This window comes from Leiobunum rupestre, chromosome 2 (assembly GCF_980474605.1).
Source record: "Leiobunum rupestre chromosome 2, qqLeiRupe1.1.hap1, whole genome shotgun sequence".
In the NCBI taxonomy this organism is placed as follows: domain Eukaryota; kingdom Metazoa; phylum Arthropoda; class Arachnida; order Opiliones; family Sclerosomatidae; genus Leiobunum; species Leiobunum rupestre.
Window position 1 is genome coordinate 3549382 of NC_143385.1, and position 72089 is coordinate 3621470.

Consider the following 72089-nt stretch of genomic DNA (forward strand, 5'->3'; position numbering starts at 1 on the left):
AAAGGCTCCCCGGATATTGTTGGCACCCCATTTGGTCGGGTCCGGTTTAATGGGGCAGATTGGGGAAATATAGAGCACTACGCTCCAGGACTGGCAAAAATCCGGATCAGTGGCTTTTGATGGATTAAACTGAATTTTTTTTAAAAAGTCAAATTGTTTAGCCGTTTGACTACGTGAGGTACTTCTTAAAGACCGAGAACAGAGCGAATTTCCACCCCCTATAATCTCGTACTCAATCTTTTGAAGAGTGCCAAAGTGATTGACCGCTCTGACAAATTGATTGGCAGGTTTTTGATCTGAGGTATGGCTGCTCTCAGCTCTATTTTAAGATCATCTGCTTGTAGGACTGCTAAAAACTGTTAACAATTTCGTTCTTATTTCCTAAATATTAAGGCCAAGAAATCACTAATAAATTATTTTTAATCACTATTTCTTATATTTGTTTTGTTTTAACTAGTAATTTTTAAATTTGATCATTTTCAGAGAGCTTTCACCGTACGGAGTGGTGTATTATTCAGATATAATTAAGCCTGATTTTTTGGAGGATTTTTTTGTTATTTAATCTGGGTTAGACCAGGTGATTTAACTGGACTGGATAGGTTGTGGCCAACCCTGGTACTCTCCACCACCCTCCAGAAGGAGATGGGGGAAAAACCAACCTGCTGCTCTATCCCGCCCCCCTCGACTCTGAAGGCTATGTTAAGTTAAAAGGAACCACCTATGGACTGCATTGTAAACGATGATAAAATTAGCGAATAACTAAATGGAAAGAGACTTAAAACGGTTTTAAGTCTCTTTTCATTTAGTGTTTCACAATGTACTCCTCTTCACTTCTAGCGAATAACTAGATTAGTCTAATCTACTTATTCACTAATTTTATCATCTGAAGGCTATGTCCGATCTCCATTCCGCGAAAGTGGAAAAATTCAGAAACTCTCAACATTTCCCTCTTATGGTTATTTTAGAGCGCTTTGCAAGGCGGGAAATTCAAAATTTAATATTACTTTATCTCTTTAATGGCCGGGAGATTCGAATTTCTAGTTATGTTTCTGCCTTTGACAAGCCTGAAATTGTATTATTAAGTTTCACTATGAAACAATATCATTCATTTTTATCTTTAAAAATATTCAAGGATGTCTTTAATCATTGGTAGATTATATTTATATTTAATTTTATCATAAACGTCATTAATCAGAAGTAGTGTACGGGACAGCAACGGATTTGTGCCGCAATAGCTTTCTTAGCGACTTAATTTAAAAGGTAAACATAGGTTCACCAAACATTTGTCCTGCCCATTAATTTGCAGCCTCCAAAGGTCTCCTAGCACAGCGCTTCAAGTTGGTTAAATCCAACACTGGCCTTTAACAACTGATTACATTTTTAATCATGATTAATAGGACACCCAGTAACAAAATTATTTGCCCCTCGGAGCCGCAACGGGTAGCGAGAAAATCCGTTCTTAAATGAAATCTGAACAGTACTGTTAGCTGAAAACCTAGCTCTCGCGAAAATTAAATTTGCCCAAAAATATTTCGGCATTAAAAAATCGAAAAATTAATTTTCGTTCTTTATTTCTTAGTGCGCCGAAGATATTTTGAGACGGGAGCCTGCCCTCTTGTGTCCACAGCATCTCAGCGAGTTGTCACGCGCTGACAGTACCACAAAAAACGGAACTTTTCACGGCCGATCTCATTTTGAAAAAAAGCTCACCTTTAAAAAATTAATCAAAAGAGCACTTTTATATACACAGGGTGTTTTTTATTTGCATTAAAACCCTTTAGTAATACTCGCTAGAATATTGAAACTTTTATGGTTTGCTATTTATGCAAGCCAACCGACGTAATATCTTAAAAACTCATCAGAATGCATTTCCAATTTCAACAGAGGTTGACTGGTAGTCAACGGTCAGCAACTTCGATGGGGCCCCAAATTGACTGACCGTCGCCAGGGGGCATATGGGGTCATGCCTCCCTTAAATGTATAGTTTTAGTATTTCTAGTTCTAGACTTGACTTCACATAAAGAAGCTCATTAACTTTATCATCCTGATTAATATTCTTAGCAATGCTATTTTAATCGTTAAGATGAAATAAATATTGTTTAAAAGTTCTTGTCCTGTAATATAATTGATTCCTTTTCAGTTTTTCCTTAGTTAACCATCTCTCACGAAGCAGTGTTAACTGTACGAGTGATAAATATTCCTAGAGTCAAATATTTGGATCTAGCTCGGCTAATAAGCCTCTTCAGTTAAAAGGGCCAATCGCCTGTTAAGTTAGGTGTAATGCCATTGACACTGGTTAAAGACCGAGAACAGAGCGAATTTCCACCCCTCTAATCCCGTACTCTCTATTTTGACGAGTGACAAATTGATTGGCAGCTTTGACAACTTGCTTGACAGCTCTGACAGCTTGAGTGACCACTTAGGCACAGGGCCGGCTTGGTGTTTTGCGGGGCCTGGTGCGAAAGCCAATCGATCGAGTCGAAACATGTGTAGCACTTATATAAAGTTTTCAAACTGTACAATAGTGGATTTTACTTTAATACCTAAGACAGACCTTCTCGAAACTTAGATAATAATTCCTAGTGATAATTCTGAATTCCCTGCAAAATACGTATTAGGAAAAATAACATACACAGAAATATGAAATATTTACGTGTTTAAATCGATACCCGATTATATGACAAAATTAAGACAAATGCCAGCATCAAAGCTTTAATTTTTGGGCGCCCTTGAAATTGAAAAAAAGCAGCGCGCGCTCCAAACTTTCGAAGAAAAGGGAACAAATTACGTGACCACGAAGCCTTTTCAGATAAACGCTCATAATCCTATTATTTCCATACATCGAATTATAACCAGAAAATGGAATTTGTTGACGCGGAAAAGTTCTCGAACTTAGCGCACGTCCTTCGCCTTTTATTTGCAAATTAGCGAAGATAAAGACTTTGACGAAACCGGCTCGCGCACCGATAAAAAAAATTCTTTCTTCTGACCTGGTTTCGTCCACTCGGTCCGACGAGGACATTAAATACCTCTTTTACGTCGCGACATTACTAATGAGGGACATTTTACGCTAAAATAGGAATATATTCCAATCAATGGCTCTGTTAAAATAAGATATGGTTCCCAGACTCTTTTCCCCTATTTTCTCGTTGCAAAAAAGGCGCTCTCAAACTGTTCGAAGAGCGTAAAAATTTAACTAGACCAGATAAAATGTAGGACTATTTTTATTTGGAAGAATACTAGACCACATTAGCGGTACTAAGACACTTGCAGTTAAATTATAAAGATAAATATTATCCCACTTGCGGGAGTTTTAGCAACAAGTCATTCCGATACGGAGACTTGTCAATTATCGCCATTATAACATTTTAAATCTCAATACTGATTTCTTGAAATTTCATTAAACCATTTAATTTCATCAGAATGATTGAAATATTTAAGATTTCAAATTAATTTCGTGGCTAGTAAACCACTCTATTTTACACTGCTTTTATGTTCCTTTCGTCTCGAATACGGCTAACGGTAGTATATTCTTACAGGGGCAGTGAATTAAACAAGTTGGCAAGCCAAAATATGCCTCTCCTCGGAAGAATAGTCCCTAGTGGTATTAATTTCTCGAGATAACTCTTTAAGATATATCTCCGCAATTTAGAGTTATTTGTTAAAAATGTTATCCCAGATCTATCCCGCCCGGTATAAAATTTTAATTATAATTAAAATAATTGAGACGAAACGACCAATTTTAATTTATTCAGAATATCATAAGTTAGTTGTTACAACAGTGAGTTAGACGTACTATAACACTGCACAATTGAATTTAACCCTTTTTTACAGTACAAGTTTATAAGCGGAATACACGTATAATACGAAGCAAATTTTAATGAAAGAAATATCTACAGAGGGTATTATAACGACCGTTCGCTTTTTGGTTTATAATTTTAACGGAATCGGGCTGATTTTAATTAAACGAAAGTTTATCGAAATTTTGTTAAAAGAATATTCCCTAAGGTCGCGCGATAAATTTACGAGAATAATTTCCCGTCGCCGTTTTATCGAAAATTTATTTGATTCGGGATTGCCAGAACTGTAATGTTGTGGGCGAGTGATTAGAAAACAAAATGACAATCAGAATTATACAAAATTATAAATGTTTATTTTTATTCAGAACAGTCTATGGAACGTTCTTGATTTAACTTTCATCAATAGCCCAACAATATATATCCCTTCTACGTAATTGTTCAGAACTGGTACTTAAGTGTCTAAGACTAGATTTGTCTTAGTTCACCGTGATTGAAACATAAACCAAAACACACTTACACTTCAGTAAATATTATAAATTATACTGAGTAATTTTAACTAAATTCAAACTACCTAACTATAAACTCCGTCTTAATTAACAGCTGAGAGCTGTTCGCTACTAATTACTTCCAATATACTTAATTAGCCTCACAGGTTGAGTTGACAATTTCCAGGGTATAATTAGGTTATTCCAATTAAAAAAATCAATTTTATTTTACAGCTGACTTGAGTTAGTTCACAATTACTTTAACACTTTCAGTCTTAAGCACGCACTGTTCATACACTTAAGTCCATTCACTCACGTTCCAAACGCGAAACACAATTTAACTCTTTTCTTGACCGAAGACCGAACATACTAATTAAAACCGCAGAGTTACCTCATAACTTTTGACCGACACCAGGACCCCGTCCTGTAGTATTTCGTCTGACAGCTAAGAACTAAGAAAGACTAAATCTTCTAAATTGACGGCAACGGCCTTATATACCTTTATTTCGTGTTTTTTGTTGGCCCCTCGAGATTTGACTAGAGTTCGAAAAATTGAAGAGATTTTATTTTTTACCCGGTTTGATTGATAGTTCTCCACACGGTGGCGCTATATTATTACTTTTATATAGTTTCCGCGGGAGTTTTGAATAATTATCCTTTTTCTAAGCGTTATTAAAAGGTAAAAAACCCGCCGTATCATAATGGTTTCTTTACTTTTTATTGTCCTAAAGGAAGTCAATGGCTCGGCGGTAAACTATTTGCATTGTAACGTTGCGACCCGAGTTCAATTCCTGAACACGATCAAATAACTTAAAATACTCAGATGTTTAATTAAATATAATATTAATATAATTTATAAATATTTAATTAAATGACCACAAAACCAAGCAGGCAACTTACAATGTTTAACGTCGATGTCTTAGAGTATTTTAATGCATATCCCCGACGTAGTACCAGAGAAGCTCAGGCAGGATTGGGATTTTCGAATGTTTACGTTTCGGAAATTATCAAGAGAAACCACGCGCACGCCTACCACGTCCATCTTCATCAAGGACTTAAGGCTGCCGATGAAAACGCCCGTTTGTATCACAGTAACTGGTTGCTAGATCAAATAGCAGTAGACCGTCAGTTTCATGGAGACATTCTTTTTTCCGATGAGACCATTTTTTCTCGGGATGGAATAGTCAACGTCCACAACACGCATTATTGGGATCGCTAGAACCCACTTTCAAATTGCCGACCTCACACTCAGAGACGTTTAGCCTAAAGGTATGGGCTGGAATTCTAAACCACCGAGTGGCTGGTCCAGTTTTCATTTTAAGGATGAATGTAGTGATCTACCTACCTTTATTGCAAAATGAGGTAGTGGAATTTTTAGAGAACCTCAATAAAAAAAAAGAATATCCTATAGTCTGGTATCAATATAACGGCGCCGGACGACATAGAAATCGAACATCGAAAGAATACCTTGATTTGCATAGTCGCAGTAAATGGATCGACAATAACGGACCACTTAAATGGCCGCCTGTTCTCCAGAATTAACATCATTGGATTTTTATTTAAGAAAAAGTTTTTTTTCACTCCATAAACGATGAAACTCTTCGTGAAAGAACTGGCCAAGAATTTGGCGATGTCACCGAAAAAATCTAGAGAATACGATGAACTCGGTTGTAACACGAGCTAAAGCATGCGTAGTAGCCAATGGGAAGTATTTTTGAACACTTCATTATTAATTGAAATTTAATCTTTAGTTTTTTTCTTTATTTATTAATCAAAATATTTGTAAATTATTCTTACGTTTATTAGTTGCTTATTTATTTAAATTTAGCTTATCTTGTGTTTAAAACTTAATAAAAATACTCGGTACATCTTTAATCAATTAACGCTTATTTTGGAGTTTTATTTACCCGGGTAAAAGGTAATTTGACATTAGTGCGCATCAGTGGCGGATTGTGCAGTGGCCCGGAGGATAAATCAACCCACCGCGACAAGTTTCCCAAGGTCAAGGGGGGCCCAAATAAAACTAAGCCTAGGGGCCCAAGTGGTAGTTAATCCGCCACTGGCGCGCATTTATCTAATTGGAACCATTCTTCTAATCATAATGGTTCTCGAGATAAATTTGGAATGACCTTGAACTAATGTTTCAAGGTAATTCTAATTTGAAAATTTCAAACTCCTCCACTCGGTTTAGTGTTTAACGTTAACTTTCATCCCTTTGATCTGGTAGTTTTCGATTTATAAGCCCTTAAATGCCATATCTTGATTAGAATACCACACAGGACCCATTGTTTTTTGGTCTAACATATCTCGGCTTCTCCTTGTTCAAATCAGATCGGGTCAAAGCTGTTTAGACATAAAATAAGACGTGGAACCGTTTTTCCAATTAGAACCATTCTTCTAATCCTAATGGTTCTCTAAATACATTTTGAGTGACCTTGAAGACCTGGTTCAAGGTCATTGAAATTTTCATTGTTATTTGTCCTCCTGCACGCTCTATGCAACCTAAAAATTTAAAAAATTCTTACATAAAACTAATTTTGAGTAATTGGCTCGGTATGGTTTTATAGTTAACACCCTGTATATTAGTTTTTCCCGCCAAACCGTTAGAGATACAGTTTTTTCATGTAATAATAAATGGTAGCTCATTTATCTCTCTATCTAGTGCCGTTCCGAAATTAGTGTATACATCAAAATCGATCAATTCCCAACTTGAGGGGGGGCGTAAAAGGGGAAGCGGCGCTCAGAATCATGGGGACTTTTCAGGTTTTGCTTAACTAGTTATATACTACCAGCCTACCAAAATTCAGCTGCCTCCTAATTTATTCAAGGTTCAGGGTTTTTTTATTTTATTTTCCCTGGACTATTTGGATATATGTTGGATTGCTAATTCTTGCATCTAAATCAAAAAATCTGATGAATAATTGTTACGAATTGTTTTTCAGTAAGAACTATATTGTCCACTATTGAAAATGTCCACTATTTTCCATACCATTTGCCAGCTGGATTTTTCTACCTCGTAGCACTGAATACCCCAAACGAAAATTGAAGAGAACACGAAAGTTTTCATTCCCGTATAAGCGTAGGTACGCCGCTGAATAACATCCAAGCTTCTAGTTATTTCCGACGACACTCAAGACTTGCATTCAAATTAAACTGCGAGATAAATTTATAGACATATTAATAATTTGTTCTTCAAAAAGTGCTTTTCGCTTCAGCTAAATATATAGACAGAAGAAAATACTATTCGGAGATTTGTCCGTGTTTCAGGTTTCGCTGAATAGGTAAAATTTTACTTAATTGCTCCGGAAAGTTCGGACGATCCGAGGGTATAAGCATCGAATTTTTTCCCTACACGAGAGGGGGAGGAAAATGTCATCGGAGTGGAAAACGTCAGATATAGGGAAACAATGAGATTCTGCTTGATTTAATTTGTTAGGAGGTTCCCAGGAGTTAACTCTAATTCTAGCAAAAGGGGAAATTGAAATCAGCTCTAAAACTCGCCTCAAAATGTTCATTCTCCTTAAGTATAAATACTTATTTTTAACCGTAATTTATTTCACAGATTATCTCATTGCATTTATTACGAAAGACTAAGTTTTCCAAATGCTTAAATTACAGCTCTCTAACTAACATGAAATTTAACCTAAATCAATCAAGTTATTTTACAGATATTGTTTATGTTTCATATACTATTCTTAATTTCTTAGATTTTGAAGTCACAAGTAAATTTCTCGATAGATAAGCCATTGACCACAACGCTCTATACGTCAAGACAGGAATCCATACCTCTAATTGGAATGCCTATCCTGCCGTATCGCGTATGGTGAGATCACTCTGACGGCTTTGGCCCCGCCTACGAGAGAGAAAATCCCTTCTGCGTGCGCTCCCTCTCACGTAACTGTTGTTTGTCAAGTTAACATAGTGACGTCAAAAAACCGTCAGCCACATCGAGACAAAAATCTGCCGCGATAAGCATTCCAAGTAGAGGTATGGATACCTGGTCAAGAATGAAGTTATCCATTTGGTCGGCAGTAGAAATTGACCAATATCATAATTTCCATTCGGAGTGTTGAAGAAACGAGCAAATGATAAAACAGCAGATCAATTTAAATTAAAATGAATTAAAATATGAAAGTTGTAATGTAGTTATTTAAAAATGTTAGGCTAAATATAGAAATTGTTTTATTTTTTTATTTATTTTTTTTATTTAGTTCTTCATTCGAAGATCTATTGGTCCGAGTTTCGCGTCTTTTATTTGCTGGAAGACTTATCGGTACGAGCTAAATGAGTTTTTAAATTTTCTTCAAATTTGTTTAGGGTTTAGCTTTATTATCCCTTTTTATAATGGACTAATCTACTAATTCGCTAATTGTATCATCCTTTACTAAGGATAGGTCTATTTTGAAAATAAGTGTATTAAAATAACACTTCCCCTACCTCATAATGTCGTCCTCTCTGCCACTGTCGCAAGCTTAAAGGGGCTCCAAAGTTCGGTGGCAAAATGTGTGTAAAGTCAGTAAAGTGCGAAATTTACGGTTGACTCTGCCCGCCTCTGCCAAGGCCGAGTGAGGGGTTGGGGGGGAAGAAAAGCATGCTCAATTTTCTTTTTTTTTTGCCACCGAACTTTGGAGCCCCTTTAAGAAGGGGGAAGGGCAGTTTCTGCTATCGATTTTTAGAATTAATTTTGGAAAAGTAAACGATTTTATAAATGTTTGAGTAAAGCTACCGAATCTGACATCAATCAGTTTTGCGTAAAACGTTTCGAGTACGATGATGGCGAATCATTAACAAAACGTCAGTTCATCAGCAAATATAATTCCAAGTCATGATCAAACGTAGATAACGATGGTCTTTCACTTATTCCGAATGATCAAAATTATTTATTATTATTAATTAAGATTCAAGATATCTTATATTAAATTTATTTATTTTTGTTTCATTTTCTCCCATTAGAGCTCACATTTTCATTATTTCTTTTGTTAGAATTCCCAACTTAACTAGTTCCCGGTGACGCCTAGTATACAAGTTCTTATCTCTAAACAAAAGCGTGGGCTATGCCATATGACGTCATTTGTGCTAAGTCAATTAAACCCTAATCCGATTCTAGGTTTTGTAACGAATTTTAATTTAAGTAAATTGAAAATAATTACAGACTAGAAAAATTATGTGAAAAGAGTGGGCAGGTATATGCAAATTAATGTTTATTTATTGCTTTTAATTGAATGGAAATTTCTTTTACAATTGTGTTCCTAAGAAATATATTTATTTGAAAACACCTAAAACAAATTTTATTTTCCGTGTAAAAAAAATATATTTTTAATTTTTAACATTAATTTTAAGAACATGAAATGGCACATAAGTCTCTTTGGTTTGGGGAAATCAATTACTGTCGATGAAGAACGCATTAACCCCAGAATTTGGATTGCTGCAACCAGGACAGACTTTTCTTTGAGTCGCCTAAAAACAAAACATAATTTAATTATAGAACATTATATAAAGATAAAGAAAAGTAACAATATTTGCAGTTTTTATATATCTACCTAATACCTAACCAAGAATGGTCGAATTTCCGCCCGATATGATAGAAGGGGAATGAAAAACGTCATCTGTGTGTTTCAAATTCAATAGCTCGTCAACGATTTACCGCGCTGATTTGATGTTTTTAGGGGGGAAATTACCCGCGAGGGGGATTGGAAGTAACGCTAAAAATACATTATGGACCTTATCTACAGGGTGTTACGGATAAGAGTACCGAAACTTTCTATATGCATTCTATAGGTCTCTATGAGTAAAAAATGTCCGATAAACAGGGGTCCTAAAGTGCTTCGTTTCAGAGATATGGGCTCCCAAAAAAAACCCAATAAACCGGACACAGCCTAAAATCTGGCAAACAATATTCTTCCTTGAACCAAATTGTTTTTATTAATCTATCAATTGTTTTTTATCCGTGAGGCGAGAAACTTTAATAACAAGTGGCAAAAGTTCATTTATGTCCTTTTAGAAGTAAAATGAGTTTGAAGACAAATACAAACCATTTTAATTTATTGATACGATTTTAATTATTTAATGTAAAGATACAAATGTCATAAAAATTCTAAAGGAATGGTTCTAAAATTGTCTAATATTGTAGCTAATATGGCACATTGGTCCAGGAACGCTTATTGCATGGCACCTAGGAGCTAGTTTGTTGCTCCTAGATGGCACCATGAATGTTATAATTTCTAGCATAATACCTAGAACTGACTACCTAAAACAATTCGATATTCACGAAGAAATATACACATTCCAAGTCATAGTCGTATGAAAAACAATTTTCTTTAATCCAATAAAATTTAATATATATAATGGAAAATAGAAAAATAGAAGAAATGATATGTTATTGAAATAATGGGAAAAGCCACGTAAAGGGAAATGAAGTACGATGCACTAGAAATGGCGAAAAAATAATTTTGCTTCTTCTGCCAAATACTTGTAGCGACGGCCCTGACTCTACTAAATATTTTTTAAACCTCGGTTGTCAATCACCCGACGTCTCCACCGGCCAAACTAGATAAGTGCGACCACTACTTAATAATGCCTACAAAAGTACAAATTGTTCATTCTTCATTTTAAATAAAGCGGTAGGAATAGGAGCTGCTACAGTCTTTTCACCACAAAACGGCAATCAACCGTTCCTTGCGCCAAGTTACACCAAAGCGGAAAAACAGAAAAAATCGTACCTGACGCTTTGTACTCTAATCCAATGAAATCTTCATATCCAGATTTTTCCAGAAGGTTCAGGACGTAATTGTAGTTAATTTCGCCTTCGTCGTCCAACTCGGTTCGGAGGGGTGCTTGCGACACTTGCACGTGACCTACGATTATAACCAAACCATAGTGTTAGGGATGACTGTCTTTTAAATCATAATTTAATCAAATAAAATATTATGTTTAAGTGTGCTCAGATTTATTTGTAATTGAATTGTTTAGTATACAATTTTGCCAAATTTTTTATTCCGTTATTCAAGTACATTACGTGATTTAAATCCGTGATTTTTCTTAAAAAATCACTTTATTTAAAGGGCAAAAAAAGTGGCGTGTGAACACCTACTGGGCCAGGAATCCATACCTCTACTTGGAATGCTAATCACGGCAGATTTTCGTCTCGATGTGGCTGACAGTTTTTTTTTGACGTCTCTATGTTTAATTAACAAACAACTACATCAGATGGGAGCGCGCGCAAAGGGGAAATTTTATCTCGTAGGCGGGGCGAAAGCCGTCAGAGTGATCACGCGATACGGCAGGATAAGCATTCCAAGTAGAGGTATGGATTCCTGACTGGACATAATCTGCTCAAACTGCACCGTGACACTGGTGAAAGTGGGAAAATTTGGCATGAGCTAGTAAGCGTTGCCAACCGTACTATAATTATTGTACATTTCGATAATTTTACATTTCGAATTTTTCCGTACTATAGTACGCTTTTAGCGATAATTGTACTATAATTTTACTATATTTCCGATATTTGTGCGATAGTTTATGAAATTTTAGAAAGTTCCTTTCTGTTAACAAAAGAACGGCATTTGCAGTTACATATGTTAGTCCTAGTAGGCTAAGAATTGAAATATTAATTATATTATACTCCTTGGAGTGTTTCGTTTGTACTCGAAAATACGGCCGACTTGACTAATCAAGCGTGTTGTAGCCTAACGAAAACGAAATATGTTAGTAACGGCCAACTATGATAAAGTGCTACCACGCTATAGCGAGTAATCAAAGTGGACCAACTATAATTTTCTAGAAAATTCGATAGTTTTTCGGCTTCGAAACTATAATTTCAGTTTTGGGACCTGGCAACGCTCAAGTTCAAAGAAAGTCCACCCGTGGCGCTGCCGTATAACGTCCAAGGTACTACCTGCAGTGTCACGGCGTAGTTTGAGCAATAGGTTTCCGCACGTTATTTTTATTGCCATTTACAAAATGATAGTTTTAAGTCACTAATGTCTTTCAATGGTTTAATAGAAATAATTAATTATAATAATGGCAAAAATGTATACTAAAACAATTCAATTACAAAGAAATCTGACCATTTAGGTAAAATATTAAATTGTAATTTTAAATTGTAACATACTGAAAAATTCAAAATTGAAAAATCCCATTTAAATAAAAAAGAACGATTGATTTAGTGTTGTTAATTTTCCGGAAAAATAAAAAGGGAAAAATTTCCAGAATATTTTCCGAATTACGGAAAATTTTCCGCTAATCGGAAAAATAAAAATTGAAACATGAATTACTTTATAACCGTTATTAATGTTTTTAACTTTTTATCGATATAAAATGTCTAATAACAGTAAACATACTACAAAACATTAATAGTGTTACATTGTTTATCAGTTTAAACTAGTCTAGAGGTTTAGTTTTACTTTCAGATTCGAAAAAATTAGGCGGCAATGCCGCTTTATTTAAATTTGCAAACAATGTATTAGATTAATCATGGAATGAAACCTTTTTTTTATTCCTTCGGAAAAATACGGAAAATTTTCCGACTTTTGATTTGATTTTTAGTTTTACTAAAAAAAGTAAAACTGCCAACGCTGAAAATCAATTGAATTGAATACCCATTAATAGTTTATAAATAAATAAATTGAATAAAATAAAAATAATTTAAATAAAAAAAATCGATTATTAGATTAAAAAAAACCTGACAACCATGAAAATAGGTCAATTATTTTAGGATGGTCACCGTAATTAAATTATCATTTCACTACGAGGACTTACCGGTAAACTGCATTAATTTTTTTATGCTTTCAGTTATATTTCCAGATGTCAGTTGCAAATGAAAAATGTCCTGCAACATAACAAGCAAAAAACGTTAAATACTTACATAACATTTTGCTTAAAGACCTACTATCCCAATAAAAATGTTCTGTCTTCGTTTACAAATAAAAATAAAATATTGGGTATAATTATGAATTGATACATATACACAGGAATCCATACCTCTACTTGGAATGCTTATCGTGGCAGATTTTCGTTTCGAGGTGGCTGACGGTTTTTTTGGCGTCACTATGTTAACTTAAAAAACAACAACGTGAGAGGGGAGCGCGCAGAGGGGATTTTTTACCTAGTAGACCGGGCCAAAGACGTCAGTGATCTTACCATACGCGATACGGCAGGATAAGCATTCCTAGTAGAGGTATGGATTCCTGATATACCATTCACGTTATCAGCCTGTCGTAGGGGTAGGACTTGACGCTCCGTCCATGGTCACTATTGCAGAACGGAAATTAAACAACATTGCAAGGGAACGGCTTGTCTGGCTACAGCCTACAGTGCTGTCTCAGAAAGCCCTGATATTTCCGCCGCTAGACCTATTTCACATTGGTTATTCTCGGCCCAATTTAGACTGTCATTAAAATCGATAAAATTAGTCCTGCTTCCAAGACAGTCACATCGTAGTACTTAAGGCAATCTATGCACGTTCAATATTCATGGATGTATATCAATAAATTGCTGCTTTTATCCGTAAAATGTTTCAGCACTTTTACTTATGTACTCAGTACGGGTTAAAATGCCTAATCTGAATTCCATGTGAATTTTATCTGAATTGTACATCCAAACATAGAAAAAACTGCGAAGGATTCGTCTACCACTCTCTGACCGGTTTCCAGTGGTGTAAATAAGGGACCCGTAGGGCCTGCGGCGCAGGCGGACCCCAAAAATATTCTGTAAAAATAAGTCTCTATGATATAGAAGGAGCCACAAATAAAGTTCAGGCAGGACTTAAGAAATCTAGAAACTTTTGTTAGAAAACCAAAAATTTAAATCAATACTGGTTTTATCGATTATGCGACGTTTCTAAAATGCAGGATGAACTGCAACAAACACAGCACTCCACACAAGGAGAACGCAACCCGTCAAAAATCGTGCATTTTCTTGTGTACATTTTTCATTGTTTAGACGCTTTAGCGCCTGCTGCCGTCTGAAGGGGAAAATTCTAAAATTGTCTTCCCCCTTTCCGTAAAACGTTCAGCGTAAAGGCTCATCCAATGAAATTTGTACACAACACTGCGTTAGCGTATTTAAAGGCTAGCTGCGTTCTCATTGTGCGTGTTGCTCCTAGCTGTCACTAATAAGGAGGATCAACTTATTTCACATTTCTCCCACCAGATTTAACTTAGCTAGCGCTAATAATTCTAGCATATGTTAAAAAGAAGTGAGATCAAGTGTTAGCAAATGTTTTTTCGTAATAGTTCCTACTCTCTTTGAAACTGCTCTGGTTTCATTTTATCAAAGTTTTCAAAGTAACATGTTGGCACGGTTAAGCTATTTATGGTGTCTCATATGTAATAGTTCCGGAAAGTGGGTCTTCGACCATTCAATTAATTTTTAATTTAGATAAACTAAACAAGCCGGCCCAGGCCGTAATATTAGTTCCACATCGGCGTATTCGAGTGAGCAAACCCATACACCCTTAGTAGACACAGGTAGGCGAACCAATACAAAAGCTGTTGAGGCCATATGATTTCCTATCATTTAATATATAATCTACCATCCTATGTTAAAGAGTGGCCACCGCCCACCCTCAGGATACCCGGGTGGGCAAACCATTACAAAATCTGTTGAGGCCATGTGATTTCCTATCATTTGATATATAATCTACCATCCTATGTTAAAGAGTGGCCACCGCCCACCCTCAGGGTACGCGGGTGGGCAAACCATTACAAAATCTGTTGAGGCCATGTGATTTCCTATCATTTGATATATAATCTACCATCCTATGTTAAAGAGTGGCCACCGCCCACCCTCAGGATACCCGGGTGGGCAAACCATTACAAAATCTGTTGAGGCCATGTGATTTCCTATCATTTGATATATAATCTACCATCCTATGTTAAAGAGTGGCCACCGCCCACCCTCAGGATACCCGGGTGGGCAAACCATTACAAAATCTGTTGAGTCCATGTGATTTCCTATCATTTGATATATAATCTACCATCCTATGTTAAAGAGTGGCCACCGCCCACCCTCAGGATACCCGGGTGGGCAAACCATTACAAAATCTGTTGAGGCCATGTGATTTCCTATCATTTGATATATAATCTACCATCCTATGTTAAAGAGTGGCCACCGCCCACCCTCAGGATACCCGGGTGGGCAAACCATTACAAAATCTGTTGAGGCCATGTGATTTCCTATCATTTGATATATAATCTACCATCCTATGTTAAAGAGTGGCCACCGCCCACCCTCAGGATACCCGGGTGGGCAAACCATTACAAAATCTGTTGAGTCCATGTGATTTCCTATCATTTGATATATAATCTACCATCCTATGTTAAAGAGTGGCCACCGCCCACCCTCAGGATATCCGGGTGGGCAAACCATTACAAAATCTGTTGAGTCCATGTGATTTCCTATCATTTGATATATAATCTACCATCCTATGTTAAAGAGTGGCCACCGCCCACCCTCAGGATATCCGGGTGGCCAAACCATTACAAAATCTGTTGAGGCCATGTGATTTCCTATCATTTGATATATAATCTACCATCCTATGTTAAAGAGTGGCCACCGCCCACCCTCAGGATACGCGGGTGGGCAAACCAATACAAAAGCTGTTGAGTCCATGTGATTTTCTATCTTTTGATATATAATCTACCATCCTATGTTAAAGAGTGGCCACCGCCCACCCTCAGGATACCCGGGTGGGCAAACCAATACAAAAGCTGTTGAGGCCATATGATTTCCTATCATTTGATATATAATCTACCATCCTATGTTAAAGAGTGGCCACCGCCCACCCTCAGGATACGCGGGTGGGCAAACCAATACAAAAGCTGTTGAGTCCATGTGATTTTCTATCTTTTGATATTTAATATACCATCCTAAATTAAAGAGTGGCCACCGCCCACCCTCAGGAAACCCGGGTGGGCAAACCATTACAAAATCTGTTGAGGCCATGTGATTTCCTATCATTTGATATATAATCTACCATCCTATGTTAAAGAGTGGCCACCGCCCACCCTCAGGATACCCGGGTGGGCAAACCATTACAAAATCTGTTGAGGCCATGTGATTTCCTATCATTTGATATATAATCTACCATCCTATGTTAAAGAGTGGCCACCGCCCACCCTCAGGATACCCGGGTGGGCAAACCATTACAAAATCTGTTGAGGCCATGTGATTTCCTATCATTTGATATATAATCTACCATCCTATGTTAAAGAGTGGCCACCGCCCACCCTCAGGATACCCGGGTGGGCAAACCAATACAAAAGCTGTTGAGTCCGTGTGATTTTCTATCTTTTGATATATAATCTACCATCCTATGTTAAAGAGTGGCCACCGCCCACCCTCAGGATACCCGGGTGGGCAAACCAATACAAAAGCTGTTGAGGCCATATGATTTCCTATCATTTGATATATAATCTACCATCCTATGTTAAAGAGTGGCCACCGCCCACCCTCAGGATACGCGGGTGGGCAAACCAATACCAAAGCTGTTGAGTCCATGTGATTTTCTATCTTTTGATATTTAATTTACCATCCTATGTTAAAGAGTGGCCACCGCCCACCCTCAGGATACCCGGGTGGGCAAACCATTACAAAATCTGTTGAGGCCATGTGATTTCCTATCATTTGATATATAATCTACCATCCTATGTTAAAGAGTGGCCACCGCCCACCCTCAGGATACCCGGGTGGGCAAACCATTACAAAATCTGTTGAGGCCATGTGATTTCCTATCATTTGATATATAATCTACCATCCTATGTTAAAGAGTGGGCACCACCCACCCTCAGGATACGCGGGTGGGCAAACCATTACAAAATCTGTTGAGGCCATGTGATTTCCTATCATTTGATATATAATCTACCATCCTATGTTAAAGAGTGGCCACCGCCCACCCTCAGGATACCCGGGTGGGCAAACCATTACAAAATCTGTTGAGGCCATGTGATTTCCTATCATTTGATATATAATCTACCATCCTATGTTAAAGAGTGGCCACCGCCCACCCTCAGGATACCCGGGTGGGCAAACCATTACAAAATCTGTTGAGGCCATGTGATTTCCTATCATTTGATATATAATCTACCATCCTATGTTAAAGAGTGGCCACCGCCCACCCTCAGGATACGCGGGTGGGCAAACCAATACAAAAGCTGTTGAGTCCGTGTGATTTTCTATCTTTTGATATATAATCTACCATCCTATGTTAAAGAGTGGCCACCGCCCACCCTCAGGATACCCGGGTGGGCAAACCAATACAAAAGCTGTTGAGGCCATATGATTTCCTATCATTTGATATATAATCTACCATCCTATGTTAAAGAGTGGCCACCGCCCACCCTCAGGATACGCGGGTGGGCAAACCAATACCAAAGCTGTTGAGTCCATGTGATTTTCTATCTTTTGATATTTAATTTACCATCCTATGTTAAAGAGTGGCCACCGCCCACCCTCAGGATACCCGGGTGGGCAAACCATTACAAAATCTGTTGAGGCCATGTGATTTCCTATCATTTGATATATAATCTACCATCCTATGTTAAAGAGTGGCCACCGCCCACCCTCAGGATACCCGGGTGGGCAAACCATTACAAAATCTGTTGAGGCCATGTGATTTCCTATCATTTGATATATAATCTACCATCCTATGTTAAAGAGTGGCCACCGCCCACCCTCAGGATACGCGGGTGGGCAAACCAATACAAAAGCTGTTGAGTCCATGTGATTTTCTATCTTTTGATATATAATCTACCATCCTATGTTAAAGAGTGGCCACCGCCCACCCTCAGGATACCCGGGTGGGCAAACCAATACAAAAGCTGTTGAGGCCATATGATTTCCTATCATTTGATATATAATCTACCATCCTATGTTAAAGAGTGGCCACCGCCCACCCTCAGGATACGCGGGTGGGCAAACCAATACAAAAGCTGTTGAGTCCATGTGATTTTCTATCTTTTGATATTTAATTTACCATCCTATGTTAAAGAGTGGCCACCGCCCACCCTCAGGATACCCGGGTAGGCAAACCATTACAAAATCTGTTGAGGCCATGTGATTTCCTATCATTTGATATATAATCTACCATCCTATGTTAAAGAGTGGCCACCGCCCACCCTCAGGATACCCGGGTGGGCAAACCATTACAAAATCTGTTGAGGCCATGTGATTTCCTATCATTTGATATATAATCTACCATCCTATGTTAAAGAGTGGCCACCGCCCACCCTCAGGATACGCGGGTGGGCAAACCAATACAAAAGCTGTTGAGTCCATGTGATTTTCTATCTTTTGATATATAATCTACCATCCTATGTTAAAGAGTGGCCACCGCCCACCCTCAGGATACCCGGGTGGGCAAACCATTACAAAATCTGTTGAGGCCATGTGATTTCCTATCATTTGATATATAATCTACCATCCTATGTTAAAGAGTGGCCACCGCCCACCCTCAGGATACGCGGGTGGGCAAACCAATACAAAAGCTGTTGAGTCCATGTGATTTTCTATCTTTTGATATATAATCTACCATCCTATGTTAAAGAGTGGCCACCGCCCACCCTCAGGATACCCGGGTGGGCAAACCATTACAAAATCTGTTGAGGCCATGTGATTTCCTATCATTTGATATATAATCTACCATCCTATGTTAAAGAGTGGCCACCGCCCACCCTCAGGATACCCGGGTGGGCAAACCATTACAAAATCTGTTGAGGCCATGTGATTTCCTATCATTTGATATATAATCTACCATCCTATGTTAAAGAGTGGCCACCGCCCACCCCCAGGATACCCGGGTGGGCAAACCATTACAAAATCTGTTGAGGCCATGTGATTTCCTATCATTTGATATATAACCTACCATCCTATGTTAAAGAGTGGCCACCGCCCACCCTCAGGATACGCGGGTGGGCAAACCAATACAAAAGCTGTTGAGTTCATGTGATTTTCTATCTTTTGATATATAATCTACCATCCTATGTTAAAGAGTGGCCACCGCCCACCCTCAGGATACGCGGGTGGGCAAACCAATACAAAAGCTGTTGAGTCCATGTGATTTTCTATCTTTTGATATATAATCTACCATCCTATGTTAAAGAGTGGCCACCGCCCACCCTCAGGATACCCGGGTGGGCAAACCAATACAAAAGCTGTTGAGGCCATATGATTTCCTATCATTTGATATATAATCTACCATCCTATGTTAAAGAGTGGCCACCGCCCACCCTCAGGATACGCGGGTGGGCAAACCAATACAAAAGCTGTTGAGTCCATGTGATTTTCTATCTTTTGATATTTAATTTACCATCCTATGTTAAAGAGTGGCCACCGCCCACCCTCAGGATACCCGGGTGGGCAAACCATTACAAAATCTGTTGAGGCCATGTGATTTCCTATCGTTAGATAAACGGAAAGTATCAAAGGTGAAATAGGTAAGCAAAACACGACGAACATAATTCTTTTAAATTATGGAAATTAGTGGAAATATGAGTTAAAGAAATTCTTAAACTGGGAAATGTATATCAAACATTTGGGTAATTTAGGCACCAAAAGTCATGTAAATTCGCAAATGCATCAAAAAAATACCCATGAATGTAATTTTACGGAAAATAGGAAATCGGTTGAAGACGCGTCAGTGGCTCAGTGCGATGATTTCATGGCAATTTTTAGGGCGTATTACAATTTTCGTGGCGTACGATATCGTACCATTCGGCGACTCTCCCTTTAAGGGGTTTGTCGGAGGGGGCGGAAATTAACGGCACTGCGTGCGCGTCAAAGAGTTCTATCGAATGAGACCAACTTGTTTTTTTCGGTCACTCTCCCTTTAAGGGGGTTGTTCGGAGGGGGCGGAAATTAACGGCCCTGCGTACGCGTCAAAGAGTTCTATCGGATGAGACCAACTTTTTTTCGGTCACTCTCCCTTTAAGTGGGTTGGTCAGAGGGGGCGGAAATTAACGGCACGCGTGAGGGGGCGGAAAATCTCTCGACTATACAAACTATACAAGTTCGCCAAGAAGGCTAAAATATTATTTCGTGCCACACATAAACGACTTCGATAAGAAAGTGCCACACTTATTTATTACTTCTGACCATACATGGTTTCGATAAGAAAGTGCCACACTTATTTATTACTTCTGACCATACATGGTTTCGATAAGAAAGTGCCACACTTATTTATTACTTCTGACCATACATGGTTTCGATAAGAAAGTGCCACACTTATTTATTACTTCTGACCATACATGGTTTCGATAAGAAAGTGCCACACTTATTTATTACTTCTGACCATACATGGTTTCGATAAGAAAGTGCCACACTTATTTATTACTTCTGACCATACACGGCTTCGATAAGTAAATGCCACAATCCAGGGGGCGCCACCGTCGCGATGCGACGCGCTAGAACTAAATTCAACTTTCACCTAAGAATGAATCTATTTCCGTTTGATTAATCCATGATAGATCTTTCTTAGGTGAAAGTTGAACATGGATCTATCACCTGCAGCTTTAGCCAGTGCAGGTTTTTTATCATATAACTATTCTTGTATTTTCTTTGAGTAAACAGTAAACAGGATAAAGAAAATCTTTACGCCCAGGAACTACCATTTTTAAAAATATTATCGTTTAAAGAAGGCTAGTTCCGGGGCCATTGTTCAAGGGTAAAAGTTCAAGCATAAAATTCGACGTGGACGGCGTAGCTCGGTTGGTATAGGCGTCGATTTTGGAGGTTACGGGGTCAGCAGCTATACGGGTTCGAATTCCAGTGTCGCCAATAATAAAATTTATATTTATTATTTTTCGCAGCTCCATCTACCGTGTCGTCGCTTTTCCACGCCAAACAAACAAACAAACACTTAACGACATTCCGTCCATAGCAATAGTGTCACTTCGAATATATATTCGATGTGAAACTAAAAAGTAAAGTAAATCTTGAAACTTACGAGCAATATTCTGATATTCGGATGGTTAACTTTTTGCACCACCTGCAACGCTGGAACAAAAATTATTCGTTACAAAATTACTTTACATGAAAACTATTTTTTGGGAAATATGAGACATAGGGACATAACAGTTGCAAAATACAAAAAAAAATTGAGATAAGGGCCTGAGTCTTTAAAGGGATAATAAAGCTTAATTTTATGGTGGACCAACGAATTAAAAATTGATTGCCACTAGGTCTAAAGCAAGATAGGTTTAAACATGTCGAAACGCGTGTTTTCCGACGATATTTTGATTTATTGAACTGGCAAAAGTTGAAGAATATTTGAGTAGTCTTTGACCTCCACCAGTTAATAATATGTATCAAGAACAGATTAATTTCCTGTACAAAACGTTATTGTAAATATTTGAAAAAATAACAACACAGTGACCAAATTCGCCATGGTTTAGGGAAGAGATAGGATTACATATATAACGCGAGAAAATAAACTAAAATTGTACTTGTGTAAAGCTTAAATTTAATGGCTTTAAGCAGAAGAAAACAGGGGAAGTACGTTTCTGTAGCTTTGGGGCCATTGCAATTTATAGTGAAATTCTTCACCAATTATTAAATGGCGGTCGCTATTCAGCAGACATCTTTTACGCTCGGGCTTCCGTTGAAATCCAACGTTAAGATATTTATATCAAAAGTCAAACTTTTAGCCAGAGATTCCAACAGATGACTGGTTTCGCCCTTTTGGGGCTCATCAGTACACTCTGTTAAATAAGTCTTCGGGTGTTGGGATTTTGGCACTTATTTGCGATTATCTCAAAAACTATGAAAGATAGCAAGTTGAAACCAATTTTATTTTTAATATTTTACTAATATCTTTCATGTGTAGCATTTCCATATCCGCCGGAAACGCCAAATATAGTTTTTGAAACCAGCATTTTTGGATTCACAAGGGTCGATTCATATTTAGAAAGTGTCATTATTATCCGGTTACGTCGAACGGCTGCTAAGATATGGCCTATCGAACATTCGGGTCTCATTCGGAAAATTCTAAAATGAGACCGAGAAATAATATCTTATTTTTGAGGAAAAAACAACTTTCGTCGTTTCATTGCGGGTAACACAATAAGCATATATATATTGATTTCACGAGTTGTTGGAACGGTGTGGTTATATGCCGGATTAATCAATATTATTAATTTCACTATAAATTGCAATTGACTGCTCACGTATAGGGCACTCTGGATGTTTATTAGTTTTACTGATATCGGCGGATTTCCGAGTACTCATGAGCCCCAAAAGGGCGAAACCGGTCTACTGTTGGAATCTGTGGCTAAAATTTTGACTTTTGATAATAACACTTAGATAAACGTTTTACAATGAATCGACATAAATATTAAAGTGTTGGTTGCACGAAATTTAAGCTATGGCTAATTAATGATTCATTAGGAAGAGCAAACATTTTATAGCAAGTACAGAAAATTTCATCAAAATCGGTTAAGTGGTCTTTGAATTATTATAACAAGAAGTCGAAATGGTGGAAATCGAGTTTTTCGGTGAATTTCCAGACTTTCTCAGCACCCATGACGTCAGAAAATGCAAAGCGTATCATTGGCTAATTATCTGTAATACATTTCTTTAAATAGGCCAATTTAAATAGGCATACACAAGCCTACGTAGTAGAAAAACGTCGGGTCGCGCGCGCCGCTTAGCGTGCGCGTAATAATAAGCCTAATATTATGATTAAAAATCTCTGGTATGAAAACTTCTACAAGTAAACAGAATACCTCCACTTCAGTTCCTTCTATTTTAGGAATAAAATTACAGCTTTGATTTGCCCCAAATTGCTCGTGCTACGAAGGAGAGAAATTCGCCGAAAATTTCAGGATTTTGAGGTGCGAAAGAGGTCAGTTTCGGACTCAAAGTTAATACAACAAATTTGTTTCGACAATGACATTTTTGGAAAGAGAACGTCCTGGGCTTCAAAAAAAGCCCACATTCCTTCGTTTATATTACTATCGATTTTTCGTGCAACCAACACTTTAAGTACTTCGAATTCTGTTTTTTTTTAATAACTTAATAAAAACTGTTCAAAATGGCCACCTCCGGCTCTAATACAAACGATTAACGAGCTGTTTCAAAGATTCCAACTGTAATGCGGATAGTTTCACAGCCATCAATTATGCGTTATCGCAGGTCGTCAACATCCTTAACTTCAGTCTAGTAAACTAACAATTTTTAAGTCTTTAAGATAGCCCCAGAAGGGCCCAGATGAAAAAGTAACTTTGGTTTAAATATGGAGATCGTGCTGGCCACACAACTGGTCTACCACGACCTATCCACCTTAGAGGAAAATTCACGTCAAAAAGAGCTCTTACATCGCGGCTAAAAAGGTGTGGAGCTCCATCGTGCAGAAACCACATGCACCTTCTAGTTTCTAACGGCAAGTCTTCAAGTAGCACGGATAAATTATCTTGCAGAAATCGTAAGTATGCCTGACCATTTAACCTAGGCGGAAGGAATAGAGGATCAACTAAATGGTCACCAACAATATCACAGCCAACGACACTTAATGAGATCTAACACTAGTTCCGTGGGGTTATCTTGACTCCACTGGTGAGTGTTGTGCAAGTTGAGTCGGCTGTTAACAGAACCACTGAGAGAAGTCGACTCGACTAGGATAGTTTGTGTCGTTCAGAGGTTGAACCATTTGAAGCTGATACGGGTATAATTGATGACCATGCAGAATGCGCCAAACCATAACGGGATATCGGGATCGTTTTCGACAATGGTAAGAACCTCGTGTAATTATTGTTTAAATCCACTTTGGTAAAGTAATTTACTTAACTAAAAGGTAAGACGAATCATATCGAATAAAATGTTTTAATCAAAAACTTGTTAAATCAAATTGGTGTAAATACCTGTTTCTCAAGGTATTCCGGGACTTTTTGCACTCTCTCGCGAGTTTGTCCTGATATAATTTGTCCATGTTCTCTCAAGCGTCGGTTAACAGCGGCAAATATGCATCGCTCTGGTAACGGTCTTTGGGGGAACTGCACTGGGAACAATCTTTTGGCTTCTACGCTATTTCCCTGAGCCTACCTTTACATTACATGTAGGTGCATATCCACGTACTAAGAATTAGTAAAATGCGCCATACCTATCTTAAATTTGTCCCAAAATAATGAATTGTAGATACAGCGCTTTATTTTATTTAAAAAGCACCCTACCTTTAATAGTAAAGAACAAAGTCTAAAGGGCCTCGCTGACTTTCAAAAGAGTCAAAGAAAGAAATTGAAATTTATCCCCCTGACTTAATGCGTTCAGAAGAGATAAAGTGAGATAGTGTTAGGTCTCATTAAGTTCAGCTTAAGCAAACACGTTCGGTGAGGTATTGTTAGTGTAATTTTGTTCTTCCACCTAGGCTAAATGGTCAGGCTTTACGCAAATCAAACTGTATCAGTATCTTCAAGAATGTATTGAAGTTACTTAGAATATTTCAGCATAGAATTAACCCTTGGTACCATCCTCACAGCTTTTGTAGAGAAAGTTCGTCTGCTTTTAAGGGGCATTCAAGGTCATACAATACATGATGTCCACTAAAAAATGAACCAGGGCGAATATCTCAAAATCTGTTTTAGGTACGATTTTGAAATTTTCAAGTCGTATACAAGATGTAGGGGGAAACCTAATGCGAAAATGTCGAAGACCTTTAACCATGTCTTCAAGGTCATCCAAAAACTAACTCGAGAACCGTAAGTGTTAGAAAGTTGGTTCCAATTAGAAAAGTGTTTCACGTCACATTGTAGGTCTAATTAGTTTTGATTCGATCGAATTAGACCAATAGGAAGTCGAGAAATTGGTTTTTTAAAATCACAAAGGTCGTTAAAATTAAAATTGAAAAAAAAAACGCACATAACTCGAAACCAATTCGTGTTATATCGAAATTTGCTAGACAAACTCTTTATGGTGGAAGTTTTTCCAGTTTGTAAAATTGGACGACCTTGAAGACTTGGTTTAAGCTGATTCAGTTTCAAGTTATTTCTAAAGGTCATTTTTGAATATCTTTGAAGACGTGGTTCAAAACTACTTTGGCAAGAAAGTGGTGATTAGCAAATTTCCTATTGAAACCTAGTTTCTAAACCCAATGGATCGCGAGATGTTTGTCTAGCAAATTTCGAAAAGAACACAGAAATTTGAGAATAAGTAACCAAGTAATCGTTTTTTGTACCAAGGGCCCATTAGGCAAAACAAGATAATGACCAATACAGACCTTAACAAAAAGGTATTTAAAAAAATTCTATCTATTAATTCTGACCTTTATCGTAGCTTTGAAGGAAATACTGGGCACTTATGACAGGAGCCAACGGTTCTATAACTCCAACGATATTTTCCTGAAATCAGCAAAACAATAATTGTAGTGCCACGAGGAGACAAGCAAACGAAGAACGTATAGCGCACCTTTTCCAAAAGTTCAGCAGCGTATTTCAAATTGTCCACATACACCTCTTCCATCTCATTGTCCAAAATGAATTTAGTTTTCAAACCAGCCATCACGTGAATTCTACGAAAGAATGTATTTATTTATTCTTGGTAACAATTACTATGTGGAGACGATCCCTGGCCATCGTGGGGACTAGTTACATTCGTCAGGAGAGGAGGGGGAAGGAAAAACATCACCGGCGCGCGCTTCAATCGTGTCGATTTCCGGGAACCAATGAGATACCGGAATATTTTATTTGTTTTAGGGGAAGGATCTTACTGCTAGAGGCTGCTGGGAATTGGGAGCACTTTCACCTCGCAGCAAGAGGAGCTACGTTCGATCCCAGCTTGTGGCACTCGGTGAAAACTCGGAACAACTCCTTCCGCGTAGAGTTTGCAAGTTCAATCCTCCCCCACCGGTTCTTCGGTTTCCCCCTTCCATAAAATCTTTTGGCTCGCGTGGCATGAAGGGGCTTGCGAACACCCTCCTACACAATTTAACCCGGCAACCTGAATTAAAGGCAATAGAAGTCGCTAGACGACTTCGGCCTAGGGTGGTGCCAAGGGTGCCCCCCCCCTCCTATTCTTGACTCGAAGTTTCCAACCAAAAAAAGAGATTGCCAATGAATTTTTTTTTACTATACAGAGAGTGTAAGGTTTTTGTCCCATTGGATCGAATCTCATTCGACCGACATTTTGTTTGCTCACAAGTGAGCGCATGAAACCTAACCTAACCTAACGAAATAAACCGATTTCAATTTTCGAATAAATGGGATTCGACCCAATGGGATTGCAAAATTAGAATTCGATCAATTGGGAAAGTATATTTTTTGATTCGATCCATTGGGAATATACCGAGTGTAAGCCCAGACAGTATTTGTCCCCCCTTTCTTTGTAAATATGTCCCCCCCCCCCGTTTTATTTTTGATACATACTATGGTAAGAGTGTATAAATGCTTTGCTTTTGCTCTAAGTTGAGAAACGCGTGACGTACTTATTATGTGGAAAGTATGGGGTAAAACCCCCTGGTGTACGAAGGTATTAAAAATACGTTATTCCCGCCAATAAAAGAGAGAAGTACCTAGAACTAGTATGCAAAAAGTTCGTGAAAAACAAGAGTTCCAACAGTCTAATCTGCTGGGTTCCTAACTCTATATTTACCACGTGTTAAATCGTGTCCACGCGGCTAACATGAAAAAAAATCTAACGGTGTACCAGTATTGTCCAGCGGAGTCGATTTTATGGTTATCGGCCGCTCACGCTGCGGTTCCGGTTCGTCGCCAACTACCATTGTCTTAGCGACGCAACTACGTTCCGGACTTTAATAGATGAACTTATCCCGACGTCCAATGGACCCATGGAGACGTTTTCGGACGCATCGAACCAATAAGTATTGTTTTGAACTCTTAGCCAAAACGGCATCCGTAAAAGCACTCCTTGGTGCTAAATTTAAAGTCAGCCCTTCTGGCTAATTGTTTCTTTTTTAACGCAAAAGCTGTCGCGTGCACTGACCAAGTTGCAATAATCTAAGATTTTTGTTTTAAGTTAGATTTGTAATGTTGGATAGTATTAACTTGTTTAAAACTTTAAATAAAATTATTTAGTTTATTTGGTAATCTCTAGTTCGTTGTGGTTAATTCGTAAATATCAAATAAATAAACCTCTAGACAATTCGCTAATATTAATTTAAATAAACCTCTAGACAATTCGCAACTATTAATGTAAAAAACCCTAGAAAAATTTAATTTTAATGTAATTAAAACCCCTAGACAATTTAGTTTTAATTTAACCTAAACAAATTTTAAACCTCAAGTTAATGTTAAATTTTAGAACCCTCGCTAACTCCATAGCAGACATTAAGCGAGTATCCGGCCATTATAGTCAATTATAGCTAAGAAGCTTATGGAATATTTTATCGCTTGCTAAAAGTTACAAAAATTGCAGGAGAGCTTACTTCTTACAATCCAAAGCCTTGGCATATTTAATAGAAAGATCAAGACTACTTCGAAATTCTGCCACAAAATGCGGTCTGGATGCAAAACCCAATTCACCAGAAGAACCTGAAACACGTGAAACGGTGAAAGTAAAATTAAACCGACGAAAATGGTGAATCAAATTGAATTCCAAAATTAGGCAAATCTTATTTCGGATTTGATCTAAAAACACAATGCAAAATGTTTTTTATTTGATACAATTAAAAATTATGAAATTCAACGCTTGAATCCAGCTGCATCCAAATTTGGACGCTGGATCCAAATTATTTTGAATGGGTAATTTAGAGCGCATTAAACTCCGAAAAATATTTTCGAGCTTGTTAGTTTGTCATAGAAGGATCGTCCACTCACCAGGAAAAGAGTTAATTAGAACATGCTTAAGCGAAGTTTTTTGTTTGGCAGCAGCGACACTTTCGACGGGGAACTCGAAGGGGAATTGGCATTCGACGGCTTCGAAACCCGAGTCCTGAGCAGTCTGAAAACGGTCGAGTAGGCTCTCGTTCTCCAGAAACAAAGTGGATATGTTCGCTGCGAATTTCAAAGGCATTTTCCTCAGTGATTGAGATATCATACAGATATATTCTGGAAAGAGAAGTCGTGAATATCTATTGACAGTAAAAGAATTAAGGCTGTAATTTTTATAATAATAAATAATAATAATAATCAGCTAGGCTAATACCCAAGGCACCACCTTAGGCCTAAGTCATCAAGCGACTTTTAATGCCTTTAAACAGGTGACCGGGTTACAATGCATAGGAGGGTGGTGGCAGGGAACACTTAACAAAGAGAAAGGCAATGACCCGGCGGAGAGCGCCCGAAAATACCTTCTCGCTCGTTTCTAAACGCGCAGGCTTATTTTACCTTTGCGCATGCGCGTGCTTCGAATAAGTTACGTACTTATATTGATAGCGACGGTCACCTCGTAATTCGGACTTCGCGGTACTCAAGAGCATTGTAACTGCTGACAATTTTGACAGCGCTAACAATGCCGGACTTAATCCTTCCACATGGAGAGGTCGGGAGAGCACTGAACACTTAACACGTGGTGCGATACGTCACTCGCGCCTGCGCTTTACGGTATAGAGCCTGATATTTGGCGAAGCGCGAAGGGAAAATTCAGCTGGGTTTTTAACGTTGTGCTGCCTTTCCCTCTGTTAAGTGTTCCCTGGTTGTAGCAAGCCCTTCATGCCAAACTAACTATTACCGTTAATCTCAACAAGTTTTTATGGAAGGGGAAACCGAAGAGCGGGGGAAACCCCTTAAACCAGTGGGGAGAGAACCCAACGCAACTTAAGCAATGCTGCTCGCCAAAAGAAAGTACTCCTTTATAACTGGACGCTTTCTAGGGAGTAATTGATAATTGAGCACGTGCAGAGACCGTTTTTGCTGGTTTTCATGCAACAAACATTTATGATAGACGTAATTCACGATCCCTCTGGAGGCCGGTCTTTCAACTAATTAAGTAAATTGGGGTATATAAAATCTGATGTTTGTCAGATTGTTACGTTTTATGCATAATTGTCCCATTCGCACGAAATTTGGCCTGTGGCATTGTGGCCCCTGCCGTCAGGTCTTAGGGGCATCAAGTTTCGCTGGTAAAAAATAAAGAAAGAAATAAGATGGGACTTACTCTCTTACGCAGTATTCTTTATATAAGATTTGGACTTTCTCGATTAAACATAAAGAGCTCGGAATTTGTACCTCCAAAAAAACTAATTAATAGTTTAAATATGTCGATATATGAATAATTTGTAAATACTGTAAGTAATTATTTTTGGCTGATAACTTTGTTTTTAATAATAAAGTGCAATTCACTATATGCCTTTTTGGTTTTTTCCTATATTTATTATCCTAGAATCTGGGCTATTTCCGTAAAGTACTTTTTAGTGTTGGGCGGTATTTTGGGCTACTTTTGTTATCATTTGGGCTGGCGAACCTCAATAAATAATGGCAACTCTGGTCAGAGGTTTCGGTCTTGCGGTCACCGGTTATGGGTCCCGTGGTCACGAAGGTTAGCAATCTCAAGACGCCCCTAAAACCTGACGGCAGGGGCCACAATGCCACAGGCCAAATTTCGTGCGAATCGGACAATTACCTTGGGCGTGCATACTGCATAGAAGGTAACAAACATACAAACATCAGATTTTATATACATAGATTGGTTTATATTTTGTTTTCCATCGCTCTGCCGATGATCAGTAGAGTTTTGTCATCAACCAGAATTCCCGAATTTCCCGGTGCCGTTGGAAATCGTAAGTTAAATGATAATTAATCAATTTACGGTCAGAATGTACTGTATTTGTAGACTAATGTTTTTGCAAAATCAAAAAATATTTAAATATCCCACTATTCTATAGATATTATTGTTGATTTTTAAGATTCTTAAGATCATAGACTTAATCGAAGTTAAGTACGTTGACGTTTGAAACTACATTAAATTGAATTATGAAAGTCGTTTTAGAGTTGTGGAATTCCAGGGTAATTACCTTATATCATACCGTAAATTACATTTAGCAGAGTTAATGCGAAATCAAGGTTTACTTCAGCACAGAGCCCCCTAGGGTCTTAATATGCCCAATATGAGAAATATACTACTTCCAAAGTTCTAAGGACTCAGTTCGGTTGAAGGTCCAAGTTGGAGCTTCGCGAAAAAAGGTTCGGTCAAAAAATTAGCATTTAAACCATAGAAAGTGTCATACTAACTGTTTTTATGATACTTATGATGATACGCAATAATGGGATTATCATAAAAATTTATTGCCAATCATATTAACTTTATAAATAATGATAATAATTAAATAAATCAGAATTTCAATACAAAAATAATTTCTAAGAAATAAACACGGAAATTCTAAACTAACTGAAAATAGAAAAACATTCCTATATAAATTAGAAAATTACTGGTAATCAAAAGAAATTGCGGTAAATCTTTAGTAATTAGACGATATTTTGGCTCAAGAAAATACCGTAGTTAAAATAAAAATCGAATCTTAATAGTTTATTAAGATATGCCTTCGTGGCAAAAAATGAAATCCTGTACCTCCATGAAGGCAAAGTGTTACTGAACAATATTAGGAAAACCATCCTGGCGAGAGTTCACTCACGGACACTCTAGCATTTACACCAAAGACTATATAACGCTTCGCTTACTAGACAGGCGTGTTCTATGGCTCAACTTGCATACCGATTGTGGCTCCATCTCGACGCTGGCCCAAAATTTCCCCTACCTTGAGCTGTGTTACTAGTGGCGCCTCTAGCCGCGGGTCCAAATAATACCCCAGCTTTTACAGTGCTACAGAGGTGTTAACAGGTTTTTCCTAGGAACACGCCTGTCTAGTAAGCGAAGCGTTATATAGTCTTTGATTTACACTTTACAGATTGCGGAACGAAAAAAAAAGACGATAATATGAGGCGAATTCGGCGCACTAACGCCATCTATGTTTATTTTTAAGGTTAAAATAGCTTACGTGATTACTAGGGTTGTCTGTCATTATATATATTAGAACGATATTCCAATTGGACGATTTGAAGCAACGTTTTTGTATACGGACAAAGTATTGAAAAATATTAATAACGGGAATTTCAAGGAAAGGCAAATTTTATGAAATCACGATAAATAAATTAAATCCAAAGATAATATTTTATCAACAATTGCCACTTCTACGCTCATTTTTGTTTCGTATATCGAGGTCGCTTGCTGTGATAAACTCGATTTATTATCATCCCTACCTAGCAGTTTCTGGGTGGCAACAACCGTGACAGCTGTAGTCACTCTACGAATAGGGCTATTGCAACTACCTAGAGCTTTCCATTCCGGACCATTCGATATCTCCTCCTCCCGGAGATAGAGTGCATTTGTACCTAGACCCAGACTTGTAAATAGCGGCAGTCCACGCGTCAAAAAACCCTGAAAAAAATCACGGGACTCCTAAAAAAATGTCTTTAGAAGGGGGTAAAGAGTCCACGGGACTCCCTGAAATTATATCGTTAGCTGTGTAAAAAGAGGAAAAATTACGATAATTAAATGAAAAGTAGAATTATTTTTCTCTTTGAGATATCTGTATACTATAAAATGTATTGTGATTTATAACAAACTAAACTCTTTCTCACTGAATACTTTTAATCATAAAACTCGGAATCAACAAAACGTCTTTTCTCTTTCAAACCCTAAAAAACTCTCAAATTCAAAACATAAAACACGCGCTCTTTTTTATACGTGGCACATTTTAAAACGCTATAACTATATCTTCCGCGTGCAGCTTCAAATATCCATTATTTCTTACAATTTTGATGATAAGACCTAAACATTATTTTACATATCTCCCCCCTTAAGGATGAAACACGTCCTCGTGTTTAAAACATCACATAGTCATTTATGGAAATGTCGGGTTTTCTTCGTTCTCTTCGTGGACGTTGGGTAGGGGTTCTTTTCTTCGTTCTTCCACAAAGAAACCATCACGGTAATGGGCTATCTGTGGATGTTTATTTGCTTCTGGTACCACGTTCGAGGGTTTTGCGTTGTTTTCAGTTTCAGTTTCTTTTGGTAGCGTAGTTGGTGGTGTAAAACATTTCTTCAATCGATTATGGTGCACAATGAAGGATTTGAAATCGCGATCTCGTACTATTCTGTAGTTAACCAATCCAATCTTCTCTTTAACCGTGTATGGGCCAGTCCATGGCTGTAAAAACTTCGAACTTGTTCCAGGTGGGCAATGTGGGTTGAATAACCAGACGCGATCATTTACATCATAAGGACTGAATTTAACTTTCTTGTCGTACTGTTCTTTTTGATACATTTGTTTCTTTTGAATATTCTCCATAACCTTTTTGTTTATTTTCGTCATTTCTCCTTCGACAAATTCAATATATTCTCGGGCCGAACCAAACGTATTTTCTTTCAAGTTCAAAATCGTATCCTGAGGAAGCTTAACGTTCCTCCCGGTAGCCAATTTATACGGTGTTTGTCCAGTCGTGCTGTGAACACTACCTCTGATAGACATGAGCGTGTAAGGCAACCAAACATCCCAGTCGTTGTGATTTTCTGATACGTACATAGTAATTTTCTCTTTGAGAGATCGATTCTGCCTTTCACTCAGGCCGTCACTCTGTGGGTGATATGATGAAGTGCGATGCCGTGAAATCCCTAGTTTTCCGCAGAAATCTTGAAATATTTTGGAGTCGAAATTACCACCTTGATCGGTTATAATGACGTTTGGTATTCCCCAATTAGCGACATAAGTCAAAAGGGCTTTTATAACTGTTTCAGTTTTCTCATCGGGCAAAGCGATAGCCTCTGGCCATTTAGTGAAATAATCGGTTATGGTAAGAATGTATTGGTTCCCCCATTCGGTAAGCGGCAACGGTCCAATGATATCCGTCCCGATCTGCTCAAATGGGCGACCGATGGAAATATTTATTAAAGGCGCGACGTCGTAGCAATGAGGTGGTTTCGTTCTTGCGCACGGAATACATTCCCGACAATAAGTGGTTACGTCTTCGGACATAAGAGGCCACCAAAATTTTTGTTGTAACGCTTTCAAGGTTTTCTCAGTGCCGCGATGTCCGGAAGTTGGTTCATCGTGGTAGTAGTGTAAAAATTCTGGGATCATAAACATAGGGACTACAACCTGAGGATTGGTCGAATTCTGTTTTTTACGATATAAAAGTCCATCTTCCACAAATAAATCCGTCGAGTTTTTCCACAATGATCGGAATCTTTCGTTTCCTTCTCCACTTAATTCCCGCGACGTTGGTCTGGCTTGAGTAGCCAAAACGCTCATTATTTTTTTAATCGATTCGTCACGTTGTTGTAAGCCCGCGAATTCACGCGTGGTGTACTTAGGCCCGTAATCAAATACGGCGTTTGTAACGTGGTGAGTGGTAACTATATCGGAGTCGTGATTTGGCTGTTACGCTCGTCGTGACAAACCATCAACATTTCCATGTTTCTTTCCGCATCGATATTGAATTTCATAGTCATACTCCTCAAGTTTCAGTATCCATCTGGCGAATTTCCCTCGGGGTTCTTTCATACTTCGCAACCAAACCAACGGATTGTGGTCGCTGATAATAACGAAGTGTCTGCCAAATAGATAAGGCCGAAATTTTTCCACCGCGTCAATTACGGCTAACATTTCTCGCTCGACCGTCGAATAGTTCCTTTCACTCTTATGTAAGGTTCGACTATCATAACAAATGACGGTCTCCCGACCATTTTGAACCTGTGAGAGAATCGATCCAATTCCCGTACTCGAAGCGTCCGTTTCAACCCTGAATTCTTCCTTGAAATCTGGATATCCCAAAATAGGCTTCGATGTTAGACAGGTTTTTAAGGTATTAAAAGCCTGATCGCACGATGCTGTCCATTCGAATTGAGTTTTCGGCTTCATGAGCACGTGCAGTGGTGTAGCAATGCTCGCAAAATTTCGAACAAAACGTCTGTAATATGATGCGAGTCCCAAAAATGATTGAACTTCAGTCGTTGTACGAGGTACTGGCCAATCAATAACTTTTTGAATATTCTTGTTGTTGGGTTTGATTCCGTCAGCTGACACTATGTGACCGAGATATTCCAATTCATCTTGGCAGAAATTGCATTTTTGAAGATTCATTTTAAGTCCAGCACTTCGGATTCGAACAAACACTTGCTCCAGTCTCGATAAATGTTCGTAAAAATTGGACGAAAACACTATAATATCGTCCAAATAGATAAGACAGCTTTCCCACTGAAGACCGCGTAAAACACAATCCATAAGTCTTTGAAAAGTAGACGGTGCGTTGGTTAGTCCAAACGGCATTTTATTAAACTCGAACAAACCTTGTTGAGTTATAAATCCAGTCTTTTCCTTATCCTCGGGGTGAACTTCAATTTGCCAATAGCCTGAGGCCAAGTCAAGTGTGGAAAACAACTTTGCCCCTGACAAATAGTCCAATGTTTCATTAATCCTTGGTAAAGGATAGGCGTCTTTCTTAGTGACGTCATTTAAGGCCCGATAGTCAACACAAAATCTCCATGTGTCATTTTTCTTTTTGACCAAAACAATCGGAGCGGCCCAAGGACTTGAACTTGGAGATATAACCTCACTTTTCAACATTTGTTTTATTTGTTCATCAACGATCTCTTTCTGCGAATTTGGGATTCGATAAGGTCTCTTCTTAATTGGAGGAGCTTCTCCAGTATTAATACGATGTTGGACGTCTTGAACTAGTCCTAAATCAAATTGATCTTCGGCAAACAAATCCGTATTCATCAAAAGAAAATTTTGCAAAGTGTTTTTATCGGTTGTTGGAAGCGAACAGTTATTCAGGGTAAATTTGTTCAATAAATACGTATTTTTCGAGTGCTCACGTGATCTCGTTGCTTGATTTCCGCCAATTTTTTCCACCTCGTGAAGAGTACCGATAACGCAATCGCGAAATAGGGTTGTTGGTGAATTCCCAGTGTTTAATATTCGGACGTAGAGCGCGTCTCCATTAGTATTGACCAGTGTTCGTCCAAGTGCTACAGCGTTCGAGTGACGAAACCCTTCTGTGGGTTCAATAAGACCCATTTTCTTACGTATAATCAATTCGTGTAGAGCTGGAATTTCGACGGTTTCAGCCAGAGTAACGCGGCAAACTACCGGATCGCTTGAGTGTTGTGAACGTGTCAGAGACATAGTATTATCGCCAATAACTAACACTTTATCATTAAACTTTAAAACGGCTCCCAATTCTTCGAGTAGATCACAACCAATAATACAGTCGTTGACTAATCCATCCGCAATATGGACAGCCCAACGTTGCTTGACTGATCCGAATTCATAATCTACTTCCGTTACACCAAGAACACAAATAACTTCCCCGGTAATTGAATAAATTAAAGGTTGCTTGCCTTCTAATTTACCATTGTCAAAGGAAACAAGATCACGAGCCAAAGACGATCGAATGATACTAATAGACGATCCGCTGTCGACGAGAGCATTCAATTGAACTCCATTTATTTTTATAGCAACATAATAGGTCACTCCATCTTGTCCTTTAATTTGACTAGTTTGGTTTCTACGATTAGTTTGAACATTTCCATTTTGACCCAAATAAAGATCTGTCCGGCGTTGAAATTGATGGTGGTCTTCCCGGTGCCGATTCTCGTCGGCTTGACGTTTATAACAATCTCGTTGCAGATGACCCTTTCTCCCACAATAATAGCAAGTTGGCCTCGAGTCACTATACTGATACTGAGGTGGTTCAAAAAGTGGTGAAATCACATTGGGTTTTGGGTAATATTGACCTGATTCGAATGCACGCGGCTCGTAAAATGGTTGGTAAACGTTTACCGGGTAGGGCTGAGGTTGACTGAATTGTCTTCCACTTTCGAAATGTGATGGATGGAATCGTGGAGGCTGGAACTCTGTAGCATTAGGATTCATTCCCTGACGAGTCGAACCCGATTCCTGGTGGTATTTTTGCAACTGTAATTCCGCGATTTCAGCTGCCAGCTTCGAAACCGTATTCTTCAATGAATCCATGTCTTCGTTCGAAGACTTGCTCGGTCTTTGGATTTCAGGAGTACTATCATTAAGTGCTTCAAACCGTTTCGCGACAGACAAAGCCTCATTCAAATCCTTAGGGTTCGACTGAAATACCCGGTCTTGCAGTTCTGGTTGTAAACCATACAGAAATTGCTCCAGAATCAATGTTTCATAAGCCACAGCTCCCAGACCTGGCATCGCTCTCTCTACTAGCCGCCGTAAATCTTGACAAAAATCGTCCAAATGTTCACCCGGTTGCCGAAATCGTGCACGAAATCCCGTGACATAAACTCTTTGCCTTTCCAGTTGAACGAAAGCGTCCCTCATTGCATTAATTAGATTAACGTACGTTCCCTTCTGATTCGGTGTTAGCGTATCAAAGGTGTTGAAGGCCCGACCCGTCAAAAATGTAGGGAGATTTCGTCTCTTCCTGTCGTCGTCCCATTCGTTCGCTACAGCACACACCTCAAAGTATTTTATCCATGTTCCGAAATGGCCATCACCATCGTACTTCTCAGGAGTGGCACTAAGACTCGGCCGATACACGGGCATAGCAACAGCATCTGGGGGCCTATTCTTGTCTCGGTTACGACATAACGATTCCGCCTTATCACTTCGCCATACCGACATTCGAGATAACGACATTCGCTTGGAACCTTATTCTTGTCCCCCTGTCGCTATCAGAAATGTCGTAAAAACGAAAATACCGCCAGGCGAGTTGTGACGTCAACATCCGGTGACGTGCCCCTCTAATCGTCCAATACGAATCGCACTTATTTATTTATGTCGGCTGCTGTAATATTTTTGCGTTTGTTTACGTTTTCGCAGTTGTCATTTTTGTTTTTCGTTGGTAGTTTTTTTTTAAAATAACATTGAGTCGCGCCACAAAATTCTGCGGAAATCTAAAGGTTTTAATTTTAGAATACATGAAGGCTAATGAACGTTTCGTTAGCCGTAAGTTTGATGCAAACTGTACAAACGAGGCGTACAGTACACCGTGATGTGCATTAGTCTTGTCCAAAGGCTTAATGCTTGTTGTGGACCGTACTGGAGGTGCAGTAATTTTTTTGGAATAGAAATACTGTTACTTCTATTACTTATGCATAAATGTTCCAGAGTTTGGCTGACTGGAACTTCCCAAACTAGAACTAAGACAACTGAGGAAGGTCGAGCAAATGCTGGGCAGCTCTCGTTTATTGAGCGGCCTAGGGGGTACATTTGGCCACTACGAAGTACCAGAAGCTGGTTTTGGGGTAAGTATTCTTTCATGAATACATTTCATGGTAACATTTCTTGATTTTAACAACAGATAATTGAAGAAAATGGATGCGGCATTGGCTACTTTAGATCAAAGTCTCGCAGCTTCTTCAACAATGGCTCCTCCATATTCAGTCACTATCGCCCATTCTTCTCCCACTGGCTCCCATTCCCGCAGATCTCCAAGATTTAATCATAGTTTACCAGTAGCGTCTGTGAGTTCTAACAATGAATATAAAGCCCCAGGAAAGGAAGGTGTAGCTCCGTCTAGTGGAACTTTTGCACCTCTCGTTTTCAAAGAGAGACCTGGTTGCGGTAACCGTTTCCAGTTACTCTGATTTGCTTTGCCGGAAGTTTCTAGCTCGGCCAAAACACGCGGCCAATAATATCAATCCTTCCATTCCTGGGGCTTTATATTCTTTGGTTCTAATCACTCCCAAGGTAAAAATATTTCTCCAGCTGCACGAGGTAAGTAGAAAATCATTTACTTTAAAAATATTTAAAATTTGGAAAAGATAATTTGGCTTAAACCGTTTAAGGTCGCAACCAACAAAGGCAACAGGGCCATATGCAAGGGCTCAACAATTTCTTGAGAAAATAAATTCAAATCTTGATAAGCAAACTAAGATAATGGAAGATCAGTTGGAAACTTGGTGCCATATAGCTAGTTCTCAAAGGGGAATTTGTATTGTAAAAACTATTTGAGTTTCATATGCTTAGTTTTAAAACAAAGTAAGTGAAAAATTAAAATTTTTTATTTTTAAGAATCCTTTTACAATTTCACTAATAAAGTTTTGAAAAGAAAAATAGTTGTTTTTCTGTTACCTATACACCCTCATACTTACCTTTATTTTGAGAAGTTAATACTCAAAACTTACCTTAGGAATGATCTCTAGAGTTCTTGGTTGCTAGGTAACTTTTTTCAAAGATATCTTGAAACCATTGATGCCTTGTATATGTGGGCATCATGAGTACGCCCAGGAAACTTGGCTTTGACATTCAAAATTACCATATCACAATCGCAAACCTATAAAAACTATGTACATTTTTGAATGTACATGTATATTATTTAGATATATAAATAAAGCTTACCAATTGCACGTTTAAGGAATGGTATCCTTTCCTGTTAATGTACAAATGTTCACGATAATTTGAATCTCGTGAATTTGGAGCAACATTTGCAATGTGTAGCAATGGCCCCCGGGAAATCTGGTCTTCTCCATAAATCTATACGCATTGTTAAATTAATATTTATCTGCTATGAGAAGATTTGATAATTACCTCAACTTTGTGGCTTCCCTTTACTCAGTGGAAATTTTATCCATTTTGGCATTAAAATGCTATTTATTGCATCGGTTTCTTGATGCAGACAGCAACTGACCGTGGCCTGACTGACATCAAGAAACAAACCTTTGCCAACTAGCTGCTTTCTGGTAAGCACAAAATCGAACAGCAACTAACGCCTAATGAACCATATAATTATTAAAACGCTAATAATTACGAACTTTAATTCTTAAATTCATGGCTCACCTTTGAATCTACAGGAAGATCCGTAACTCTTACGTTAGACGCGTTTGACTCTAACGTCGCTTTTAGATGCTCACAAATCTCTATTACTAAATACTTATCTAGGTGAAATAAACTTCTAAACTAATTTTCCGAAAGTTCAAAAGCTTTTGATCTATCTCTTAGAACTCTCTCCCACCCCAAACTCTTCGTTTCTTCCATTTCTGACAGACGCTAAAACTCAAAACATGCGAGCTGTAAAGCAGCCATTTTGAAAATACCGCGATTCGAAGCGAAAAATGACGTCATAACGACAAAGAAACGCGATTCCGACATCCCCAGCCCTGTCGTTATAATTCGCTGGCGATACGGCGATGTCGAAGTGAGTTTTGGAGACAAGAATACGGTTTTCGCCGGTCGATGTCGTTATGGCGATATTTTATCGATTCCGCCATAACGACATGCGTATCGCCAAGACAAGAATAGGCCCCCAGGATCTGGTTGACGTCGAGGCATATTTTTCCAGTATTTTATTTTTTGCAGATTGTATTATAACTTGGTTTGACACGTCCAATCCCACTTCTGCCACCAAATGTAATAAAATGTATTGTGATTTATAACAAACTAAACTCTTTCTCACTGAATACTTTTAATCATAAAACTCGGAATCAACAAAACGTCTTTTCTCTTTCAAACCCTAAAATATAACTCTCAAATTCAAAACATAAAACACGCGCTCTTTTTTATACGTGGCACATTTTAAAACGCTATAACTATATCTTCCGCGTGCAGCTTCAAATATCCATTATTTCTTACAATTTTGATGATAAGACCTAAACATTATTTTACAGTCTGTCATTATATATATTAGAACGATATTCCAATTGGACGATTTGAAGCAACGTTTTTGTATACGGACAAAGTATTGAAAAATATTAATAACGGGAATTTCAAGGAAAGGCAAATTTTATTAAATCACGATAAATAAATTAAATCCAAAGATAATATTTTATCAACAATTGCCACTTCTACGCTCATTTTTGTTTCGTATATCGAGGTCGCTTGCTGTGATAAACTCGATTTATTATCATCCCTACCTAGCAGTTTCTGGGTGGCAACAACCGTGACAGCTGTAGTCACTCTACGAATAGGGCTATTGCAACTACCTAGAGCTTTCCATTCCGGACCATTCGATATCTCCTCCTCCCGGAGATAGAGTGCATTTGTACCTAGACCCAGACTTGTAAATAGCGGCAGTCCACGCGTCAAAAAACCCTGAAAAAAATCACGGGACTCCTAAAAAAATGTCTTTAGAAGGGGCAAAGAGTCCACGGGACTCCCTGAAATTATATCGTTAGCTGTGTAAAAAGAGGAAAAATTACGAGAATTAAATGAAAAGTAGAATTATTTTTCTCTTTGAGATATCTGTATACTATAGTGTATACTGACCGCCACTATTTAAAGGCCGAGAACAGAGATTCCATTTTCTCGTGCGCTAATTTAGACCCCCGCAAAATTGAGTGACATCGTCGACAGCTTGACCGACGGCTCGGACTGTTTTTGAATAGAATATATACAATGAGCATCAAAAAAAGAGGTAAGCTACAATACATGGAATTGTCCAGGCGGTCATTCAAGTTGTCAGAGATGTCAATCAGTTGTCACTCGTCATAAAATTAAGTACAGGATAAGAGGGGTGGAAATTCGCTCTGGTCTCGGTCTTTAAGCTCTCCGAATATTAGTCAGACTCTCCACGGAGCTAGAGCTCCCCTGGGGCCCTGACCCCTATCTGTGAAGCCTATACACTCTTTTTTTGGGAATTTTTCTGGGCGCGTTCATGTTGAGTTTACCCCCCTTAACCCCCATTCTCCATATCCTGGGACCAAAGACCCGAGCCTAGACCCCACCGGTGGTTCCCGGTAATGGCCGACTAGCGGGCGGCCAAAAAGAGGGGTTGAAAAGACCGCGAAAAAGAGTGTATAGAAATTGACAATGACCAATGAAAAATTTGGAAAACTTAGGCCTATCACGGAAAAACCTCTTTTAACTTAAACAGGTGTGGCCCGTGCCATTGAATACTAAAATTTAGTTTTATTAAAATTAATAAAGGTAGAAAAAAAATTAAGTCCGATGGATTTGAAATGAAGACTTTAATAGTTAAATTAGTTGTGAAAATATTTACGAGCATTTTAATTTACCCGATCACGTGCGAATATATATAAAAATATGTAAACTTTGATGTTGAGAATATATAATGAAATAATGCTGCCGTTCGATTTCTGACTGTCTCGTTTATAATTACAATAAAAATTTTATAGGCTTAGCCTGGTTAGGTCACATTTATTTTCGAATATAAAATGGAGAAATAAAGAGAGATTAACGAACATATAAATTTAAACGAGGGGGCCGAAAAAAGGGGGAAGTCCTGGACTCGTCGAAAAAATGGATCGGCGGAGGGGTCCGGGTCCAGTGGACTCTCTTAAAAATATACACTATTTACAAGTAAATGTGCGCTCTTTCTATCGATATAAGCTGCTATCCGCGAATTTCGCGGGAGTTTTCGCTAGTTGAATAAACACTGTTTTATCGTTCGATGCAGTATTTAGAAACCTAAATATTTCTACTATTTATTATTTTTAAGGGCGTTCGTTTATAGAATTAAATTTATTTCTTTAAATTACATTTCTGTATAAGGTTAATTTTTCAACGGATTCGAGTAGGAACTCTACCCCTTTCTCGCTAAGTCATTGTTTCGGTCGAAATTCGCATTCCGATCTAGAAGTTCACGAGAATATCGTCGCTTATGTACCAGGTGCTTTTCTAAGAGGAAAACAGCTTTCTTGAGCAATTATCCCATAGCTCCAATTAAGTATTTCGCAACGTGGGGAATCTCCGTGAAAAAGATTCATAATTACATAGGCTCTTTGAAAACATCAATCGTGTGATAAATATTTTAATATCTCACCATTGAATTGGGAATAATACTGCTAGAATTACAATTACGATTTCGGTTGCCATGGTTACGCGGGACCTGTTCTGATAAGACTGTACGAAATTCATCTTTATAATTAGGCGGTAGCGCCATCTATAATCTGTAAAGTTATATGGCTAAAAATAAATAATTATTAGCTAACTCACCGTAACTTGAGTTAAAAAGGATCGTTTTGACAAAATAAAATTATTTTTAAACAACTTCAAATGTTTGTTTGTTACGAGTAATCATACATTTCAATTTCGCATCAGATTTGCGAAAAAATTCAATTGCAATATAGTTGCCACCACTAGAGACAGATGCCGCCACGGTAGAACGATAAAGTTGATAAAGTCTCCTCATTGAACGAAATTGGTACCGCGCCAGCCAGATTTACTTGTACCTCTATTTATTCCCAACTCAATGTATCTCACGCCACTGATCCAAATTCGATCATGACCGGAGCAGGCTTGGAAATAAGGCTTATTTCTAAACTGGTCTATTTGGACAGTGACTCCCAACTCTTGAATTGTTTAAGTGGTCACGTAGACCAGTTGGTTAATAATAGGGTAGATAATTTTTAATTAATAAACTGGACACTGGACCAGTGAACCCCTAGCTTTTGAATAAAAAAACTGGTCCGAGTAATTAATAAACTGGTCTTTGACCCAGTGACCACCGCTTATTTCCAAGCCTGGACCGGACTCTCATAGGTTTGAAACGTAGTCTGCTATATAAATTCGTCTGCTGCTTCAAATTCGGTTGACCAACGCTACACAACTGAAGCGTTATTCGTTGGGGCATTTACGCAAAGATAATATATACCTCGTACGGAGTTCTATAATATCTTTGATTTAGGTTCGAAAATCTATTACTGCTGTACCATGAATTCCCGAAGAAACGAATAAATTACACATTTTTAACATTTATGATGGCTATAGTGGTATTCTTAATTTACACAGTAAATACAATCGATTCATTTGCATATTAATAGAAAACTACTTACATCTGTCCAAAATAATTTAATTTTCGATACGAAATTAAAATAAGAATTAGAATAAGAAATTTGGCTGCCTTTTCGTCGACCGCTTAAACCAAAGTCAGAGTTAGACCAGAATCTTTAACGAGCGGATAATTGTACGACACGACACTCGACCTGATTTTTTACTACCTTTCTAGTGCCGCAGAGCTCCCGACGAAAAATAGATTTATTTAACCTATACTAAGTAGTACAACGTTTTTAAGCGAAAGCACCCACTTTTTATGTTTTTTGTATTTAGCGTTTTGTCGAAGTTTTCGCAATTTTAAAATAAAGCAGGGATTTTATCAGACCTTGTAATTTTAAAATATAGTTCAAATGTTATTTTTTTTAAATTAATTCAGTCTTTGTGTCTAAGGTTATTTTTTATTGATAAAGAAAAATTAGTGCTGGTGTAAAAATGTTATCAGTTTCGTCAAAGTAATTTTACAAATTGTACAATTTTCAGATATAATATGTGATTAAACAAAAACTATTAAATAGCTAAAAACAGGTACTCAAATCAAGTGTACTTGACTTATCAGGTATCCAAATACCAAAGTCATTACAAAATTAATGATCTGATAAAAAACAGTATTTTCTTGAAGAAAAGAAAGATCATTAACCAAATTGAATATCATATTTTAAATATACGGCGTTACCCCAACTTACCGGCCATACTGGTACCGTCAAAACTGAAACTAAACCTAATTTCTATCACGTTTATTATAAGTGACTTAATTAATAAGCATATATCCAAACATGACAATAACAGTCTGTCTAAAAAGTATGTTGTATATTTGTATAGACGGCGCCAGTAGTCAGTTCTCAAGACAGAGGACCTGATTTCTACCTCAAATAAATACAAGCTGCCAGTTCGGTAACGGCCGTTCTAGCGCTTTTGTTATTTAATAAGTGTGTGATAAAATTACTAATAAATAGTTTTGTATAGTATAAAAATGAGTTGTATTTACTCCAAATAAAGATACAACAAAGTACTTAGGAGTTTTGAAGTTTTCACGACTTAGTACTTAGTCCTTATGGCATTTTTTTTCGGGCTACCTCGATTGCTAACAGAGTCCTCCAAAGGTCGATGTGGGTCCAATAGCGCTTTTGTCAGGGAAATATTACAAAACTTTTCCAATTTCCATGCCTTCATTTGAAATTTTAGCCCAAAATAGGCTTCGAGCTTAGAAAAGATAGCGCCATCTACTTTAATACCTGTAAACTAAATGTGTGAAGAAATAGCAGACTTTTGAATATGAATGTTCTTTAACTGAAACGTTCAGCTTTTTATAGAGATAATTATGAATGAGCAGACAGCTTTCGGTGCTGTTCGGTTCAAGATATAAACGGCCGTATTCACGGCTTCAGCCCAGAGTTTCGGTGGTAGGTCCGATCTGGAATGAAACCTGGCCCTTACAGACTCCATGATCGTACGATTTTCTCGTTCAGCGACCCCGTTCAGTTCGGGCGTGTATGGCATGGACTTGCGGTGATGTAACCCTTCTTGAGACGTCCATTGACGGAATTCTTCGTTGTCATATTCAGTTCCATTGTCCGTGACCAGCTCATTCAGTGTTGGGCATTTTCGTCAAAGAGACGCTCACGCTCACGTCTTATTGAGCGGTAAAATTTTCGCTCCTCTCTTTTCGCTTTTTTTGAGCGGTAAAATTTTCGCTCCTCTCTTCTCGCTCTTTTTTGAGCGGTAAAATTTTCACTCCTCTCTTTTCGCTCTTTTTTGAACGGTAAAATTTTCGCTCCTCTCTTTCCGCTCTTTTTTGAGCGCTAAAACTTTCGCTCCTCTCATTTTTGTTTTGCGCTCTTTTTATTTAAAAAGATATTTTACCGCTCATTTTCGCTCATAATAACAAATCCGCTCACAATGAGATGAGCGGTGCCCAACACTGTCAGCTCTTATACTGTGTGATTGCGGGCTAGGCCAAAGGCAAGGAAATCTTTGAAACAGTTGATGACTTCGGATTTCTTCGTTAGGAAATATACGGCTCGAACACTGGAATACTCGTCTTTGAATAGGAGGTACTATTTCTTCCCCTTCATGGACGGTGTCGGTCCCCAGATATCTGAATGGATCCTTTCACCTGGTTTCGTAGCCTTTTCCAAACGAGTGCTGAAACTGTGCCTAGTCATCTTGCCGTAGATACACCCTTCACAGAGCTTTTCAGATGTCTGATTTAGAACTTCGTATCCGAGTCTCCGTAACGTCGCTGCTACATGCCGTTTATGCCGATGACCCATGCGTTCATGCCAAACTTGGAGATCTGCTTTCCGGTCATTTCTCGAATCTGCTGCGATGTGAGCGGAACATGATGGCTGCTCGACTTCGATATCCCGAAGATACAGACTCTCGACCTTGCCAGATACACGAAGGTTCCGTTTGCCCCCAACAACTTCATAGAGACCGCAAGAATTTGCTTTGACCTTGAACACCAGATTGGTGTTACTCTTCATTGCGCTTTTCAGTGAGAAAACGTAGCAGGCAAAGTTACGGATGTGCCGGACATTGTGAACGACCTCATGATAGAGTTTCTTTCCAATCCGGAACTGAATCCTTATGTCTCCTTAACCATCCGCTGTCATCTGCGTCTTGTTTCCAATCTGATGAGTCGCTGGAGTAGTGAACTTACGGAAATTTAGATGCAGGCAATGAGGATGCACTCGTCGAATGTTACGTTCTTCTCTGTCTGTGCCGTTGACAAGATGTCTGTCCAGAGAGAACACATCAGGCAATGTGGGTAGCCATGTTGACGTCTGGTGACTTCGTAGTTCGCATAAGTTGCGCCAGAAGCTTACGCAGACGGTTGGACGACTTCTGCTCGAAAAATTCAAGTAGTTTGTCCCACATCTACTTCGGTGTCTCGCAATTTGTAATCATGTTTTGGACCTTCTTGGACTGTACTGAATGCCACTCGTCATTTTTTCTTGTTTGAGGTGTATTCTGACTTATCTTCTGCTGTTGCTGATAATAATGGCCCCGTGGGTTCAAGCCATTCACCAGTCAGTATCTCGTAAACGTCTCCTACGGTGAGGATCAGATAGCTTTTCAACGTCTTGGTGCAGTAGACTATCCATGGTTGCTTTCGGGAACTATTGACCAGGATACGAATTACTGTGATGGTAACTTGGACCAGGATACCGGATACAGCAGGCAGTAGACTAGTTCATCAGTGTTGCTGTGGCGCAGTGGAAGCGTGCTGTGCCCATAACCTATTGGAGTTTTTAAACACCAATGATGAGAGCAAAGCCTACACTACACTAAACTGACGAACTAATAAGAAGTCATAATATATTAATTAAAATAACAAACGTTTTTTAATTAAAACATATTAATAACGAATACTGTACAAGATGGTATGACAGAACATAATGACACGATAATAAACGCTATAAGCGGATATATATATACCAGTTTAGAAAATAGTAAACAAGATTAGCAGTTATTAAAAATAATATCTTATTTACATTTAACAATTTAACCTGTTAAAAAACGAAACGGGAAAAAGCCGATAACGTTTCTTATCTTCAACAAATGGGAACAGAAGTTACAAAATGACGTCATCTGAAAGCTGCAATTGTATTTTCGAATCATGCTTAGAAATATTTTAGAATCAGGGTGATTTCCAACCATTAAACTTTTTAGGGGTTCCGGCAACTCTGGGAGCTCTGATAACGAAACCTTTCCCGAAGAACAACATAATCCAGCTGTAAACTTTAGGGCATGGCAAAAGGCACACTCCTTTAACATTTAACCAATGACTATTTGAGAAAAATGGTAATAGTCTAGTTGGGTATCATAGGTAATCGCTAATTCGTTCTTTAAATTGAGCGAATTGTTTTTCCGCAACGTACCTTGTCGAACTCTCCTTCGTTGAAGACGATTCTGGTGAGTTTCAAAAGTTTCATTTGCTCTTTGGGTTTGATGGGAAATCATATTAAAGGGGCTCCAAAGTTAAGATAAGGGCAGCTAATAGGTGAAAGTCCAAAGTCAAGTAAAAATTAAATTAAATTAAATTATGAGTAATGAATTAGATCAATAACCATGTCAGGTATTTGGAATTAGGCGTGTTTAGTTGGAAATCAGGCCCTGAACATCGAGTAAAAATTTCAGAAGAGCCGTTCTTATAACTTTTCCAAGTATCGGCATTTGGCGCTCTATTAATCCATTCGCTTGTGGCCAGCGGGGAGTGATTCTGTGGTGTTCAAATCCAAATTCTTTCGCAAAATCGGCAAATTGGCTACTGTTGAAGGAAGGCCACTGTCACTCTTTACTTTGATCGGTATTCCAAACATAGATAATAGGTTCTTCAAGCTGTTGATGGTTGAAGTGGCAGTTGTAGATTTTTGAGTTATTGTAATTGGGTACTGACTATATTCGTCGGCGATTACTAGCACATGTTCTCCAGTAGGCGTAGGGCCAAAGAAATAGATCGATACCAAGTGCCACGGATGTTTAGGAAGACAAGTCATAGATAGTGGCTCGTATTGGTTGTTCGGGGTGTTGGATTTGCAGGGTATGCAGTTGTCAATAAGCGTCTTGACTCGGTCGTTTAAGTTGGGAAACCATACTCTGTCCCTGAGAGTTTGTTTAGTGCGGACGATACCTGGATGACCCTCGTGAGCAATTGCGATGGCACGATCAATGAGAGATTCTGGAAGAATGATTTGATTTGAACGTAGTAGTATATTTTCGTCTTCAGAAATTACATTTCTTTGAAATTTGTACGCATTCCATCTTTTCAAGTCCGGTTCATCTGGCTGATAGGTGTTCCATATCTCGTTATTTGTTTAATGCTTCGCGGATAATGTTTAATAGGGGGTCTTTGGCATTTTCTATTTGAACTTCCGCAAGAGTAATAGCACCGAGACATGATAAGGTAGCAGTTATCAGGTTTTCTACGGTGTCACCAGTATTCTCGATAGGATGTCTCGACATATAATCCATAGAATTTGTTTTCCCTGGGTGATAGGCTAGTGTGAAATTATATTGCTGAAGACGTAAAAGCCCGCGCTGAATGCGGCTTGAGGCAGGAGAACGAGGATTATTGACAATCGGGACGAGAGGTTTGTGATCCGTTATGACTTTGAACTGTGATCCGGCGATATATAGGTGGAATTTTTCGCAAGCGAAAGTTATGGCTAGAGCTTCTCGTTCAATTTGAGAATATCGTTGCTCCGTCGGGGTTAGCGCGCGACTGGCAAATTCAACGATATTTTCGTTTCCATTATTATCAGTTTGCTGTAACATAGCACCTAAGCCAACCGGTGAGCCGTCAACTACTATAGTTGACAATTTGTCCTTATCAAAGAATTGAAGGTTGGTGCATTGAGTTAAGTGTTCTTTAATGGTATCCATTGAATTTTGATGGGTGTCTGTTCAGATCCACTCGATATCTTTCTTAGTGAGATTACGAAGGGGTTCCGTTATTGTTGCATAATTGGAATGAAGCGCGCGCAATAATTTGATAATCCTAGGAAACTTCTAAGTTCTTGCACATTTTTAGGTGCCGGAAGGATGTTGATAGCTTCGACTTTTTTCGGATCGGGTTTGATGCCATTCTTTGAGAAGACGAGACCAAAGAATGTGATTTCCGATTGGGCAAATTCACATTTTGCTTCATTAAGGGTCAACCCGGAGTTTGCGATACGTTGCATCACAACTTCTAGTTTTTTGTCATGGTCATTGATGTCTTTTCCTCCTATCAGGATGTCATCCGATGTATTGATTGTGTTCTTTGTGTTTCCAATAACGTTCTCTATTGCCTTCTGAAAGATTTCAGACGCAGAGTTAACACCGAAGATTAGGCGTTTGTAACGGTATAGTCCAAGGTGTGTGCTAAAAGTTGTGATGTCTCTTGAAGCTTCGTCAAGTTCTAATTGATGGTATCCTTTGTTGAGGTCTAGTTTAGTGAATATGGTCATTCCGGTCATGGCGTTGATGATATCCGCGGTCGTTGGGCCCGGGTGGCGCACACGTTGTATAGCTTTGTTGGGCTCACGCATATCGACACAGATACGAATTTGTCCGTTGGGTTTTGGAATTATGACTGGTGGGGAAAGCCACGATGTTGGACCATGAGCAGGCTCGATGATATTGTTTTCAACTAGGTAATTGATTTCGTTTGAGACTTTGTCTCGAAGATGAAAGGGGATACGGTGGTGTTTTATTATTACCGGATGAGTTGTTTGATCTAAGTAAAGATGTACTTGAGAGGTTTTCAATTTACCAATGCCTTCGAAGATAATTGGTAATTTTTTTTAAATAGTTTGGTATTGACTCGTTTCAGAGGTTTCATCGGATTTAGTGAAAAGTGTAGAAATTCCTTTTAAGAATCCGAGGTCATGTAGAGCTTGTACTCCAATAATGTTAAAGGCTTGTACGTTTTTGTTCAGCACATGGAAAGTAGTGTGCAAATCGACATCTCTGTATGATAGTTTTGCTTGGAATTTTCCTGAGAAGGACAAAGGTGTGATGGAGGCAAAGGGATAAACTTGGATGGAAGTGTGCTGCAGTTCAGGTTGGGGCTGTAGGGAGGAGTACGTTGTATAGTCCAGAATGTTGACGCTGGCACCAGAGTCAAGTAATGCCGAGAAATGGACCCCGTTGATATGGAACGTTCTAGTTAGGAGTAGGTGTGGTGATTGGAACGTTTTATTTGATATTACTCCTATGTATGTAGGTGGTTCAGGTTCTTCAACAGTGTACGGATCACCATAGTCTTGATTGCTAGTGTCAGAGTTATTCGATGGTGCCAGTGTTGCAATGTGCGGTGAGGTTTGTTGTTGAATCATGGAATTACAAACTTTTTGATAATGACCCAGTTTTCCGCAATATGTACAAACTGTGTTTCTTGCGGGGCATTCAGATCTACCTCTTTGATGCGGATATGATCCTCCGCAATTAAAACACGAGAGTTGTTGATTCGGTTGTTGAAACGCCGATTGATAGCTCGGAATTGTTTGCTGATCATTTGGATAACGAACCCAACGATTTGTTGGATTTCTAGGGTAAGTTTTTTGATTTACGTATTGTAGTGCTGGTGGAGGTCGTTGAGATAATCGATGGTTCTGGTGAGCTGGAAATTGTTGAAACTGGTTTTTGGGAAGTGGCTGAATTCTACGGTTAGCGAGTGAGGTAGAAGTGTTCGGAAAGTGGTTTTTTGTGACGGCGTTAAGCTCGGGGATTGTATTATGTTTCATTTTAGACTCGATTAACTTGGCTTGCTTTTCCGACTCCTCATATGATTTCGCAATTGTTAGAAACTCGTCCAGAGTTATTGCAGGGTTACGTAACCCTTTTCGACGAAGAGCATTGGAGTGGTAAGTATGAATTAGGAGTCGCAAAATTTCCTGGTTTGGATTCACAAAGTCACACGTATAATAGATAGGGCACGAAGTCGGGTTTGATACTCTTCTATCGTTTCGGACTCGAATTGAGTCGTGTCTTGAAAATTTATAACTTCAAAATTTGGGTTTCGGCGAGGAAGTAAATGATGGTTTAAAGCTTTGAGAAGCACATCATATTCATCTTGGGCTGCAACACCCTGTCCAGCCGGTTGAGGAGCTGGAACAGTCAAAGTGGTGTAAAGATCTTGAATTTCGTCACCACCTTAATGTAAGAGAAGTGATCTTTTCCGATGGGGATTAATAACGTCATGAGCATCTAGTAGGATTTCGAATTTCCGTAGCCATTTCTCCCAACGAGGACCGATGTTCTCACGGGATTCCGAAATAAGAAACGGTGGGAAAGAAGGTAATGAAGCCATAATAACTTATCTTGAATTGTTGAAAGAATTATTTGGAGAGATGGTTTGGAAGGATTGCGCTGGGTTCTAGGCCCTCTCCGTCGCCATTGTCATGTCCCAGGATAGGTAAATATTGAAAGGAACACGAAGCGTAATTGAAGGTTGTTAGATAATTTTCTTTATTTAACTGTCCTTTCCGTTATAAATCCAAAACTAAATAATAATTTCATAACCCTTTTTACTTTCAAAACCAAGCGCGCTCTCCCGCGCGGACCAACGTAATATTACTTGCGACTTTTTAATTTGGTTCTTTTTAAAATTCTAATATATTTTATGTAGGATATCACAGTACCCATAGAAATGTGGTCCAGAATTGGTCATAAACTCCTTTCAGTAATTTTGTCAGTTTGTCTGCTTTTATACGGCTACTCTACTTAGGTAACGGATGAAATATCGCGTTTAATCAGCTTTATACTGGATCTTTTACTATTTGATAAATTAGTTATAAACAATCGCTGTGTCCATGTTATCAGCTCATTTATTTTGTTGAATTTTAATCAGTCAGATAATATTTTTGGAATTTCGCATAATTTTAAAAATTACCAATGTCTAAAATGGCATTTCAGCACGAGCCTGGAACGGCTATGGAGTGCTTGAGTGTAAGAATTATTTTACCTTAACCTATATTGCACTCTTTACCTCGTTTTACCCAAACCTAATTAACAATATGACAACTAGTATTGGGGTAATACCAAGATTATTCAACTAAACTTGAATGATCTTGTTAATACTACACTGACATTGGTGATGAAAGGGGGTCAGACTACTATTTAAATCAAATCATCTATGCCTCCAGAGCAGAATTTTTCTACCTCACTTATTGTAGATTTCACATTTCTGATTTATGTTAAATGACCACAGAATGTATTTAGGTTTTTTAAAATGTATAGAATCAAGAAATCTACTAGGCCTGACTGAAAATCGCAATTCAAATTAAAACTAGCTTAATGCAATCTATCAGGAACTTTTTATCATTCACACAATAATTGCGAATCTACCAACTATTTTGCTATTTATGATTTATTAAATTAATGAAAGCCCTAAATTCAGCTTTTAATATGAATTTTTAACACATTCTTGAAAGGTAAAAGAAACATTCTTATGGGGGACTAAATGGACTCTGGGTTAGGGGAAATCTACCCCCTAAAGAACAAGTCTGGATCGGCGTTGTGATACTGTAGCTTGATAGGAATTAAAGGATACTTATAACTAATTGAAAAGAAAATATTATGAAACAAAGGATTTGTTTCTACTACAACCACATGATTTATTAAAATATTTTGGCATCAGAGATGGGCAGACGCCGAGATAGTCTCCATTTCTAGAAGGGATTCCTATTATACTAACTATTTATGAGGCAAGGCGGAACAGTTACTAAAAAAAAGTGACGTTTAAATACGATATTGATAAAATATGACACCAAATTAAATTCCGATTTGCTTTTCATAATCCTTACCTGGGTCGAGGATCCGTGGTTTCTGGGTTTCGTGTTGGGGTCCCCAAACAATCACTACTTACAACCGATACTAGATGACATTAAACTACATTCTCAGCAGTGCTTGAAATGGACTGGAACGCACTGAAACGCTGTTCTGTTTCTTAAAAGTTTTTCCTCATATCGTTCTGGTTCGTAAAAATTATTATTGCACAGCTCTCGTTTTTCAGAATAATTGGAAGCTTTGAAAGGAAACACGTTCCGGTTTGTGAATAAGTCCAATTCGGGCACTGATTCTCAGTAATTTATTAAGCACTTGGTTGGACTTTATATGCAAATCTTTATTTTGTTCTTAAAATCAAGAACTTTAAAATTCAAAAATAGAACAATTTTAGCTTCATTGAGTGCTGTCAACATTATTAATTTATTTTTACTAGGAAAAATTTCCGCATTTTATTTTCCCAGAAAATTAACAGCACCAGAATTTTATTTAGTTGATGTTATAGTTTGTTCATTTTAAGCTGGTTATATCAATAGTTAATGAACTGACGTTATCAGACTGCTATACTCCCCATGTTAGAGGCGTGTTCCTTATGAAATTACATTTTAACCTTGAATTTGAAATTTTGTGTGCACCTATACATAGAAATAGCTATACCCACAATTCCTAAGGGCAATTTATCGCGTCCCCTGATTTGGTTCATTTACTTTTAGTTATGTAATTAAATAAAGCAAATACACCTAGCTAAATTAAGTTACTATTGTTTTTGATGTATTTTGGCTTATATTAATTTGTACTAGATACCAATTAAACTTGCCAAAGAGACTTCTACAGATTCAGAAGGGCGAGAAGTTATGAAATGTGGATTTAAAATTGGTGGTGGAATTGACCAAGATTTCAAAAAGAGTCCCCAAGGCTATACTGACAATGTAAGAATTATTATACCCTAGCTTTATTATTGCAGTATTCATAGCGCAACACTAGAAGTTTTCAAACACTAAAAAGATTGCAAATAAATAACTAGGTTTAATCAATATTTCTATTTAAAGGGTATTTACGTTACTGAGGTTTATGAAAGCAGTCCCGCTGCAAAAAGTGGTTTAAAAGTCCACGATAAAATTTTACAGGTAAAAAATCATGCATTTTTTATAATAACGCAGTATAATAAAAAATTGTTTCAGGTCAATGGCTATGATTTCACTATGGTAACTCATAAAAAAGCTGTAGAATACATCAAGAAACATCCCGTACTAAATATGCTAATTGCTAGAAAAGGTGTTACACACTCATGACAGTCTGAAAATTGGAGCAATTGTATAAGTTTAGTGTAAGGAAAAATGGACTTTGATGCTTATAGGGAGTGTAGTAAGTGAAATTTACTTCACTCGGCTTCAATGGTTTATTATGGAAGCAATGCTTTTGTAAAAAAGGACCTTGAAATTTGGCTCAAGGTGTAAAGCAAATTTTACTCAGTATTTTGTACTTATGGTTCCCATTTCTGCAGTTAAGAACTATTTAAATCAATTTGGTCTCTTCTTTGTTCATTTTGGAAACCGTGTGCATTAGCCAGGGTGCTCCTTTCATCACAAAGCTTGATTAGGACGCATGTTAGTCAATATAATTTTTTTAAATTTGCAATTGATTTTCTTCATAATTGAATGTTTCCATTTAAAAGTTAAGAATTTAATTGACAATTCTGAGTTAGTTGGCTACTTTAGGCCACCCATCCCAATTGAAAATGTAACTGGCCTTATTTTGTAAAAATTGGAAACAATTTAAATTTTATACTGATAAATATAATTTTCTGTAGTAATTCAACTGTTTTCTAAAACAACTGACTTAAAAAAAAAATTGAACTGTCACCCAGGAGCAACAAAACCCAGCACCCCACACAAGGAAAATGCAACTAGTCTTTAAACACGCTAACGCCGTAAAATTTCATGGTACGAACCTTACGCTGCACGTTTTAGGGAAAGGAGGAAGAAAATTTTCCCCTTCCAACGGCAGCAGGCGCTAAAGCGTCTAGCCAATGAAAATTGTACACAAGAAAATGTATGACTTTTGACGGGTTGCGTTCTTCTTGTGTGGGGTGCTGCGAGTGCTGCTTCTAGTTGTCACAATCTTACCTTAGTTAATTAAATGTTTTTTGTAATCCAGTAAGTTTAGTAAAAAAATTGAATCTCTAAAGTTACTGGACTATTCAGAAAGCACTTATATTTCAAACAAGGCACTTGAATTTTCCTTAATTCCAAATGTACAAATGCCAAAGATTATATATATGTGCCATTTTATAGAAATTTAATTTTATATTTATATAATAAAAAAGTGTAACGGTACAAAAGGGTTTTTTGATAGAGCTATATTTGCTGAGTGGAGGACGCAATATTAACTCAGTCAATGCGACAATTAAAGGCAGCTTAGTTTCTAGGGAGCTACGCTATTACATTCTTCTAAATTTTATGTGTAAAAGGAAAATTTACTTAATGGGTCCATTCTGTGCTTATGGTCAGTCAAGTTGAATTGCTAGCGTTTCTACCACTATTAAGTAATTGACTGTCTGTGTATCCTTAATCCTTACTAAGTAGCTTTTTAATTTAATTATTTCCTAAATTCCCGCAAGAAATCATTGGTTTAACATAAAAGGAAAATTCCAGCATATAGTACATTGTTTTTTAAAAAGACGCAATAGGCAAATTTACCATTAGAATTTAGAAATGTCTCATTATTTAGTAATTAACAACATTTAAAATGGAAATAAGAACAATTTTTCCTTATCTTTTTAATTAAACTGTAGATATGGTATCATCCTTGAAAAAGACAAGGAAGATTTTTACTTAGACTACACTGATGAATGTGTTGCACAACACTAGGGAGTGTTGCAGTTGTTATTAAATAAAAGAATGTAGGTCCACTAGTGTAGTGCAGTGCCTTCTTCAAATCTTCCTCCTTAACTTAACCTTGCACAAAGTACTTAGTCAGACTTTCAGAGTAAACTTTGTTATTACCCTTTAGTAATAGTGTTATAAATTTATTTTTGGATGAAGATAAGAAGTTGAGGTTGTAACAGGTCCCTGTTCTTATTTTATTAATTAAGCAAACAACCCGAGACCACCGGTTACATATACTCGATTCCCAGTTAGGCTTATCATAATGAGTGGAAATAATGATAAATCAATATGGCGATGGATTTAAATTGAACATTTTTAAATTTACAATTTGATCCAATCCTTGTTGATCCATTTTAAATTAATACTGATATCTAAGTTTATGTAATCAGAGTAATTACACTTTGGTCGTAGCTTTACGGAAAACCCAAAAAAAGACTATCTAGCACATGGGTTTGTTCGTTTTATCTCTAAACGTACCTCACTTTTGTGACTTCATCAAACATATGGGAATGGGAGATTGCAACAGAAAGAGCGCCATCTTTTATCAGGTGATCAAATTGTTGCAAGGTGATTCAAAAATAGTCCAGAAGGGAGGGCATGTGGTGACGAGAATAAATTTATTTTGTTTACCAAATAAACAACCAATGAGGATAAAATGTTAAGAATTTTAAGGTTAATATTTCCATTTGTTTTGTTAATTACTATATATTTAGAAAACTAAGGGGAGTCATGAAATTGTGTATTACCTTTCTTATGAGGCCTTATGTTCCCAAAGTGGAACTTTTCTTTTAAGGTTCACCGAAAGTAGTGTTTTGCGGTTCTAGAGACAGTTACTTTAATAGCATTTTTTCTGACTATGATTGCATACCCCCATCCATTTTGCACGTTTTTAAGGTTTTTGATACTATTGCATTTTTTCTATAATTTATACACCCAGTACTTTACATTGCCTTATACTGGTTATTTATAAAAAAAATTGTACACTATTCCTATATTTAATCTTGTCTTTACCTTTTCATAGTCAAAATTAATTTTAAATTCTAAAAATACTATATATTTTTATATCCCAATTTAAATGCCTCTGCACAGCAACTTAAGTTCATATTTTATTGACAATACATTTCAAATGTATATTTGTATATGATACATGTTTATGTGTAGTATTTTTGTATTTAAGTATTCAAAATTGCCCTTAAGTTTGCAAAAGCACCACTGTGATTTAAAATGTATGGCTTACTATGGTTTCTGGATAATTTTGTTATTATTGGTAATTTTAGATCTTGGCTAAATACAGCCTCATTTGTTTATGGCAATATGTCACTAGTACTTTTAATGAAATTGTTTGTCGTATTACTGTTCAATCCAATGACCTTTCTGGTTTTCTGTTATTTTAAGGTAAAAAGTTACTCTGAAAGGCTTTGAAATGTACATTTCTAAAGACTTTAAATGCCTAAACTTGTTGCAGAATCTTCTTGATTCTGATATATACAGCATAAAAATTAACTGTGCAGACTACATATAAAGAATCAATTTAGATCAGATTATTATTTAAAAGTATCTAATAAAAGTTTTCAAATTACAATTAGTGTTCGTATTGGAAATAAAAATCTTTAAGTCAGCGTAATTTCATACCTGGGAAAATAGCTAAGGTGTAAGACTACAGAAATTACAGTATTTTGTTAATTTTGAATAATTTAACATTTTTTTTAAACAGTTGACTTGAATTAGTTTCCCCAAAAGTATATAATATCTCTCTCGAGAGAAGTATCCATCTAGGCCATTAACATTGAACATTGGATTTAGCAGGGTCTATGTAGATTACGTTGGTGGCTATTTTCCCACCAAATGTACACTGCTCAAAATTTACCAAGTCTTTTACTTCATTTAAAAATGTTAAATAAAAATTACACAGTGTAGGGATATTTACCTATTGATAAACCATATTTTTGCAAATGAAATAGGTTTTTTTAATATCAATTGGAGCTTACGCAGACATGTTTCAAAGCAAATAACTTTTGCAGTATAGGTAGATGCATTAATCCTCATAAAAGATTTACATACTTCAGATTTCCCAGGATATAGTTATAAAAATTACACAAATTGTGTAACATTGTAAGATAAAAAAACTTTATGATCACTCCCCAGATTGAACCCTCAATCCCTATCTTCAGTATCAGATCAGATCGCTATTAGAAAATGAGGCATTAATCATTTGCTGTCCCTGTATGAACACTAATTTTAACCAATGAAATAAGACTCCCAGAAAGTTTGCTTTTAATAATTTTGTACTCTGGAAATAAGATATGCTAAGAACCATTTCTAAAATTAAAATCAATTTGGTTAATTTGCACCATTTTTTTAAAGGTAGCCCTCGATACCTTGTTGTTCAAATTTGATTTGGGTTTAAAAAGGGCGGTTTTCACATACAATACTAGTAATGAAAATACACAGCAGAATGTCACTCCAAACAGCTTTTTTCTTTTCATTATGTAAATGTTAATTTATGTATTAGAAAACATTTAATGGAAATTGTTAAATATTTTTTTGAAGTTGACATGCTCCCAAAGGTTTCAAATCCGACAGGGTTTAAAATGTTTAGTGCTGGTGGAAGAACATTAAATTCTTACTTTTGAATGAAATGAAACTGAAAAAAGTATATTGTACAAAATACTCTTAAAACCTTTGGTGTGGCACTATAATTTGGATTTATGATTGGTCCAATTGTGATTTAAAGTATAATAAAAAAAGCAGCTATTATTGTGACTAAAATTTGTGTTTCTCTTAAATATTTTGTACATGCTCTAGTACCAACTACTGTTAGTGTTTACTTTATTCTCAGACTTCATTTTTGTTCTGTTTCAAGTCATAACCACAGCTTTTTACAGGGGCAAAATTTATATAGCTACCTAAACCCAGTGCCATATTAATACCCAAGGCACCACCTTAGGCCCAAATCATCTAGTGACTTATAACGCCTTTAAACAGGTGGCCGGGTTACAATGCCTAGGAGGGTGGTAGCATGTCCTTCATGCCATGCGAGCCAGCAGTTCCCTAAACTCACTATTACCGTTCTTTGAGCCACTAGGCTTCAACGTAGTCAGGTTTATGGATAATGAGGCACTACCTAAATAGGCTTAAGATTTCCAATTTCTTCTACTTTGTATTAGTTCCTCAAAAATGGTAAAGTGGAATTTCCTTTTTGCATACCATTTTTCTTCAATAGCTAAGAGTGGCGTAATTTACTACAATTAAGAAAATAACCATTACCATAGTTTAATGTAATTTTGTACGAGTTAATATTTTCCAGTTGGACATCAGCGAAATGGCTCCCATAGGGTTGTTACCACTTTCTCTAGCTTATGACATATCGAATGTACTCTTGAATATGAAACATAAGATAAAGGATTTTTGGTCATAAAAATCTTAGGGTGGAATAAAGATGAGGTAATTCTGCATTGTATTCATTTTCGATAGGAGAAACTCAGAAAATCATCTAAACATATTCATTCTACCAAAGTATAAATAAAAACATTCCTGCTTCAGGGTTTTTCTTTACTCTCCCCATTATAAAAAAAAAACAGAGTATTGGTGTGTCTTAAGTTACATATAAGGTACATTTAAATTTTCAACATTATTTAGATATTGGCTTATCTTAAGCCTTTTTTTGTGTTTGATAGCAGCTATTCAATTATTGCTTAGGTTTTAAATCTGGGGGCCTATTCTGTAAATATTCGAAATCCAATTTTCGATCGAAAACTAGATTTCGAACTTCGAGATCGCGAAAAATGGTGTTCGGTAAAGATTTCGAATAAGCACAAATCAATGCAAATGGTCGAAGTCGATTTCGACATAGTATAGGGTATCGAGATTGAATTCCCATTCGATTTTTTACAGAATAGCCCCCCAGGGTTGTTAATTTAAAAAAAATAAAAAATTTATTTGATTTAAATCTGATTTTTTTATTCCAAGATTTTGACTTTTCTTGACAAATTGATAAGCAATTTGAGTGCAGCGATTACATAAACTATATTTTCAATTAATCTTTATTAAATGAATTAATATTTATATGCATTTTCTCTGAATTGAAATTTCTAAAGAACCTACTTTCATACATTTTCATATGTGATAATGATTTAAAAAAAATCACTGGATTTAAATCACGATTTAATTTAAGTGTTAAATTTATATTAGCATATATCAACAATTCCATAAGGGGCTGTTCACAAATTACGTAACGCGGTAGGGGGGGAGGAGGGGTTTGTGCAAGCGTTACGAATTGTTACGTGGGGGGAGGGAGGGTTCACTAAAATGTTACGTAACACATCTTATTTTTAATATCGTATAATAAAATTTTCATCACTTTCAGAAAAAGTCGCAATTATTAAAAACATAAGCATTTTCATTGGTTTACCCACGTTTAAAAGAATTTCATATGACCTTGATCTACAGTTTCGACTATTTTCCCACGCTCGGGATGGACAAAGGTGCAAGAACAATTAGTAAAATTTAGTACCTGGTCTTATTGTACTTTATTACCAGCATATTAGTTGTTACGTACTATAATAATATAAGGGGGGTCGATATTTGTTACGTAATTTAAGAATAGGGGTCTTTCCATTTGTAACTTTGTTACGAGGAGGAGGGGGGAGTCCAAAAAAATGTTTTTCTGTGTTACGTAATTTGTGAACAGCCCCTAAGTATAGAAATATACCTCCTCAACTGCAGTACTGCACCAAAACCTTGAAAATGCTCAATAATAATGCTCTAGATCATTTCACCATTTTTAACCCTCTTGTAACAGATATAAGAAGCCAGTTTGTGCAGAAATTAGGCCTAACAGATGGTACTAGTATAAACCCATAGATAAGAGCTAGGCTTTATATGGAGGACCCTCTCCATTATCTATCACTTCACGCCTAAGCTCCATTGATTAATTTGTGGTTTTTGTTATTATATTACTTTCGAATATAGAACATAACTAAACATTTATTTAAAAGAACTAAAATAAAACTACATAACAAATTTAGAATCTTAACTGAGCCATGCCCAAGTAGAGTGAGTTATAAACTTTCAAAACAGAATCATGCAGACGACGTTCTTTATGTCATACCAAAGACAATATAATATTCTTCTTACTCTAGGACTCCATTTATAACAAATCTACGTCCACCCTACAACAGTTTTAATATTTTATTATAAATGTAGCTAGTCAATGAATGTACAATAAAGCTTAGTTTTATTATGAAAATGTCAGCATTATTCTATCACGGCCATCAACTCCACCGATCCAGATATCCCATACCCATGAGCGTTTCATTCTTTTTTAGACGGACAAAAGAATCACAACAAGACATAACCGCAATTGTAACTCAATCTGCTTACCTGTGATGCAATACCCAGTTAAAACTTAGTACTTATAAGTTAGCATAGTATTTTTTTATTAAAAATATACATAAATTAGTTATTTGATATCATTAACACACTGTACTATTTTAGAAATATTGTTTTTGGAAAGATCTTTCAATGCAATTCCAAGAATAAAAGGTTTTGAGATTTTCAATTGTTCCACAATAAAACGAGCAGCTGCATGAATTTCTGGCTAAATAATAAAAAAATTCAAATACATAACTATATTGTATCACTGGCGAGGGGCTATCACTATCCGTAATCGGCGTACAAGCCTGTAGCTTTGATTACGTAATCGATAACAGATTTAGCACTACCGAAGGCTGTGATCGCTGTAATCGGTGTACAGAATTTAAAGAAGTGGTTAGCCCCTCGATCACTGGTAATAAAATTATGGGTGGTACAAGATCAACTATGTGGGCTTCATTCATTAAGACTCAATGAAGATTGTAGAGGAAACGTTGGAAAAATATTTTAATAGAGACAGTTGCTCAAAGTGATGTAGAATCTTGCTTGACACTTTTTGGCCATTGCCTATTTTGTGCAATGGTGCTTACCATAGCTTATCTTATGAGAGCAAAGGCTTAACTAAAATTCCCATTCATACAAATACTTAATATTGGAAACTAATTTTTTTTTCATAATTACTTTTTATATTTAAAACAATAGAATTATCAATTGATTGTTTTAAAAACAATTTAATGTACGTGTCAGTTTTTGCTTGTGCTGGCCTCACTATACCTTTGAACAAAACAAAAACCACGTGGGATGGGATTCAATTTAGTCACACATCAGAATAAAAGCCACACCAGTGATGCATGTGGTATAATTTACTAAATATATCCTGTTACTCAACTTAAGTCTTAAGGGTAAAGTAAAATGGGCTTAAAACAATTTTATAGATAGAAAAGTTATTTACCTCATCCATACCAAGCATTACAGTTGTGCTAAAAACGGTGCATTTTCCTTCATTTGTAGTTTCTTGAGTAACAGAAACCTAAAAGAATATGTTTATTAAGATTGTATTAGAGGCAGTGCTTGAAATGGACCAGAATGCCATTCTATTTCGTAAAAGTTTTTCCTCATATCATTCTGGTTTGTAAAGATTATTTTTTATTGCACAGTTCCAGTTTTAAAGAATAATATGAAGCTTTAAATGGAAATACATTCCGGTCTGTTAATAAGTCCATTTCGAACACTGATTAAAGGCACATGGTTGTAAAAATCATTTATTTTCATTTTTGCGGTCAAAATTTAATTTGATGTAGAACACCAAAGCAACTCACGTCAATTCATGTTGTAAGGAGCTAATTTGTACCAATATTGCATAAGCTCAATAACAAGGCATAACATAGTTATTATCACAAAACACCATTGACTCCACACTGTAATTCATTGTGGCCTAGGGGTGCCTCACCAAAACTAACTGGCGTACTTGTTGCTTGACCTCCAACTGCCTCTTCAAAAATAAAACTTCCCCGGAACTCCCAAGGCGATAAGTAGGACAACTCTACTTTAACTCTTCCTAAGGGCTTGGTGCACTCTTTGGGCCTTACAATGTGGCACCACAAATTTTCTTAATGCAGCTTACAAAAAAAAATTCTAAAGTTTTGTTTTTACAATAGAGAAAAAAAAAAATTCACCACTGTTTTGACGTTTTCAAATTTGACAATTTCATACCATTGGATAATATATTTAAAATTAATGATTTTATTGTGCTGAGTGTAATCAGGGCTGCTTAAATTGATGGCATATAGTCGTCACAAATCTTTCTTCTAATAATATTGAAATGAGTGTTCTGTGGTTTAAATTAGAAAAATGTGTTATGTTCATTTTAACTAATAATGAACAGAACTTTCAAATGTTATATGATTTGTTGAGTGTATTTGGTTATTCAAGCCAAAAGAATAATTTTATTATTTTTTCTTAAAATACAATAATTTCCCTAGTTTTTAATGAAAAAATGTAATACTTTAAGCTTCTTTAAAACTTTTGATTACACTTTACCAATATATTTTTGGAAAAGTCTTTCTATAAGCTATCACAAAATGACCAAAATATTTTTTTTCTAATTTGGACCAGAGGCTTGCATCCTAAAAAAAGCTTATTTACATTTAAAAATTTAACTAACAAGCTGACAACACCTTCATTTTTAACAGCCCCAATTACATTTAATCAAGAATCTATTCATTTTAACCATGAATATTGAACTGCATTAAAGGGAATAGAACCTCCAACGAGTTCTTTATGGAAGACCCCATCAATTTCCTTTATTCCCTTCACAATCAGCCATTATCAGCGCGGCAAGTGTGAAAAGCCTTTTGAGCCAGCGGACAATATCGGAACCCTGGGAGGGCGACAGAAATACTAGAGGTTATATTCCCTTTAAGTAGTTTGGCCTTGGTCATTAGAATGGGAGAAGTTTGTTATTATTTTCACAGGGTCTTCTTGCTACTATCCACTCTGCCACCCCCCCCCACCCCCTTTTGGTGTCAAATACCCTTCGACAATGTCTTGTAGTTCTGACTGTGATAAATTTTCATCCTCTTTGCAATTTTTTTGGATGAATGTCTGGTTATGCCTATAACTACAGTACACTACATAATTTTTTAACTTACTAAATTTCCAATTTTACCAAATTCAGTAATAATTAGAAACACTTTGTCTTCATATTCCGTGAGTGCAATATCACAAATTGAATCATCAGTTTTGCATTTGTTCTAAGAAAGAAAAAGAAAATTTACGAAGGGGAAAATGCACTATCAAACAAACAAAATTAATATTTTTTACATTTATGACCATGTGCCCCAGATTTTAATTAATATACATCATTTAAGAATAATGGCATTGCAGATTTGGCCAAATGATATCATATTCCTCAATTCAATTTCTCCAAGACTTGTTTAGTAAGGTCAGCTGGTTAAGGATCGTAAGGGGTGAGATTTTAGTCAAGGATGGGTTACGGGTCGATATTTTTAATTTTTTTTTAAAAAAAGCAAATTATTATATATTAAAGAAAATGAAATATTAATATTTTTAAATTCAAAACGTTTCACTAAATGGAACTTGATTATACAATAGAAACAATATAGCCACAAACAGGTATGGGCAGAAGAACGGCGGCAATTACTAAAAAGAATAGGAGAATTTTTTTGCGTCCTAAAATTTTCTATTTTCTTAAAACGTTTTTTGAAAGAATATGAACTGATAGGAAACCAGACTTTTTTGGAAACCCAACTCGAAAATAAACCACCCCAACAAGACCGGGGTTGGGGTAAAAAACCCAGGGATCCCAGACTTTCCGGGTCGTGGTCCAGGGTCCCAGTACGCTCCCTACAGCTGGTGTTTCAACTCTTACGTGGGCGATGGAACCCTTTAAACTAGTTCCCACATAAAAATATTATCTCACATTCCATAGGTAAATTATTTTTTAAAATTGAGACACTTTCATAATGACCACTGATGATTACTTCGGCGAAATAATGACAAATTGTAATATTAATTTACTCCATACACTAAACATTATACTTGATAAAAAAAAGTGGCAATTCAATTAAGCTTTACTTATAGTGGACAATTTGATTCAACCCAAGTAGTTTAAAATAATAAATAGTAATCAGCTAGGCTAATATCTAAGGCACCACTACATGCCTAAATCAGCTAGCGACTTTTAATGCCTTTAATTCCAGTTTGCACATAAACTGTGTTGTATGGAGGTAGTAAGCCCTTCATCTCAACAGCTCTAGAAAGAGAACCAATGAGTTACCCAAACTCTTTAAGACTAATATTAGGTTGGTAACTGATATGATAACGTAAGAGGCATCTTAATCTGATTGGAAATAGTGATGCTGATCTGTAGGGCCTGCTTTGCTTATGAGGAATCCTAATCTCTTGTCCTCTGTCATTGTGTTCATTACTTGGCCCAAAGGTTTCAGCATCTTGGTACAGTACTGCCTAGAACAAAGTTCACTAAGCGAGCGCTCGCTTAAAGCGAAGCGGGGGTCTGGCAGCAGCCCTAGCTCCTGTTTCTCCCCATAAGCGCCGCTTTCAGCAAGCGCTCGCTTAGTGAACTTTGTTTTAGGCGGTACTGTATGCACCAAATGGAGACTAATGAGTTCCCTAGCATTCTAATCAACGGGACTGTCTGCTTTAAGTGCTGAAATTGTACTTTCCAAGTCTTAATGTTCAGGTATGCACAATGGACATCCTAACTGCCATAATTATTTTACCCTCCACAGCCACGATTTTTAAATCTGGGTGGGGGCAACAAGATCGACTAAAACTTTCAACAAAAAATTTACTCATTCAATAAAATTTTGGGGAATGGCACTTGCCCCCCTGGCTGCACCACTGCCTTTGATAGGTATATGAAGAATAAAGTTAATTGCTGTACTTTCCAATGAGTTTTATTAAAAAAATTGCTAGAGCTTATGGCAATTTTCAAAGATAATCGCACCGTTGAAACCTTATATGTATCTCATTCAAGCTAACTTACAAATTTTGTACGTCCAATGATGTTTGAAGAGATATCCATTTACTTGTAAATTCTCCGAAATATCTACATGGAACAGAAAAAAGTTATGATTTAAAAATATGAAATTTCTTTCCCCGATAAATGGAGGAAAAAAATTCAAAAGATAAAAAAACCATTTCTTCAGTTATGGATGGCTTTTAAAATTAATTTTGCATGTCAAATAATATCCAGCAATGTTTTGACCAAAAAAGCTGGTAAGTAACATAAATTGTAAAACGTTAAAAAAAGGAATAGCACGAGAAAGAGTTTATAAAAATGCTAAATTTATTTTATATCATTATATCATAAGGTCACCTTAGCTTACTGAATAATAATAATAATAATAATAATCAGCTAGGTTAATACCCAAGGCATCACCTTAGGCCTACGTCATCAAGCAATGTTAAAAGCCATTAATTCAGGTGGCCGGGTTACAATGCCCTGCATGTCATGTGAGCCAACAGCTCCCTACACTCACTATTACCATTAAACTCAACAAGTTTTTAAGGAAAGGGAAAACTGAAGAGCTCGGGGAAAACCCCTTTAACCAGTGGGGAGAGAACTTGCAATCTCAAAACAGAAGGAGTTGTTCCGAGTTTTTAACCAGTGCCAGAAGCTGAGATCAAACTCGTCTACTCTTGCTCCGACATAAAAGTGCTAACCACTCTGCCACCCCACCTTCAGAATCAAGGGCAATTTAATTACATAGTGAATTAACATCCTATATGAGCGAGGTACATTCAGATATTCTCATTCGGATCAACAATTCTCAGGCTAAAGAGTAAAAGATCTTAGCAGAAAAGGTGACTTAGCAAAATTTGCCCATTGCTGTTTTTCGGAGTTTCTTAAAATAAAGTAAGCGAAATAAACCTTATTTTATTCGAATTACCCCTGTCTTTTTAATGGATACCAAAGCTGTATGAACCTTGATGAAAACCAGCCGTAAGAATATCATTCACACAGTTTAAAAGATGTCTTAATCTTAAGTTAATCCTAGTCATTCAAAATTTAATTTGGATTTTTGGGAAGAACAAAGGTGTAACAATTGATTTAAGATTACATTTAACACTTTATTTAGAACTTCAATTTTATGTTCAAGGTAAGGTTCGATTAACTTGTATTCCTCCTGCTTTATTTGTCCCAATGAGGTCAAAGGAAAACAAGCCAGATATTGTTCATCCCATTCCCCACCTCAAGTGGAGGCTTACATTGAGGATATGAAAATATTAAAACAATGGGACTAAGGGTACCATAAATTATTTAAATCAATTTCACCATTAGTATTATCAGAAGTGTATAATATTGTTACATAAGTATGACACTTCCAATTCTTTGCATGCAAAAGTTTTACAAAGAGCTATTCACAGACTGCATTACGGGCTTTGTCGCCTTTTTGCATCCACTTGCGAACGCATCACACGTAGCCTTTGACAGCGCCTCGCTAGGGGGAAATTTTCTTCTTGTGATGTCACGGTAAAATATTCCCCAAAGTGACAAATTTATGGAACAATATTATAGACTGATGGTATTATTTCAACAATCTAAAATTTGGCTAGAAAGTCTGAGGCATGCATGACTCAAATCAGATTGAAACTACTACAAAATGTATAAAAAATTGTCACACTTATGTAACAATAGTATACACTTATGATAATACTAATGGTGAAATTGATTTAAGTAATTTATGCTACCCTTAGTCCCATTGTTTTAATATTTTCATCTCCTCAATGTAAGCCTCCACTTGAGGTGGGGAATGGGATGAACAATATCTGGCTTGTTATCCTTTGACCTCATTGGGACAAATTTATCTTTTAACTATATCCATACCTATAATTGTGAAAAAACCATGTTAAATAAACTAAAAACATTTAAAAACTATACGTTTCAGCGGGCTAGATCTGTCATCATCAGTTGTCACAAAAATGTAAGCAGTTATACAGCTTGAAAAACAAATGCAAAGCAAAGTACCCACACAGTTAATTCAGAAAAATAAATTAATAGTAAATAATAATGATAATAATGTATAAAACAATTTAAAAATAAATATATAACTTTACCATACATAATAAATGTTACTGATAAGATAAAAATAAGAAATGGAACATAAAAATTACGTATCGGAAAACTACCACAATTGCCAAGTATTAGCTAAAACCTTTAAAATTAGGTATTTAAAAAACACTAACTATATTTACAGTATAAGATGTAACTGTGGTTCTGAAGTTTGACGTATATCAGGGTAGTTTAGATCTGGTATTTTTGCAACCTCTTAACTATGTAATATTACATATGTGTATACATATGGTACTAAATTAATTTCTACTTGGTTAGGAGATTGTGAGCTTATATATTAAAAAGAGAAATCTCGCCATGAATCTCAATTCTGGAGTATTATTAAAACACAATTGGAATGCATTAATTTTTTCTTTATATAAATTTTTTGTGACGTTTTTTTGATAAGATATTTTTCCCCCTACCCCAACTTTTTTGTACCTTCCGCACATTGGTTTTTCGAAAGGTAACTGCTTACACTTTTGTGGCAACTGCGGATGGCAGGTCTAGCCCTCCAAAAAGTATTGTATTTCAATTATTTTAATTTAACATGGAAGTATGTGGTATTTTCAAATTTAAATGAATGTGCAATAGTTTTTTTTTTTTGGAAAATACAGGAGGTCACATGTAAATGTTTTTCTACATCACTAGCTATTTTTGAAGATAGAGTGCGCTTGAGTTGAAAAAGATTTTGGAATTTGAGGTCCAAATGCAAAACGTGCGTGCCCATAGAGTACTAAAAAGCTTAAGATTGCGACACAGAGAAAAACAATTTATACTTAAATTTTATTTTATTTCATAACGTTGATTTTGGAAGACAACTTTTAGAATTGTCCCCAATCCCTTTAGTGCTCTAACAGTAAGCTTGGGCATTAGCCTAGCTGATTAATATTTAGTATTATACATAATCATATTCTTAGTTTTACTCTTGACAGATGTGAACATTTAGGATGGCTTTTTCTTGTTGCGGTTTTCTAAAGGTGCTGTACCAATATAGATTGCTCTACCAAAAAGCATATCTGAAGCAAATACTCTAGGTCAATTTTAAGTTTTAAAATTAAATTATGTGATCAAATTTGAACGTTGATTGAACAACCAAAAAATAATGAAATTATAAGAAAAAAATTCAGACTGTCAGAGGAGGTATGTGTTTCTACCTTATATGACAAATGGTATTAATCTATCTACGATTTTACGGTGGTTATTGTATGGTAATTGGGGTTAGAACACTTAAACATACCTCAGCCCTTGTAATATATATTGCAATATTTGATACTTTCTGAAACCAGCGTAAATCTCTTTTTAATAACAATTTGTGATGAGAAATATGATTAAGTTGAAATTCGAACACTATTAAGTAAGGCTTGGATCACGGCCAACTTAGATCCACTGCTACTCGCACTAGTGCGAGTAGCAGTAGTGCGAGTAGCAGTGGATCTAAGTTGGCCGTGCTTGGATATAAGGGTTTTTAGTTTTTAACCAAGCCTAGAACAATATTAAACTGGTCCTTAACTCTTTGGGACCAGTGTTGGTTCCCAAAATCCTTGCTCTTTTTTACTTCTTAAAATCTTATTCCAAGCCAATCCAAGGTAGTGTCTGTCAGTCTGCATAGGAAACCAATAGTTATTTACTAAAGTAGGACAAACGAAGACCAAATTGTCGTATGAACATTACTAGAAATGGAATGTAACACTGTTTGAAAAACAAACTGTTTGAAATAGTTCTTAAAGAAATAAGTTATTTAAACTACAATTCTATACTAAGAAATAATAATAAAAATCGAGTTTAATTATCTTAAAGGCTCTATAAAACCAGGAAACTATAGAGGTAAAAGGTTCCATTGGGACGGTGATACGAAAGCGCGTCGAGAAAAAGGCGGGGCTTAACTACGTCAAGTGTAAGACGTAACACGACATTTCAAATTCATTGGCTCAAGGTTTGACGCGAAAATAATGCGTCGTCATGGTAACAAATAGGCAATCTTCCCGCGCAAAAAAGGCTTTTAAAACAATGGATTTAAAAACCTCAATTGGTTATCGTACTTAATATTTTTAAGTAATTATAGATTTCCTTAATGCCTTTAACATGATCCGGCGCGACCGTCTCCTTGAATACGTTTACAAGGAACTTCCTGATCTGTACCTGTTCTTGCGACAATGCTACAAGGAGCCGTCTCATCTCGTCTATGGGGAATCCCTTATATCCTCTGAGCGCGGCGTTCAACAGGGGGACCCATTAGGCCCAGCTCTCTTCTGTCTCATTGTTCAAAAGGTGGCATCCCGGATGGTTTCAGAGCTCAATATTTGGTATTTGGACGATTCGTCGCTGGGCGACAAGCCTGAGGTTGTCCTTCAAGATCTAATCCTCTTGCAGGAACTCTCCGCAGACATCGGCTTAGAACTCAATCCAGCAAAGTGCGAGCTCCTCATTCTAAATCCGGGATATTTCGATGACAGCTATTTCAAATCTATGTTCGACGTGGCAGCCCCTGGGATCAAAATTGTTGAAAGATCTAACTACGTCCTTCTGGGCGCACCTCTCTCAGACGAAGCTATACCTGACTGCCTAACTAGTAAAATCAAAGCTCTAAAGATCATGTCTGGGAACCTTGAACAAGTTTCTGCGCATCATGGCTTTTTTTCCTATTGAAAAATTCCTTGGCTATTCCGAAGCTCTCTTACCTTCTACGTAGCGGCCCGGTATGGCGTGACGAAGAGGGTCTTACCTCATTCGATGATACTCTACGTGGGGCGCTTCAAGATGTAACCAACACGCTAATGGACGAGGGTCCATGGGTACAATCATCACTTCCCGTGGCCAAGGGTGGTCTCGGAATCCGCCATGCCTCCAAACTGGCTCTTCCGGCTTTTCTATCGTCGGTTTCTAGCGTAGCTAGCCTGGTCGGCGATATTCTACCCGACTACATACCCGTCTCCGAAGATCCGGTATTTCGAGAAGCCTCACATCAATGGGAACTTCGCACGGAGGCGCCCCTACCGTCCCCGGACCATTGGAAACATCAGCACACGTGGGACGCCCCGATCATTGACAAATCTCTATCGCTTTTGTCAGAAGGCGCTTCCACCGATCGTGAAAAAGCCCGGCTTATATCGGTAATTACCAAAGAGTCTGGTGCATGGCTAAACGCCCTTCCATCGCCGTCCTTGGGCACCCATTTAGACGATGACTCTTTTCGTATTGCCATCGGCCTTCGGTTAGGCGCCCGCATCTGTGTTCCGCACTCTTGCAACTGCGGAATCATGGTTGATTCCTGGGGCACCCACAGACTGAGTTGCAAGAAAAGCTCCGGCCGGCTCTCCCGACACGGTGCCGTCAACGACATCCTGCGACGCGCCTTAGTATCTGCAGGTGTACCGTCTGTTCTCGAGCCACCTGGGTTGTCCCGCGATGACGGAAAACGCCCAGACGGAATGTTCCTTGTTCCATGGTCCGGCGGAAAATCGTTGGTGTGGGATTTCACCTGCACAGACCCTCTAGCGCCTTCGTATTGGTCCTCATCTTCATCAGCCCCTCTCTGGGCCGCTACCCAGGCTGAAAGGAAGAAGCGCGAAAAGTACTCGGGCCTAGAGAATCGTTTCGTGTTTAAGGCTGTGGCTATTGAGACTCTCGGGTCGTTCGGGCGCGAAGGTTTGTCCTTGGTCCATGCCATAGGCCGAAGGATTCGGGAAGTAACGGGAGAACCGCGTTCGCCAGAATATCTGCTGCAACGCATCGCGATCGCGGTCCAACGAGGGAATGCAGCTTCGGTGCTGAACACTTTTCCGCCAGGTTCTTCCTTAGAGGAATGCCTATTCTTCTTATAAATAGTTGTAAATATTTGTTCATAGTTGTATATTCTTATGTAAATAAAACATGTAAATTACAGATGAGTAATTATAATGTTCTTCGCGAAAGAAGTATAGCGATACCTAATTTCAGGTATTTGTATGGTTATAAAAGAGATAATCAAGTAAGCTAATAATATAATAACCATGACTAGGCTTAATGACGAGTTTTCGTCGAATTAGGGTACCGAGGCGCGAGTTTTTCTCGTGAGTTTTCCCGCTTTAAGACACGCCCATTTCTACGAGCTTCATCACGGCCGTAAAAATCTTCCTTAGCTATTCCAAGAGTATACCTATATAGTTTCCTGATAATTATCAATACGCTTGATAGGGAGTTTCACAATTATCGTTGAAGTAGTTGAGCGCTGTATTAGTGTTCATAATGAGCACCATAAGATATGGGCGGTGTTTTCCTTTCACAATTATCGTGGAAAGAGTATCCCCGCCAGGAATTTTTAACACACAGGCCCGGTCTGATTTAAAGACCCCCCCCCCTGTCTATATTCTTGACTATAGTTAAAATTTTAAAATTATGACACTAATATGTTAATTTAAACGTTTTCTTAGGAAAGATTAAATTTTCTGCCCTCGCAATTTAATCAAAGAATGATACTCTTCGATTAGAACTTTTACCAAATTCGTCAACCACTAAATTAGGGTTTTCATTTAAACAATTCGACAAATCCCGATTAATGGACCACGTAGCCGGATTTGAAAGTCTAAATTCTCCCATAGTTGTTCGAAGACGTGTTTCTATTCTTTTCACGGAACTGAAACTTCTTTCTGAGATGGTGTTTGCGACAGGAATGCATTGAACAACCTTGTAGTACTTAACAAGGTCAGGGAAGCCATCTTCCATGGGCATTAAATAGTGGAAGCAGTCGCTTACGCTCTTGAATTTTTTGGGGATAATTAGATTTCTCGCAATTTTAATTTGACTTTTTAAGGAATCAAGGTCGAAATGAAACCTATCGTATGTGTTACAATGTGTTAGGATATCGATTTCGTTTAGGAAGTTCTCAGAGTAAGGGTCAGACGCCATGATACCATTATATAGATCAGAGTTTTCTAATAGCCGGATTTTCATTTCAGAAATAAATTTGTCTATTAATTCGAAATAGGTGGACCTCATCTGGTCTATTAGGGTTTTTGCTTCAGTTTCCCTGGTCCCCGT

The 72089-nt window shown here is 37.3% G+C and overlaps 3 protein-coding genes and 1 long non-coding RNA gene across 10 annotated transcripts; 2 read left to right on the forward strand and 2 right to left on the reverse strand.

Annotated features, from left to right (window-relative positions):
* Nucleotides 1-9498: 9498 nt before the first annotated feature.
* Gip (hydroxypyruvate isomerase-like protein Gip) lies at nucleotides 9499-43036 on the reverse strand. Of its 6 annotated transcripts, none has more exons than XM_090165319.1 (9): nucleotides 42941-43036; nucleotides 28042-28272; nucleotides 27651-27756; nucleotides 25676-25778; nucleotides 25533-25608; nucleotides 21225-21274; nucleotides 13043-13112; nucleotides 11005-11139; nucleotides 9499-9742 (listed from the first exon to the last, which is right to left on the reverse strand). In XM_090165319.1, the coding sequence occupies exons 2-9, from the start codon at nucleotides 28259-28261 to the stop codon at nucleotides 9690-9692; spliced, it is 813 nt and encodes a 270-aa protein (XP_090021445.1). In that variant the 5' UTR covers nucleotides 28262-28272; nucleotides 42941-43036; the 3' UTR covers nucleotides 9499-9689. The 6 variants fall into 6 exon arrangements, with proteins under 6 accessions (XP_090021445.1, XP_090021449.1, XP_090021446.1 ...); XM_090165323.1 differs by lacking the exon at nucleotides 42941-43036 and adding an exon at nucleotides 31489-31511; XM_090165320.1 differs by lacking the exon at nucleotides 42941-43036 and adding an exon at nucleotides 31158-31252.
* On the forward strand, nucleotides 37127-38149 carry LOC149955541 (uncharacterized). 2 transcript variants are annotated; one of them, XR_016478111.1, is made up of 4 exons: nucleotides 37127-37253; nucleotides 37317-37453; nucleotides 37510-37925; nucleotides 37997-38149. It is a non-coding gene; the product is annotated as an uncharacterized LOC149955541 (long non-coding RNA). The 2 variants fall into 2 exon arrangements; XR_016478110.1 differs by having other exon boundaries at nucleotides 37510-38149.
* An 8082-nt stretch (nucleotides 43037-51118) lies between the features above and the next one.
* Nucleotides 51119-57858, forward strand: LOC149955542 (tax1-binding protein 3 homolog). The gene is made up of 4 exons (XM_090165324.1): nucleotides 51119-51374; nucleotides 53012-53140; nucleotides 53261-53338; nucleotides 53393-57858. The coding sequence occupies exons 1-4, from the start codon at nucleotides 51321-51323 to the stop codon at nucleotides 53501-53503; spliced, it is 372 nt and encodes a 123-aa protein (XP_090021450.1). The 5' UTR covers nucleotides 51119-51320; the 3' UTR covers nucleotides 53504-57858.
* Nucleotides 57859-60520: 2662 nt separating this feature from the next.
* On the reverse strand, nucleotides 60521-68438 carry LOC149955543 (proteasome assembly chaperone 3-like). Its single transcript, XM_090164547.1, has 5 exons — nucleotides 68311-68438; nucleotides 65001-65063; nucleotides 63124-63225; nucleotides 61425-61502; nucleotides 60521-60698 (listed from the first exon to the last, which is right to left on the reverse strand). Exons 2-5 carry the CDS (start codon nucleotides 65037-65039, stop codon nucleotides 60561-60563), a joined length of 357 nt encoding a protein of 118 aa, XP_090020673.1. The 5' UTR covers nucleotides 65040-65063; nucleotides 68311-68438; the 3' UTR covers nucleotides 60521-60560.
* Nucleotides 68439-72089: the final 3651 nt, after the last annotated feature.

Excerpts from the sequence above, each read along its gene's own strand:
- Gip (XM_090165318.1), bottom strand. The coding sequence starts at position 30,889 with ATGGAGCCACAATCGGTATGCAAGTTGAGCCATAGAACACGCCTGTCT. Across the intron at positions 21,275-25,532 it reads CCTTCAAAGCTACGATAAAG|CGTTGCAGGTGGTGCAAAAA; the intron begins GTCAGAATTAAT and ends TTTTTGTTCCAG. Across the intron at positions 11,140-13,042 it reads AAAATTAATGCAGTTTACCG|GTCACGTGCAAGTGTCGCAA; the intron begins GTAAGTCCTCGT and ends TTATAATCGTAG.
- LOC149955542 (XM_090165324.1), top strand. The coding sequence starts at position 51,321 with ATGTCTAAAATGGCATTTCAGCACGAGCCTGGAACGGCTATGGAGTGC. Across the intron at positions 51,375-53,011 it reads CGGCTATGGAGTGCTTGAGT|ATACCAATTAAACTTGCCAA; the intron begins GTAAGAATTATT and ends AATTTGTACTAG. Across the intron at positions 53,141-53,260 it reads CCCAAGGCTATACTGACAAT|GGTATTTACGTTACTGAGGT; the intron begins GTAAGAATTATT and ends TTCTATTTAAAG.
- LOC149955543 (XM_090164547.1), bottom strand. The coding sequence starts at position 65,039 with ATGGATATCTCTTCAAACATCATTGGACGTACAAAATTT. Across the intron at positions 61,503-63,123 it reads TTGGTAAAATTGGAAATTTA|GTTTCTGTTACTCAAGAAAC; the intron begins GTAAGTTAAAAA and ends ATATTCTTTTAG. Across the intron at positions 60,699-61,424 it reads TAATGCTTGGTATGGATGAG|CCAGAAATTCATGCAGCTGC; the intron begins GTAAATAACTTT and ends TTTATTATTTAG.